Below are 72,089 nucleotides of genomic sequence, written 5' to 3'. Positions count from 1 at the left end.
CGATTTAACGAAATAATCCGCGGTCCCCAGTGACTGAATTAGGTCGGGTTTTAGCTTTACTCAAATTACGGGAAGTCTCCGACAATGAAGTGGAACCACTTTTCGGCTTTTATCGTCCATCGCTATTGCAATATCGCTTTATTCCTTGCTTTCTTCCAGTGCATGTTTCTTAAGACCTGGTTTACACAACAATATGCAGAAAGATAATGATAGACAATGCGATAGACACTTCCTTCTAACCAAGAACCCGCTGCTAGAGTGAATATGATTGAACGTCTCTTTTTGCCTGGGAACCTTGTAGCAAGCAGGTGTGGCCATCCCTTATTGCTGGGACAGCCACCGAAGTGCGGGACCTTTCACGGCTGCACTGACAGCAACCAGACCACCCGCGGTGGCTCAGCGGCAAAGACGTTGTGCTACTATCGGGTTTGGTACCAACAGCGGTAGCCGTTCTTCTGATGGAAGTGAAAAATAAAAATACCCGTGTGTCAGGTAGACTGGAAAATATGCGTCGCCGTGTTCAAGAATAGAAAGAAGTGTTTTCACGACCACCACGCAACTTTTCTCCGAAAGAAGTGCGAACCAGCTGCACACACCACCAAAACAACTGAACCTCAGAATCACTCCCCATATTTATCAACTCATCCCCTGCGTTGCCTCCAAGAGAACGGAAGGAAATTGCTACCAGTCCTAAAAACAAAAGGACCGGTTTTATTTTAAACCGAAATGTGACCGACTATCCCGTCTCTCTTTAGCGCAACGGTTAGGCAGTGACGTATAAATGGTGGATGATACTTCGACAATGCATATTCAGGGATACTAAATATCAATCGCCGGAGCGAGTTCTCGCAGAGGACGCTAAGACTCCGCACCGCCTCAAATTTCACATTGGCCACAGAGAGGTACCCTCAGGAACACATTCCCGGAAGCAAAGGAAGAGGAGGGTGAGGGGTGGAGGAAAATTTTAGGGTGCTGTTTCGTGGGTTGCGAGCACGTTATCAAGGGCATTTTCGCTGATGTTTTGGGGGATTGGCACGAACCCTAAGGGAGGTACCGCGTTCGAACTCTCTTTGTGAATGGGCGGGAAAAGTTAGCACTGAACAGTTAAAACCTTTCTGGTGCAGTTGCATTACTCTATGTTGAATGATGTTTCTTTGCATGTCGGGTTATGTGCACTGTTTGTTAAGGAAAAGGGCATGTTGTGTACAGGTGATACAAGTTCAGCAGCATGACAGTTACAGCATAAGCCAAGTAGACACCTTGTGTTTGGATACTTATGATGCCATAGGCTTTTTAAATAGAGCATCAACCCTCATGTTAAGTTGGTGCATGTTATTGATGTATGTTACCTTGTTGTGGTGCAAGTTCTGCGAGTAGGGGTCAGCGTACGTCCTTCCTGTATCCCGAGCCGCTTTGCAACGCGACGGCAGAGTGCATTGTTCGCCTCTCACCGGTTTCACTCGGACGTGGGCTGCTTGAGAGGAAAATTGCCCAGGAGTTGCGCCCGGCGCCTAAAGGCGGTTGCGGCGGCGGCGATGCTTTGCTGCTTCGCCCACTGTTGTGGTCGGCTGAGGACGGTGCCGGGGCGCGGGGCGGCGAGACACGCCCAGTGCTTCCGTCGTTAGCGGCCCGAGACGTCGCCGTGTTGATCTATGCTCGACGCCGTTTGACAGTGGACGCGGCGCGCGTTTGTGGCGGATAATCTGAGGAGCTGGCCTTGCCTAGTAGTACTTAGCCTCAGTAAGCCAGGCGCCGGCGATGGCGTCGCGGTAACGTTCAGTGGCTGTCAGGGCGTTGACTCTTCCATTCCCGTGAGAACTTCTTTCCTCGACCTAAAGGGGCAGAGGGTGAGGAGGTGACAGGATTCAGGCAGGACCAATGGGGAGGAGGAATAGTCGCGGCGAATGGACAGTACCTGTGTTCTTGGCTGTGATTGGGCAGCATATGAACTTGTGATTTGTGTATGCTGTGTTTGATGTTGATCGGTGGATGTTTGGGGAGACGGCGGTGGAAGGACAAGAAGGACGGTTGTGTTGGTGCACGCCGGAGTGAACGCCGTCGTCTCACGCACTGTTTACATCCCTGACTCTCCGTACATTAAAGTCTACTGCCACTGGAATAGGCTTCGTTGTGATCGACTGCACCACCGGTTCTCGGATCATCGAGGGGGCGCCAATTCAAGAAAAACGGAATTACCAACAATCTGTCTATCTACATTTAACTCCTAATAAGGGAGGTTCTTTGGTTATAGACTTCGCTGACGTCGGTGGGTGAATTCCTGGTCATCGGGGGTTTTCTCTAGGCATGAGGCTCGGGCATCGGACGTAAGACACTGAGTGCCTAATTCCCACTTGCCTTAATCCGGAGACAACCTCCTAATATCGATAGAGTTTCCACCGACCATAGCAATTTAATGCGATCGTCTCTTTTACAAAAGACGGTGCATTGCTGTTGTTCCAAATAGAACACATTGAAATTTGAAGCAGTAGCAGAGAAAGGATGCTTTAAGCCGCTGCAAGAAGGGCGCATTACGTTTTCGCGAGGAATGACAACTGCTAAAATGGTTATTACTACTTTCGCCTACTTCCGCTTTTTTCCAGCAGCCACTATTGTTTTTGAATGTCAACACTCACGCAAAGAGTATTATCTATAAGCAAACCACTCGTAGTTGTCAGGAAGGAAACAGGTTAAAATAAACAGGCCCCTGGACTTCGCGGAAAACAAATACGAAAAGTGTCGTCATTAGCAGCGGGCATTGCCTGACAATTCCGATGATATGTCTAGACCGCGGTGAGTACAAAAAAACTCTTACTTTAAACGAAAGGTCCCTGTGCGAGCTAAGGTTATTAGATCTACAGCAGGGAGTCACTACAGCGTTCGGAAAATAGCTGCCGACAGGTTCCTGCCGACCTTCTGTTTCCTCTTAGGAGTGCTTATAATTTCTCTTCTTTTTACCGTCGGTTTTTCAGTGTTTGAGGGTCATCAACGTTCCTGAAGCTCAAGAAACTGCAATATCCAAACTCAGTCTAAGAAACGTCTATCTAAGCTATAAACGGCAAATTCACTTCACTTTCGGTACGCGTTGATCGACTGGGTTGGGATCTATTGACCCGCAGGAGATGAAGATACGCCTCTTGAGGGAGCGAGACGGGCAAAATATCAAAGCTTTTGAATTCGGCGTACTTAAAACAAATGATTCGACTTCACTCCATCGCCATCGAGGTGTTGAAATCAGCCACGAGAAGTCATCGTTATGTACGCTTATCTTTCTTGTCGCGTTGCTTTTTTTTTTGCACGTACGAAAAAGCTAAACGAAGAAATGTGTAGACGGAGCATTTTGCTTCATACGCTTTAAAAAAGTTACCAAAACAAAACTGCCGCTCAGAGAGAATAAGTATAGAGTTTCAACCTCTCAGCTAGAGGCGGGATGAACAAAAAAAGAAAAATCGTGAAAAGGGTCTTTCTTGAGTTCATCGAATTCAAGCGCTCACACAGAAACAAACGGAGGTACTAAAGGCAAAGGCAATCAGCATAAACAGACAAATTTGACCCATCATTATTGGGCAAACTGGCCCATACTCCCTAGGAATGGAATGGATGACTTTATTATAGGAGGAGGCCAATGGGCCCTGTTGGGGGACAGGGAAAAAAGAATTCCTAACAATAGGACGAAGGAAAGTGGCGGCTATGTTTTGTCTGCGCCTCTCTTTCCCTTGTTGTAGCGCTATTGTTTCTATCTGATGCTGGAAATGTGTTTTCGCAACTTTTGAACGTGCGACAGAAACTGGAAGAAAATTGGCCACCAAGACGGGAAGATAAAGAGCAAATAAAGGACTGAACGAAAAATAACAACAAAAATATAGGGTTGGTAATCATACGTTTCAGTTACAACAAGGGTTAATATTGAGCATAAGAATAATCATCGTGCGGAATGGGTAGTAAAAAATGTGCAAAGCTTGCATATACCAGGCAATCGTGCTCAGTGAGCACGATTGCCTGGTATATGCAAGCGTATATGCAAGCGTATATGCAAGCCTGGTATATGCAAAAGACAGCGCCGGAAGAAAAAGTTACCTCGCCATCGGCAAAGCAGCTTGCTATCATGTGCTGGATCCAACAGCGATCACCTACACAACTGCGTTATCGCTGGGCAGGTAATAAAAATGACTGATACCCTATTAACTAACGCGGGGTCGGTACCCAGTCCTCCATTCTCGGTTGTAGTGGCCCTGTTAGCCCAGCGGCCCCGTAAATAAAACGACTCTGCAAGTAACGATATTTAATATCGCTGCTGAAGTTATTTGGAAAGTGAGATCCCACAGAAATAACTAGGTAGCAGAGTAATTACTGTCATTTCTCTTTGTCCGACCGAGGGTTAATCAAGGGTACTTGATTCCTTACCTTTTTTTCTACTCGGGTACTTACGAGCTGCGTCTAGCCAAACAGAAAAACGGAAATCGAAGAGATTAACTGTGTGCAAAAAAAGGTAACTTCAAGTAATGTTCAGTCCATGACAGCTTAACGTGGTTTTCCTGTTTTAGATTTACGTGCAAGCCATATATATATATATATATATATATATATATATATATATATATATATATATATATATATATATATACGCAATCCAGGGAGCAGTAGAACTTTGAAGATGGTAGAGAACACAAGAGGGAGAGAGAAAAAGTAAAGGAAAGGCAGAAATATTAACCAGGCGACGGCCTTGTATACTATCCTGCACGGGGGAAAGGGGAACAATGAAAAAAAAATTACGCGCCCACCTCCCCTCTCGGGAACCCTGGTGTGATGCGACGCTGAAGGGGGTTCCATTGTGCGTTTCCGTTGGGTCAATTACTCGAATTGCGTGAGCAATCGTCGGGTAACGCAAAAGAGAGAGAGAGAGAGAGAGCAAACGTAGCACGGACGACCGTCGACTGAGCGGCACTCCGCTTATATGCGCAGCGCGCTCGAAGGAGAGGAGACCGCGGAGAGAGAGGGCGCTACACATGCGCACAGCGCGCTTGCGGCGCGCGGAGCGCCGCCCACCGGCGGAGTGAGAGAGCGCGCCGCACTGCGCGCCCCACAGATGTTGGGGAGAGGGCGTGCTATCACGGCGAGAGGAGAGGGGGTGAGCGGAGGAGAGACGCAGCTGTGCTGACGCGGACGACGACGACGACGGACGCAGGACAGGGCCGCCGGCAAGAGATGCTCCTCTCAGCGTCGCATCTAAATGAGGAAAATAGAAAAGGAAGGGAAAGGGACAGACATAGCGCAGTGGGGTGAGCCTAGCGGTAGGACGCTTTAGACAAACAAGTTCACTGAGTTCATAGCGGGTAGTCTTTTGCGCTACAGTCTTTTGTGCAATTCCGTCGTTTTGAGGAAGCACAGGAGCGCTTTAGTCGCCTTTACCGCAGACGACGAAGAAGGCCAGTGGCCCAGGATTGCCTCCTCAGAGAACGGGCGCCGAGAGTCTAACTTTCGTAGAGTAGCAGAGAGCTGGCTTCGTTCCGATGAAAACCGTGGACAATCGCAGAGGACATGTCGTATGGTCTCTGGTGTGTCGCAGACTTCGCATGCCTCACTGGCTGTCATTCCAATCAAGTAGGAGTAAGCATTTGTGAATGCGACTCCAAGCCGGAGACGACAAAGAATGGTTGCATCGTATCGTGGGAGGCCTAAGGGAAGGGGGCGCTGGAGATGGGGGTCCAGGGCATGAATACGAGCGCTTGTAAACTCTTGGGTGGTCCATTTGGATAGCGTCGTCTCCCGAGCAAGTTTGCGGAGAGTTCTAGCGGCATCCGTCCTGGATAACGGAATAGATATGGTCTCCGTTTTTTGGTGTGCCAAGCGTGCGGCAGCGTCCGCACTTTCCTTTCCGACAATGCCGCAATGACTGGGAAGCCACTGAAAGGCAATTTCATGACCCGCTTGGGTGGCACGGTCGTACAGTAGTCTTATCTCGGCCAGCCGCTGTTCATGAGGTCCACGGCACAGGGCTGACTGGAGCGATTGAAGCGCGGGTTTTGAGTCGCAGAAGATCGCCCATCTTCGGCATGAAGTTTGTTCAACGGTGTGAAGAGCACAACGGATGGCGGTAAGTTCTGCCGCCGTGGAAGTGGTAAGATGGGCTATTTTGGATTTTGTGGACATGGATATTCGTGGTATAACAACGGCGCCGGCAGAACTAGATGTTGTTACGGAGCCATCGGTGTAAATATGGGTTTCAGTCACTCTATCTCTCGTGTAAATAAATGAGACTTAGCTGCTGTACTGCCAGCGTTGGAAAATCTTGCTGCTTTGTAAAGCCTGGGACTGTGAGGCATGCTCGAGGCTGCGTCGTACACCAAAGTGGGAGTGGCGGCCTCATCAGAGAAGAAAAACTTCGAACAAGGTAAAAGCCGAAAGCAAGTATATATATATATATATATATATATATATATATATATATATATATATATATATATATATATATATATATATATATATATATATATATATATATATATATATATATATATATATATATATATATATATATATATATATATATATATATATATATATATATATATATATATGCATGCTACAGTCAACAACTATTCCTGATTTGCGCTCTGTCCTAACGTACGGAACAAAGATATTCCTAGCAGCAGCTGTTGTGAGCCCCTCTCCACCCATTTGTGTTAAAGAACTGCGGAAGGCACTTGAAAGGAATTTAATCTTACGCTTTCGGTGCCTGAATACATCAATCGTTTTCTACCGGAGGGAAATAATTCAGATGGTAGCTCACTAAAGCGGAAGAAAATTTCATTATACTAAATATGAAGACCTAGTTTCCTTCAAAAATCTGCGTCATCTTGAATTTAGACCGCAGTCATCTTGAATCCGACGCCGCTCTTCCGATAGTAGCGCTGCGTCGGAACGCCGCTTGCAGCCTCGAAAGCTTCCGATTGCAATACCTCCCCCACGAGCTCTTTAGACATAGTTTTCTAGCTTCAGTTGCAGTTTAAGCGCAAGCAACCATGTAATAAAGTTCGCTAACAACAGAGGCCTGTGGGATGTAGGAAAAAGAAGGCAAGGAAGCTAACTTGACGACAAAAAATAACGCAGTTTGGCTGATATATTCGCCCCCGCTGCCCATATGTTTATTTTCCCCATTTACTTTTCCTCGCTAATAATATATATTGCTTCTTATCTATGTGCGTCGGTAATTGCTTTTCGAGATTGAAACACCGCGAGGAGGGTTGAGGGACGTGGAATTAGGAGGGCAAAATTTTGTTTGTTAATTTGAAATAAACACCCATAATAATTCTTTTTTTGCGCGCAGCGTTCATGAATTCGCAGATGTCCGCAGTAAATAGCTTAAACCTTGATGTAACGAAGTTGACAGAAGTTCGCGTTTTTGCGTTACATCCAGGTTTTTGTTACAAGCAGGTTTCGAGTTAAGGCTCACCGGAGTGAAGCAGAAATGAAGCCAAAATGCTAGAAATCGGTGAAGGTGAACGCACCAGTCATGAATTTGTTTCAGAGCGAAAAACTGCGTGAGTTGCGCCCCCTTGCTTTCGCACGAGCTTAGGCCCTACACGGCGCTGCAAAGAGGCAAGGTACCTTACTTCAGCATTAACAAACGCAACTTGAGTTTCACTTTTGCCTTTTGGCGCTTTTTGGCACCTCTGCGTGTTTCAAGAGTCAAACGTATGCAGAAACGGCGCCTTTTTCCGAACTTGATGCTCTTTACCACACTGAATATTGTTGAGAGGGTGGTAGCTGGGATACGGTAACACGAGGCGACATTGTTCTTTCTTGTCAGCGGAGACGGCATTTAAAATTGTGCGCTTTTCTCGACATCTCTACACCAGCACAGACCATTCTGAAAACCATTGCAAAGGGAACCTGAGATGGAAATCGTCTTGGTTCCTCGGGATGAATCCATCGACTGTAATGAGGCGGCTCATACTGCTGCCCGCGCGTACAAGCACCTGACCATTACCCGAGACGGAATGTTCTCCGCTGACATCAACACGGACCCATTTCTCCGGTATTCAGGCGTCCTGGAACATTATAGGGTCGGCAGAAGAAAAATCCCACCACCTCATCCTCGGTTAACCAGAGAATAAGCCACCCCTCTTCGGTGATTGCAGACAAATTCCTATCACTACAGCACCCTCATCCATTCAATTTACCCAACTCAGTATTCCTACCTTTGCAATTTCTGTCCAACGCCCCGTACCCTGTAACACCAGGTATGGAAGTGGCAACAAACTCCAAACTTACCTCCAATCCCCTTCCCAACTTTTGAGCAGTGGATGGCTCGTCTGGTCGATCCGGACCTCGGACACCAGCAAGAACTGGTAAAGAGGGCCTGGACGGCAAGTTGCAGCCTGGGTATCCCGGAATAAGGATGCCCTCCACAGGGCGAGTGCCCTGCCATCAGCACTTAAGGTGAATAAATGTTTATTCTCCTACTCCTCCTCTTCTTCTTGAAAAGACACAACTTTTCTCTTTCTAGCCGCACCACTCATCACCGACGAACTGGTGCCGCAGATAGAAGTGGAGACGCGCGATTACACGCCGACAGGACGGCCTAGCAACTCAAAACTTAAGTCTGGAACCGAAACCGCACTCACACGTAAAAACGCATGGTAGTTTGCGGTGCGGGCGAAAAAATACGTGAAGGGTAATTACTCTTACTAGCTGGTCTGGTGTCAGTCACTCTACACAAGCAAACCCAGAAGTGACTGCTACGTTAGCCACGGGAGGGTGCTAGCCCTTCCGTTCATCATCATCATCATCATCATCATCATCATCATCATCATGAAATTCATGTTTAGGCGATTCGAGAAGTTTTTATTGCTGCTGTCTCCTTACTGTAGTGGTAGTATTCGCTAAATTAGTGCATTTCCCCGGTCGATTTTTGATCAAAAGTGCGAAAAAAAAGACTGATCAGCTCGCCAACTTATTTACATCAGGTTAACCGCCGTGAAGTTTCGTTACATAGAGGTCGCAAACACATGGGCTTCAATGGAAGTGGCAACAGGGAATTGAAAACCGGTAAATCTAGGAATTCGTTACATACAGGTTCGTTACATCCAGGTTGAACTTAACACATTTCTTCAGACTTGTGTTTCGTGCGGATATATTTTTGGCTGGTGAACATTTAAGCTATGCTTCCAACCGGTTCAGTAACAGCGCGTCGCTAATTTTAGTTCATAACGTGTTTATGAAGGAGCTTCTATGAAAAGAATAATTATAATCGAGCAACATTCAAACTCTACAAAAGCCTCCTACAGGCTGCGCCCTCTGTGATCGGGGAGAGGAGACACTAGAAGAACTGCGCCTCCATTTGCAGAATTGTGGAGGTACACCCTTTTAGTTCACGGTTACCGTAACTTGCAAAAACAATTGGTCAGCAGCAGTGACTATTCCAATTTACCTTCAATACTGCTAGCACTGGTAGCATGATTCATACCGCCAACATTATTCTGTACACAAAGCAACTTTGAGCACAATTGCGGCCAAACACAAGTGTGCAACCGAGTGCAGCACACAGTTTGAAGTAAATGCAGACGTTGAATTGATTGCTGAGAAAACAAATGAAATAGCCACGTCTAGGCAGAATGCTTTGATGAAAAAGGTCACGGTAACTACACACAAAAAATCAGGACACCTTAGCGCTCCAGTGCGATGTAGTGAAGGCGAAAGCATTAATTTTGAGTGCTGGAACGGATATGCCGGTTTGGCCTGCTCCGCCATCTTTCATAGCTGCTATTGACGGAGGCGGTGCAGAGTCCGTCGGGGTAAACGCTGTAGCGATAGTTCTTTTAGAACAAAGTTCGCATGGAAGGCAGCCCGTTCTTTTATGTGCTGTAATGACGTGGGAAGTACGGTGGCTTGTGTCGGATAGTGCGCATGTGTGCACCATCATCATCATCTATTTGTAAAGACCGTGCAGATTCTATCGCCGTATACGGTATACTTCGCACCGGTGATATTCGTAGGTTATGTGTCGAGTTGATAGCAGTGCGTTCATTTTGTGCGCTTAGTGCAGTGGGGACCACAGTGATACATATCTAGGGGTGAACTCGTGCCTTTCAAACAAAATTTACTAAATTTCCTTTCCAACTAAATTAGTTCCTTTATTTATGGGAGCTTCTCTGAGAAATTCGGTGCAAGTTTTAGCATTTATTGACCCGCTTTTCCTCCTTTGAGCAGTCGGTCATTTTTTGTGTGTCGTGCTTCTGCTTTTCTGTGTACCGTCGGTGGAACCTATACGGTATGCCATGGACGCGGGATTTTCATCGAGCATAGGCAACTAATGTTCTCACAGTAAAAAGCAGATGCGTCACGCAGCACTTACAGGAGCGTCGCACACTGATGTGGCCGATGCAGCTCCGCGACAAGAAAAAAAAAAGTTCTTTTTAGTGTCAACACTGTCCCTTCCTTTTTTCCCTCGTATCCTCCTTCCGGCCCCGGGACCTGCTTGTGTAAACAAGACTCACTCACTGTATAGCGCCGACAGCAGAAACCTGGCAGCTGACATCTCGCTGACGTGGCCCATGCACGGCGCTACATACTGCGACAAAACGAAGAACACATGAGTGAATTTGCCAGAATCGATTAAAATTCAATAACTATTTCTGTGCTTGTGGGTTTGTGTCAGCATGATCAAGCTAGGCTAATCTTTCTTCGCAGAAAAGAAATGATATCTACCTTTCCAAGAAAAAACTGCTACTTTACAATTTGTTTGTGAGGGAAATCGGTTGCGGTTGAAATTTTGTTAAAATATTACTGCGCGATCATACCCTGCACGGTTTACCATTCGATTTGCATGCACAAAAATACACGCTGACGGAATGATGGTGCTAACAAAAGAAAAGATCCCAGGTGAATGTTCGAACCAATGATATTATGAGTCAGGCAATCACTCATATTTCCAGTTTTTCTGGATGCAGCTGGATCTAGCATATTTCTAGAGGTTCTGTCGTTATGTATGAGGTTTACGAAAACCTCAATAATTTAGTGCTCAGCAGCTTTTTCGACACCATCAACAAGACGCAGCTCTATGACTAAATATCCAAAATATGCATTCGTGGTGATATCGTTGTGATAGCGAGCCAAGAAAAACAACCTAACAATCTCTCCAGTTTGCGCCAAATCACCTGGACATGTATACAGTGCCACCAGACGAAGTTATGGCTGGCCATACCACTTCAGTGGTGGCTGGATAGGTTCCTGTGCCAGAATCTGGCACAGAATGCGCTTTAGGCACTAATTCTTTCGTAATTACTACATCATAAGGAGTGCGTAGGTGTCCTCGTAATTTTTTTTTTGCCCGAGAGAACAGAACTCCGGCTTGCAAATCGCCTCCACATTTTTTGGTCTTTTCTGATTTCTTTAACGCGCAAAACAAGTTGAAACACCCTTTCGGTACTTTGCACCTTCCTGAAAGAAGCAACAGCACGTAAAAATTTGAAAGATCGAAGTAAAAGGGACAAGCCGCGACAAATACGTAGCGAAAAGAAGATCACGTCAGCTCGGCGGAACGTAATCCAATTCAACAGAAACGCCCCGGCGCAAAAAAGATGCTGATTAGCTGAGGTTAGTTAAGTAGAACACAGCCGCCAGTTTGAGTATGGTGAATTTCGTTTAGAATACTTGCGCGCGGACCTTATGCAAGGCGATTGTCGAAAGCACTGGGAATTCGACGACTTACCTCATTATGGCAGCGGTTAAGCGACATATGTTTAAAGTAAGACAAAATTGTGTTTCCACCTGGGTTTTGTGTTCCAAGTTTAGTAATATTCATTTACTTACTCTCGTTGGTCCATAAAATTTTGAGTACCTCTCCCTTGCCTCTCCTACCACTCCCTGCCCTGCCCTGCTTCATTCTCTGGAGGTCGCTGAAGGGTCACACAATGGAGTATAGTGTGTTTTTGCCTGCCAAAACGCACATAGATTTCTACTGCTTTCCCTTAGGAGCATAGGTTTCAAAGAACTCGAGTGAGATATTTCGGATTTTTTGCTTAATCACTGCACCTTTTTGAATTGGAGAGCAATTAGAACCACACACTCAGACCTTCTTCTTTTACCTAACCAGTATCGTCCGATCGGGAAAATAGATTGTCTTCAGATTTTTATGCAGTTCTGTATCACTCTGCCATTAGTCTCGAGCCATGCAACGGCAGTGGTTGTGCTCCCGCTAACGTCATTTTTGCACGTAGCTGCAAATCCTCTCCATCATTCTTTCATATGATATCAGACTAATAGAGAGATAGAAAAGGAAGCTTGCGGAGGCCACCAGTAAATTTGGTGTATCGAATGTGTCTCAGCTGTGTGGACGTGCTTCCTTTGCCCAGTCTGTGGCCATTAATTTTATATCAGTATCTCCATATGCTTCAAAGTGACAGAATAGTGGGCGTAAATTATTGGGGCAGCAAATTTCGTACTGCATGGCTGTAGAAGTATGTGCAGCGTAGGGTCTTCCCAGCAAACGTTTCCAACTTGGGGAGGCTGTTCAAAACAAGGATATATGGACAAAGTCTTAGTGCTAGGCTTCTCTGTGCCAGGGTGTAGGGGAGCATTCGCTTTTCGTCTCTGCGGCATGGTGTCGAAAACTATACGCGCCTTTTGATGGAGCCTGCCGTATAATTATGACAGGCATACTCGAATCGTGAAAAAATTATATTTTGTCCTACCTAGTATACCAAATGCTTAAAACTACTGGGCCATTTGTTTTGAAGAGTTAGTTTAAACCCCTGCGATTTGGCCCTGACCGATTCCATTTTGGGTTTCTTAGTTTTCCCGAGTTTTTTTCTTTCTGTTTTGAGATTCATCCTTAGCTTCCATCTAACCATCCTATGATCGCTGCTCCTAATCTTCCTTAGCACCTCTACACCTTTCACAATGCTTGGGTTGTCACTTAAAGTTAAGCCAATTACGTTTTTTGTTGTACCATCAGGACCTTTCAATGGCCATTTCCTATTCTTTTGTTTGTAGAAGAATGCGTTCCTCAATCTCAGATTATTTCTCTCTGCAAATCCTACCAATTCATCTCCTCGGCTCTTGCGATTGTCTATTCCGAAGTTTCCCACTGACTTACCTCTCATTTGCTTCCTACCGACCTTTACATAAAGTCTCCCATCACAATTGTGAGCTGCCTTATTGGCTTCTTCATTGCTTATTCGACATCCTCGTAGAAGTTGTCTAGGAATTTGTAATCATAGGTGGTTGTTGGCGCTAGGCTTGTACTATATTTTACTTGTCTGGCTGGTTTAGCTTTATCACACAAGCCGCAACTCTCTCGCTAAGGATGAAAAATGCCTCCACGTTTCCTGATATCCCACCTTGTGTTCTTTCTTCTTTTTGGGTCCGCTGTGGGACAGAATATGTCCGCTAGTGAGCGCCATGAAGCCTTCTCCTACCCTTGTAACTTCGCTTAATTTTAAAATATCCCACCTAATTTTCGAGAGCTCCTCTAGTAGTACAGCTAAGCTTCCCTCACTAGACAACGTGCGTGCATTGAACGTTGCCAGGTTCAAGCTCCAATGACGACCTGTATGGACCTAGAGTTCTTTGCTGTATCGCTTTTCTTATCAGCGCCGTGGACAGGTGCTCTACAGGTGCTGTGGCTGAGGGCTGAGATTTGAGTGGGTTAGTCAGGTTGGCGAGATCCTTCTCGAGGGAGTGTACTGTTTATGTCCCTAAGGAGGCTTTTTTGCATGGTTGAACCTTTCTAGTGTAGCCCCTTAGGTATCCGGGCTGATGGTTACTTCCGCAGCGACAGCACTCCATACCTGCATGGGGTGCTCAAAGAGAGCCAGACGAAAAATAGAACGCGATAGAAGCTTCCCGCGTACGACGTTGGCACACACTCCTGCAGGTCTATTCAGGGAGAGTTGGTCAGTTTTGCTTTTTACACGCGCGGTTCCTAAGGGATAGGCTGAGAGGATCGCTTACTGGGGAAATCCACTGACGTCTGGTAGGTGGAAAGTTAACTGCCATGCTGAATTGTATAGTTACAAAAGCAAATTGGTAGTTTGAAGCTAAGCTGGCCAAAATGGCCCCTGAAGTTGTATTAGAGACTTTCTCACCGTTTTAATACTATTCTTATCCGAAACACTGCTTATCGTGCGCTGTGCCAGTTGTTAGCGCAGTGGGTCCAACACTACTTAGAGAAAAAAACTGTACAGCCTATAACTACGCTAAACGGCACCATTGTGATAATTCATCCCTTCCTAACGATCCTCCATATGTTTTCAGGAAATGTCCCACCTCGTCTTTGGCTAAACAAAAGAAATAAACTTAGCGGAATAATACAATTTTCATAGCCCACTTAAATCTTCCGCGATTCACAAATCTCCAACAAGTGCTGCCTGATTAGGATCAAAACTGTCTGGGTGCCCTGGTTGCAGACACGTCGTTCATCAACGTGCTAGACCAGCGCCTAATTGCCTCTCCGCATAACAATAGCCAGTTTCCAGTTCTCCTTCCGCGTGCCATTCATACACAGCAGGAATAATGACAGGGAGCGTTAGGTAATTAGCTCGCCTAATTATGGGCGCACAATGTAGAGCGAACTGTCACCGTTCCTAAAGGGAGCGCACGGGCTATGCTGTCCTGAACATCATTTCATTACTTCTATTGTATATTTTTTTTAAATCGTTAGTTGCATTATGTCTGCGAAAATTTCCAGACACTCTGCGGATGCTCGAAAAACAATTTATTGTGTGATTAAATCTTAGATCCTGTCATTGTGGAGCTTCTTTTAACAGAAGGCCAATCTTTTGCTCCAGTGGCGACGAGCACACACATACGTACTCGCGCTCATGCCAGAAAGCTAGTTAGCAAGCTTTCGTGCATAGATGCTTGTGTTTAGGCATGCGTCCGTGTGACAGACAGACAGACAGACAGACAGAAAGACAGACAGACAGACAGACAGACAGACAGACAGACAGACAGACAGACAGACAGACAGATGGACCGATGGACCGATGGACGGGCGGACGGATGGGGGAATGAAGCTTCCGCTGTTTTGCTTTCCTTGCGTAGTAATTAAGGCAAGTTGCATTGGCTTTGCACGTTTTGGACCCCCACGTAACGATTGCCACACTAGCGGTGTCGCGCGGGAGGTTATGGATGGCCGTACGCTTTTTTAGAAGTGGCGAGTCCTTGCGTACTTTGTGCGCGTGTGTACTAAAGAGTACGATGTAGCTGAGTTTTAAAGTATGAAAAATGATTCCGCTATTTAAAGTGAATATTACTTTCATTAGATATTTAATGAGACACGCGTATATTTCAATGGGCTAAATAATGGCAGAAGCACGTGATGGACTCCTGACGAAGTAATTGTTGGGTCTTTCCATCCAATCGAAGCTTGTCCACCACAACACAAAAAGCGACGACCAATAAGCCATTCGCAAAAAGTAAAACTCCATGCACCTGATCAGTCACAATCAGGAACTGGCCTGATACGAGGCACCCTTGCCTGAAGGCATGCCCTTCCCGCGTCAACATAAGTAGAGCCGGGGCTAAAAGTTACCTTGTAGCCAAACTGCAGGCTACATTTTGAGCGACTGATGGTTCAATCCGTAATAAAAATCGTACAGCCGCGCTCACTATGACCTACACCGCTCATTAGTATACAGACGATTATATCGTCAAAACAATGACTATGGACATACACGTTAGGATAAGGCTTGATTCATTAGGACGTTGTTCTCCTAATGCACACTTGGTCTTTAACCCCGGGTGCCAGACAAAGGTCATATAAAGCTGTGAATACTAATGAGTGGTGTAGGTCGCGCGATTGTACGTGCCATCTGGGCTTGTGATGAAGCGATCACAAACGTACTCAAAAGCATAAGAGTTTGGGGAAAGCTGCTAACAGCAGGAAATAATGCTGTACAGTAATTGCTTTTGTTCGGGGCGACACACTCACTACTAAGTAGTGCGATCTCGGCCATGGTTTTCCGCTCCCAAATAAAGGTGCCTGATGCCCCAGCATGCCTTCACCAATGTGGTAATCGAAGGGTATATGGGAAGGATGAAGTCGGAAATACGTGGAGGAGTGTAGGTGATATCGGTGTTTATTACAGCGGATGGAGAAGCTAGAACCCACCGGCCTTTGTCTTCATTTTCGTTCTCCCCGTTCCTAGCCACGCACCTTGTAAGTGCCCGTTGGCATGACTTGAAATTATTTTGTTATTTATAGATATAATTATCTCACAGAGGAACTCGATTTACAGGAGTCGCGAAAATCCCCGTAGGTCCCATGTATGAAAAGCCGGTCCGCGGTTGGCTGCCCGGCGCGGCGGCAAACAGGGGAAAGTAGTACAAGGAAAGTTGACCTAAAAGCTCATCTAGATATCTAAACACATTACGCACTTTGCTTCCATAAATAAACTAGTTGGTGGTGAGCGCTTGTGCAGTCTACTGTGTTTCGCTGACCTCGTCCATTGCACTCTTTTAAAGACGATAGTCTTTCTTGGGATACTTCCACACAGAACATTTGGTCTGTCTGTCTGTCTGTCTGTCTGTCTGTCTGTCTGTCTGTCTGTCTGTCTGTGACTCGATTGAACCACCCGGCCAAAGTAAAACAATGCCTGTGTAATAGTCTTATATAGTCACAGCTAAATCTACTCGTCTAAGTTCGGGGTAATGTTCATACTTGTCAACATTGGTGAAGAACAAGTCATCACGCAAATATAAGACAACAAATTAATACAGAAGTCATATTTGCGGTGTTCCTTAGTAAAAATCATATATGCTTGATTTTTGCGAAATTAAACACTTCATCAACTGCAGAAAAAAAATCACTCCGCCGTCGCCTGCTGTCGCCCGCGCCACTATAGCTTCTGGCGCCATTTTAAAGGGGCCCTGAAAGGCGTTTTGAGCACATAAATGAACTAGTGCAATCGTTAGATTGGGTCGTCGACGTCATCTGTGAGGAGTATTACTCTTATACGCGCAGCGGAAAGCTCACACGTTTGTTGCAAAGTATGTCGCCATTTTTTTCACCCTTCCCTGTGTGTTCTTGGACGCCGCGATCTTCACATGTCGACTTCATCGATTCCCAGGTGTGCGTCATGAGGTAGACATCCTGCTATTGGGCGTATTTTTACGCACTTCCGGCAAAGAGATGGGTCGTCTGGTCAGCGTCGGCTCGCCGGCTGATCTGCCAGTGGAGTGCCGGAGTGCTTGGACATTTTACGACTATCCAAACAAGTGTAAATAAACACTTAACAGTTTGTATTGAATGCAACACGGCCATAACACGACGTGGGTGTTCTCTTACCTGAGTACGTTTTATAAAGAAAGCGTTGAAGCCCCGTGGCACTTCTTTCGTGCAATCGCAGAGAACGCCCTGAGCCGAATGCCCGTGTAGGACGCATACATTTTATTCAACTTGAAAACAATCCAGAGATGCGTTTCGAACGAACACAACGTCACAACCTGCGTTTCAAGTCTGAACCGTGATTGACAGACGATCGGTTGCCTCCTCCTGCCCGTCGTAAATTCGGCACTTACCTCGCGCGCGGTTTGCGGGGACGAACAGCAAGTCACACTGGCGCGCAAGCCGAGAAGGCTTTTAGCCACGCAGAGCTGCACATACTCCATGCGAGGTTGAGTCGTACGTCGCCCGAGAAAGATAATCCAGACCATGGGAACCACTATCCACCCGCCGACGTCGCATTTCATCGCGAAACAAACGCGTCCACAGCGCACACACACCATCACGTCCTGTATTTTTACAATGCCAAACGCATCGCGCACTTGCCTATGGGAGTGAGCGGTACGCCTGCAGTGCCCACATGTCGCGAGGTGAAGCCCCGAGCTGAACCGGGATCACGCAACCGTAACTGACTTCGAGGGCGGTTGTGCCTGTTGCCAAGGCAACCGATGTTTGAGATTGTCAAAGAAATGGCGCTCGCGCCAGCGCTAGAAAGCTCAAAGCCGCGGCGGAGCATGTTTTGCCAACGTTGCGGCTCTCCACCACGCGTCGCATCAAGCTGAACTGGTCACATGATTGAAGCGCTGGGAAGGCTACCGATTGGGGGAGAGTGGCCAGAGTAGAAGAAGAGGGCTTGGTTGGCCGGTCCGGGCTGGTGCGTTTGGCATTGACACACACACTCACACACACAGCTTCGGCCACTGGCTTGGCTTAGCTGAAAGCTTCGTTCACACAGTCAGCGATGTTACGACGATACAGATCTTCGTGAGGGCGACGTGCTAACCACTCGAAGTATTTAAAAACACAGGGGCAAAGAACTTGGTTCATCGGAAGCAAATTACTGTCCAGAGAAGAGCACAATAGTGGGTGGTTGTCGCGCTACTTTCTGCCATGTTGTAAACGCAAGCGGCCTCACGTACGCACGCTATTTTGATGAAATAGCCTCCGCTATTCTTCCGTCTGCTAAACGCAGAGGCGTCTGAAAGTACAGGCGCATGCGCAGTGCGAACAACTAGCGCTCGCTAACTGTTTGCGTACGGCCGCGTACGTTATTCTACAACTCTTTATTACTACCGTTCACAAGATATGTGGATGCAGCTTTTTCAGAACACGGTTGCACGCTGCTCGAGTGCGGCGCTAGTTTGCTCTGCGTCTTCCCGTTGATCGCCACTGATAAAGCGATCCAAACCGGCACGTTTTGTGCACGGGTTCTGTATCAGTTTAAATGTCTTTTAAATGCAGAGCATTTCTTTAACTCACGATGTCACGCGGCGTTGGCATGCCTTGGCGTCCGCAACAGCCGTTCCAGGTGCGCCCTCTCCCCCACTCCTCCTATCCCGCATCACGCTACCCTCCTCGCTCTCAACAACAGGTCCGCACCCCTCCCCCTACACTATATAAAAAAATAATACTTACCGGCACCTGGTTTCGATCCCACGACCCTGCTGGCGGAACGCAAGGTACATGCTGCTCTACCCACTGCGCCACAAAGCCGACAGAGAATGGAAAGCTACGAACGCGCCTTATATCCTTGACTCATTCAAACTACGTCACGAAGCTGCTGATACAACGCATTCACTACCTGTGGCTGGAACGCGAGGTACATGGTGCTCTTCCCACTGCGTCACAAAACCGACATAGAATGAAAGGCTACGAACGCGCCTTATATCCTTGACTCATTCAAACTACGTCAAGAAGCTGCTGATACAACGCATTCACTACCACAAACTCCCCAAACACTAAACGTTAACGCAATACACCCACCCCCTATGCGACGCATTTACTCGAGTCCCCCTCGCGGGGAGGTGGGTCCTTTTTTTTCACATGCCGCCGGTAGGAATTACCACCGCCGCAAAATAAGACCCGGCACCAGCTGGGCCACATCTCAAGGGCTTTTTGGATAAACAGTGCGCGCTGCATCAAAGGGAACGAGCGCACTATTCTCCCCGTGCTGCTGCGAGTTCACCGCCGATAAATAGTCACGTGCCGCCGATAGCAACTGCAGCAACGTAAACCGCGAAAGGGCAAGTCCAGGCCGCACACATGTGGCCAGGTCTTTCGTTCGCTTTTGCAGCCTTGAGCGGAGTGCGAGATCCATGTTCATGGTGTCAACAAAGATGAAAAGGCCGAAAAAGCTTGCCCGTAGCAGACGGCAGTCTGAGGAGCGCAATAGCGGAAGTACGTCACCGCTGAGGAGCGCAGCATCATGGGAGGGAAGGCTCGTGCGCCGACAACAGCGAAGAAAAAGTTGAAACGAGGAGGCAATGCGGGGCGACGATAATGCGGGGTTTTTGATTTACGATTTCTCAGCTAATACTCACTGCTTTAACAAAATTCTTGCGGGAGGAGATTGCTAATACATTGCTTTATTTAGTTACATGTACATCCATGCATCGGCAGAAGGTATTTCAGGGCCCTTTAAATAATTAACCGGCAACAGTTACGAAAAGTTCCACTATATAGGTTCCATGTTCTGGTTGCAACGCACGTGGAGTAGGGAAACGCGGTTCTATAAACGTTGAAGTAGGGCGCCTCGATTCACGCGCCTCTTCGCCGTACGGCAGCGTTGGCATCGAGACACCCTGCCTGAAGCAGTGGAACGCGTAAATTTAAAATGATTTAAGCAACCCTTCGGCGTTTTTACCTTGGGAGGAGCGCGACGCAAGAGGAACAACATGAGAGGTGAGCGGGAAAGCGAAGGGAGGCATTTACTTGGCAAAAATCGATAAAGACTATCGATAAAGACTATCGTCGTAGCAGATATGCGGGCAGTATTTTTGAATTTTTCGAAGCCAGGAAACAACTCGCCCAACAAAACATTATCTAAAGTACTAGCCACCCACTGATTTCTGCTCTTGTGATCACTTTCTCCCATCCACCACAGCGCTGGTCGAACCACATGAAGGAAAGCTCTGTTCGTAGCGGTGACTCCTATCAGGGGGCCGTCGACGCGCAGATCCGCCCTTCACTTCGAGGAAGACGAGAGTGTGTAAGGCGCCGGATCGTACAGGCGTCAGAGGCGTCATTCAGGCGTCGGAATTCCCGGGCCTCGTATGTTTAGGGAGCCCAAACTATAAATCAGGTCACATCATAATGAAATGTTCTATGTGTACGAGTTTGGAGATAGTATTATGGACCTGCATGGGGATGATGTAGGGAGGTATTCAGCCTAGGAGGGAGGGTGGTGGATACAGAGATACGAGTGATACAGAGATACTGCTGCCATGATCAATTTTCCGCGGCCACTTCAACAAAACGATTTGCGAAGCTTTCTTGGTCTCGCATCGTACTTACCGCGTTTCATCCGCAACTTGGCGACACTCTCTCCTTTTCTGCACCAGCTTTTACGCGCCAACGTGCCCTTCGTCTGGACGGACGAGCGCTAAAGAGGTTTTCAAGCGCTCAACCACGCCCTTACGCCCGACCCCGTCCTGCGTCATTTTGACAAGATAGCACCGACAATTCTGCACACTGACGCTAGCGGCTGCGGCATTAGTACTGTTCTTCGGCAAGATGCTCAACATCGCGAATGAGTGGTCGCGTACGCTAGTCGCGCCCCGACTCCAGGTGAGCAGAACTGCAGTGTCACCGAGCAAAAATGCCTCGCTCTTGTTTGGTCAATTCAGAAGACTCGCCCCCATCTGAACAGTCGTCAGTTTACCATTGTCACTGTCCACCATGCCGTCTGTAGGCTATGCCCTCTGTAGGCTACCCAGACTTTGTCTGGGCGCCTGGGCCGGTGGGTGTTGCGTCTGCAACACTACGATTTTGCAATCACGTACCGGTTAAGCAAAAAGCATCTGGACGCCGACGATCTCTCGCAGTGCCCGTATCATCCTCGCTGCCGCAAGGATCCTGCGAGTTCAGAAAGCCAAGTTTACCCATGGCGCCCCTCAACAACGCTTATGTACCCGACTCTATTGAACTGAAAACGAAACAGAGCACCGATTCTTATTGCCGTGTTTTAATCGATCCCCTCAATGGATCCGTCCAGCCACCCTACAGCCGCTGGTGACGCCATCTTCATATGTTTCGGCTGATGAATGGAGTGCTGTACCGCGCAAATCACCACCCTACAGCCTACAAATGGTTTCGTATACTTCCCCGTCAACGTCGCCATCGCGCACTTAAGGCGCTTCACGATGATGCCACTTCTGGACATCTCGGGTTTCGGAAGACCGCGTTCGCAGTAGGTTTTTCTGGTTCGGCCTCTGTTCCAGCGATCGACGTCACCTCCTGCATGTTTGCTTCAACCAGTTCTTTGCCCCTACTCTCCGTTTGAAGCCGTAGGCATAAACTGGCATGGGCTCTTACCTCCAACAACCGGTAGTTTCTGCTGGATTGTGACGGCTGTGGATCATTTGACACGATACGCTGAAACCACTCCCCTACACTGTTTCAGTGCTCAAAATGTCGCTGACTTTGTATTAAGAAATATAATCTTGCGACATGGAGCACCTTGGGTTCTGTTGAGCGACCGTGACAAAGCTTTCCTTTCTCACATCCTTGCGGAAGGACTTCAGCCTGCCGACACCATCCATAACCTCTTCTAGTTACTATTCCCACACAAATGCGATTATCGGACGTTTGCATCGCACTCCGTCCGATATGATCTTGACGTACATCAGCCAGGACCACAGCAACCGGGACATGATCGTAGCCTTCATGACATTCGCATATAATTCGGATGTACACTGCACCACCGGTAACTCACCCTTCTTTCTTGTTTACGGCTGTCCACCCTCTCTTGCTCTAGACACCGCCTTTTTCTCTGTAATAGTCTGGAAAGGACACCAGTCCAAACACGTTACTTTGCCCAACTTCAAAATTGGGATCCGCACAACGAAGGCAACGCATAAAATAATTGGGTTTAATTATTTGTTTTAATTTACTGCTAACCTTTGAGTCATCATTGAACCTCAACGTGACTTTCTTAAAATACTCACCAGAAAATTCTTTCGACCCGGAGTTTCATCCCAAATAAACGTATATTTGAAGTGAAGTATGCAATTCGTGGTTAACAGACATATTATAGACTTATCCGCTAATATAATTTCGATGGCTACAGCACATGTTTCAAAAATTTTGAGGATGTTTAAGCTTCGTCTTGGGTGTGGAACGCGGTAACGCTGTCGGGTACCATTCGCACGATATGAAAACGTTCTGAGCGGTGAACTTTTCGCTACTGCACGCATTCCTGCTTTTGGGCCAGCGCCTTACAATCTCGGGAGTCTGAATTCATGACCACGGCAGAAGGAACTGTGTTCCAATAGAAATCAAAACGCTTAGGGTTCGATACTCACCCCGTACGCTGTGTTTGCTACCGAAGTCGGACGCCATAAGAACCATGCATGTATGCCTATTTAATAAAAAGGAGATGAACTACCACTGCATGTGCCAGGACAAACGGCGCTTAACGCGTTGTCATTTTTTAAACCATGACATATTTTTTACGCACACTATGTTCTCGCACGAGGCTATCTGCGGCGCAAGTGTGTGCGTAGATACTCTTCTCGCATCAGATTGGTTGCGAAGCGTGTGTGGTGCCACTTGCTGTGCCGTTTACTGATTTATATTAATATCTACACAGCTAAAGAGGTTTATGCAGATTAATAGGGCGTTCTGCGTACCGGTCGGGGCTGATGGGTACGGGGAGCGACGTCCTTAGAAGGCTATTTATCGGACGCGGCCTCTCGCAGGCCACCTATACGCGCTTTTGTCGGTATCTACAGTGTAAAGCCGGTCGTACGAAGCACAGAGGCGCAACTAATAAGCTTCCGCAAGACACCAGAGCTTCTTTTTTACACCTTTAGGCTGCAGGGGAAACCACATAGTATAGACAGATGCACGTTTCCACCTAACCGCCAGGATGGGACTCGGCCGTGCTCCTGCAAGTAATACCCTGCCCCGAAGCTGGTATCTCCGCGTAAAAGATCGCGTGCGTCGTTCGGAGCGATCGCCAACTGCGGAAAACCAATGCGTTCAAGTATGCCGTGGCGGCGAGTACAGAGGAGTGCCGGTTTGTGTCATTTGCACCGTACACGTGTTTGAACGCTTCGTTTGCCAGCTATTTGTCATAACAGCAAACAACCAGAGACGTTGACAAAAGTTCCATCGTTTGCAGTAGTTCTCGGGAGACTAAAAGCGCTTCATTGGTAGCCAAAACATACCCTTTGATTTCTGTGGTCCTGTCTTGACCATCAGTTACGATACAGTTATGGTAAGCTATGTTGCATCTATTCTTTATTTATAATTAATTAGTGAATAAACTTAGTGCTAGTGGCTCAGTAGTATTCCCTGCAGAACTATATTCCCTGTAGGCACAGTAGAGAACACAGAATCGGATGTCATAGGCCCACATTATACGCTATTACAGCAGGTTTGAACTTAAGTCCTTAATTCCGAATGCCATCGCAAACGTTGCCCCAATATGTCATAAAATTGTTACTGTTCATTTCAGCGCGAGATGTAAATTCACAAACGAGACCAATAAATAGCCCTAAAATAAATAAGGCTAAAGGAGCGTAACCCATTTTAAACCTGTTTAAGGCTCGAGAATCAAGGGCTTCACTAAAATTCGTGGGTTAATGTATCTTTTTCTAAACGTGACTCTGCATAGCTACGATGGATGTGAATAACGTGTAGCGTGCAAGCATCCTCACTTAGGCCACGTCCATTGAACGGAGGAAGCTGTTTCGAAGTCTACTGGCGTGCTTCCAAGCAAACAAGCCTGCTGTCTGTCCCAGGAACAAAAACTTTGTTATTGCCCCGAAAAAGGGGGAGAAAAGTGGACCACGCATTCAGCAACCCAACACGCACCCACACGCTAACACACACGAAACTGGAAATCCTCCCGTGCGACGCACACTCTCAGACGCAACGAGGCACATACACAGACACAGACAATGTCCCACGTACAATACAGCGACCAATCGCAACGGCCGCAACCTCAGCAAGCACAAGAATGTGGGCGTTAGGGGCAAGGAATGTAAGGACATATCTATACGGGACAGAGGAAGGTAGGGCAACAACAGAAAGGAGCACGCCACACGTCCGTTCACGTTTAGGTACAAATAGCACGTACACGAACATGTGTAGGCAGTCGAACCACTAGCCTCCCGTAAAGAGGCGACCAATTCTGGGGCTATCGATCGATTCGACCGCAGCTCGTCAGAGTGGAAATGTATTGGAGCCTTTCTTCAGCTTTCTCTCCTTCTTATTCTCCCACTGTCTGTGCCTCCCAATTCTTCCCTCTTTCTCCCCGTCTATCCTCACCTGCTTGTCCCAGATGCTGCATTGATTTTCCTTGCTCCTCAGTTTTCACGGGTTGTTTTCTTCGACAGTGCGTAGAACGCGTTCTGCGATGACACGTGGAAATTGTGACGGAAATGGTTCAACTGCCTTGATTATCGCTCTAGTAAGTTTAGCCTTTGGTTTTCTGCCAGATGGCGGTTATGCGTTACTCGCCCACCTCACCGCCCATCTTGTTTTTTAACATCGGAGCTGTTGTATATGCCACAACAGGGAAAAAATACTACTGTGAAAATTCCGACCGCCCGTGAGCGCGTGTTTCGTGGTGACCGCTGACTCCGCTGCTCGCACAGTGGCTTCAACAAAAAAAAAAGAAGAAAGACATGCCAGCGCTGTCGTCAAGCGCTACCCCGCAGTTAATGCTTGGCATGAGGAACACGACGATATCGATCCATATGACGACAGCTTCTGCTAGTAAAGTGCAACCCAACGAAGGAGCATGTAAATAAACAATTTTGAACTTTAACCATTGTTCACAAGAACCTCCCACCCTTTGCCTCCACCCCAGCAACTCTCCTCTTCACCCCCTTGTACTAAATCACCTCCGTATCTGACGCCGGCCCGGCGTCCCACGATAGCGTGGGTTTGTGTCCTTCAGCGCTCACGTATAAACTAAGCCTGCAGCTTCGCTATGTTTCAATCCTTGCGCGTCTTTGCACAAGCTTTGCCAGTAGAGCTGGTGGAAGCCTACAATGCAGAGGATGACTTTGCATTCACCACTCAACGGGAAGAAGACGGTGACGACGACGATGCATATGACTACGATTACTAGCACTGCAACTATGTAAATAAACAATTATACTGAAACGTAACTACGTGTGCGGCAGTTCTCACCTACAACAGCTTTGCCATTCCAGTCTGACACATGAGTGCAAGCTTCCTTGTATATTTTTCACTGCCTCAAGCACGGGACACCCCTGCCAATATTTGCTTGTGTTTTGCTAACTGGCCTTGCCACGAAGTGATATACCAGCTAGTCGTATTTGGGCTTCACCTGTGAGAAGGATTAGTGGAACTGTATTTTGCTCACTGGCCTTTCCACGAAGTGATAGTGGAACTTTGGAACTGAGAAGGATTAGTGGAACTTTCAGTTTACCGTAAAATTACAGTGAAATGACAACTACAGCATCGAGCAACAATATTTCTTACGTTTCCACACTCATTCCTTTGTACTTTTCAGGCGCAGTATGCCTACTAAGGGTGTGACTATGAGATTAAATACGTCGACGCTGCACAGACTATCAGGCGCGCTGTAGTTTAGAATCCCGGATTAATTTTAGCCAACTGAGGATATTTAACGTACGCCGAAAACTCATAGACAAAGCGAAACACCCATGCGCCGAGGCCAAGGCAGGACCGCTGGTGCTCAGTTTTTCTTATATTTCCGGAGCTGCTTGATATTTCGTTAGGCTTAACGTTGCGTCAACGTGACGTTAATGCGAGATATTAGCCGAAAAAACGCGGCCGGCCAAGGCTTTTACTTATACTCACAAAAAAGGGCGCGAAGGGAAACGGGTGATGACGCTTTATATCATAACGAAAGATGTTTGTCTATTGGGCACTACTGCTTTCGGATACACTACATCCGTATGAGCCCTTACATGTCCGCGTTATTTTATTACAGAGTTTAGCTAATACGAGTCTGGTTTATCGGGTAAGAAATATCGAGTCTTGTTTACACTCATGCAGCAATCATTTTCCTCTACCCTAGCACCTCTCAGAACTTACATTCACTACTAGTGTTAGTAGCAGTAGTAAAGAAATTTGTGTAGCAAAGAATTGTAGACGGGTCCTTCTGGCCAAAGAGCCCAAGTATAAACTTGTCCGTGTCCGCCCTGGAGACCGGTGCTGCGGGCGTCCAAGTTAGCTGGTCATAAGGTTCATCCACAACTCGGTAAGCGGAGGGGGGTGCAGTCCAACACTGCTAATTGTCTTTAAATGCGGAGCATTCTTTGGTTTCAAAGAATTGCAAGCTATTGTCTAACAGTGTGCGCGTGCGCGTGCTTGTGCGTGTTTGTGTGTATCTGTGTGTGTGCGTGCATGTCTACGTGTTCATCGGTGCGTGACTAACTCCACGTGTGCAGGCACGTGGGTATGTTCGTGCGTGTGTTCATGGGTGTGGCCATGCGCACCCACTTGTACCTGCCGCTGTGGCTCCGGGGCTGTGTTGTGCAAATGATGCGAGTTGAACTCCGGATGCGGCGGCCATTTTTCTGATGTTGGCGAGGAATAAAAACGCTTGTGGGTCCATATTTCTGCGCACGATGAAAAACAAAAGGTAACATATTATAACACGGCCCTTCACTGGAAAGCGCTTCACAGACCCGGTGAAACTAGAGCCAGGGGAACGCGCTAAATTGGAATCTGACGTGCTTGCCTGTGGTGCTACTTCCGGGGACGGCACCTGCTACAGATGACTCAGCTAATGAGAAGCTAAATTTTCTCATAACAAGCATAGAATACATACGCGAACCGGCTGATGAAATATGTTTCGCACCAAAAGTTCCTTCGCGATTTATTATGTATCACACCATGCATAAAACCGGCCAGACAGCTTGAGCGTGGTTTTTCGGTTGTCAGAGACATGACACCGCGTTATATACTGTTCTGTAAATCTGTCATTGATATCGCGGGAGTAATAGGACAAGCGTGTTTATCGGGAAGGTGTCATGTAGGCCCGTATTATACTATGAACCAGTGATACATTGGAAAGGCAGTCTGGGCTCACAAGGTGATTAATGAAGGGGAGAATGTCAGCCAATTTGTGTTCCTCTCGCTAACTGAGGTGAGAGGAAACCAGACCCTCGTATATCCCCAGAACCTCAATTGAATTGGGACTCTGTTTCGCAACATCCGGGCTGCTATAGGCCGTCATAAATCGGTTTGATCTTCGATTGTAACCCGATTTCTTCGCCCAAGCGGGGTGGTGGCCGTCTATACAGGCTTATCTTCGGTGTCCATTCTTTTTTATAAATTGCTCTCATTCTAGCATCCCACTTATCTTCATTTTTTTGTACGTTCCAACGAGCTTTGAAACCCTTTTCCTGGTTGCTCCCACTCCAACTCAACCTGAAAGTCATGTATTGGCCTGTTGCCGTGCGTCCGTAACTTTTCCTTTGCATCCTAATTGGTATACAATCGTCAGCATCTTCTCGTTCGGTTCTCTCTTTTTTAACGCCGTATTTGCTATCGCAAAGTATTTTCCTGATATTTTCTCGGTTCTCTTTTTTTCCTTCTCTTGATATGTCCACATAGGGTTGCTTGGCGCTTTCTGTTATCAGTTTTCTCACGCTTGGACAGATAATTTTGGGCCCCCTGCCAGCGACAGACAAGCCATTTTTCCCTGTTTGTAATACAGAATCTTTGCACTGACATGCAGCCTTTCAGCGCCAGCGGATAGCTCCTCCCGCGGGGGCTTCGTATCAAAGAAACACACCAAGTGCGTAAGGGGGGAGGGAGCAGCACGATTGAAACCGCCGCTTCCATGCACTCCGCCAGATTCCCTTTCGGGGCGAGCGCGGGAGCGTATTTCTCAAAAAACCACACGTGCAGGGCCCTCGCACCCTGTAACGCTGCTATATCGGGGCGAGCATTAGTGTGGTTCAACTTCCACCGACATAAAGTACCGCCATTGATTGCCTTTATTGGAGATTTCATCGCAGGCTTATGTATGCTACCCCAGAAATCTCCGTGGGTTTGGTAGGGAGAGGAGGAGCAGTGCTAGGCCCCAGGCTTTCGAATTGTGGCAGCTCAAAACCGTGTATCGGCAGCTCGTAGGCACGACTAAGTGTGTCCGACACGCCTTCTAGAATTACGTACGCTAGACGGGTCACAGCGTAGAACGGAAGCGCGTGAAGCGCCACACGAGAATTACAGTGATGAAATTTAACGCGTTCTCAAATATGATGGTGCACAGAACGCCTTACCCCCATGGAGTTCAATGTTACCATTTTTCGGCGGGAGCAGAAAGGGTGAAATATTTTAAGCCTTTTTTTTCCCCTTGCTATGATTATGCATTGCCGACGGAGAAAAATGTATTGCTTTCTTCTGACAGTTTTCTGGCGCCATCCGTCTGCGGAGAGGACATGTATATATAATGCGTGTCTCGGAATGCTGAGAGCTCCGCGACGTGCGTAAACATTCAACATCACCACTTCAGCCATTTGCACGGCAGTGCTGGGGAACTTGTGCTTGCAAAGGTGACGTTTAGAGTTACGTGGGGCAAATTGAAATTGTGGTCTCCGTGAAAGTTACATACATGCTGCAAAAAAAGTAGGTGCATGTATAGAGACCCTTGTCGTTCGGGAGGGAAACCCGCCAAATTTTTTCGGTAACACGTATTATCCTAGCTTACCTTGGCTTGTTTATCATCGAACTTGTTGCCGCTGTATGATTGTTCTAGATGTCGCCCCGTGTCGCACGCTCCATGACCTATTTTCATGTTACTTCGATACTTGTCGCCAAATTTTCCAAACTGTACAGAGGTAAGCTTTCCAATGTTGTTGTTTAGGCGGCAGCCCTCAATTCTAAAAAAAGGTGCTACGCAATGAGAAGAGTCTAACAAGCCACCGATTGTACGCAGTAAACATGGGCCTCCTAACTGAACTCTTTTACCCTTTGTCTTTACAGCGTCTCCCATCTTCTCTGTACCTTCAGTCATCCTATGCCCGTTTAACAAGGTTCAGGTAAAGGTTGACTTACAAAGACATCTCCATTACCTGCACAAAATCACGGGATGCCCCTATGAAGAGTATTTCCAGTACGGCTTTTTTGGCAATCTACCAATACTTTCAAGGTGCATGTGTTAAACGCCCTAATAACAGTGATTTCTCAACTCCCCGCAGTATGATACAAAAAAGCCCAAAATTGAAAGTGGGAAATAGGAGGAGACCTCGACCAAAGTAAACATTTTTCTTCCTTCTCTCCTACTGCAAGCTTCCTTGCCCCGACCTCACCTAAAAACTGAATTCATAGCTTTGTGGGGACTATCTCTCCAGTGAGCAAAAATGCAGTTTCACATAGATTTATTGCATCGATTGTCTGATTTTCTCTTCCCCCAACTCAAAACAATTTTTTGCTCGGCCTTTCTTTTATTACGCTCATCTGCGTGCTTGTTGATTCTATAGCTGCTGCCTCTACTGCAAAATATATCGGGGTTCAACCGTTTCCATCTGGGCTGTCCAGAACGTGCCTGGAATCGCGGTACTTCCCCTTCCGCATAAGATAGAATAAACGTGCCAGTTCATTCGTGGAAGTTATATCGCCTCGCTCATTCTAGGCTGTTGCGGCTCCCGGAAACGACATATCAATGTCATGCTTCTTGTGTGGTGCTGTTTTTGTTGGCGTGTCTCCTGGAAAATTGTTTCTTCCTGTTCTTTCGTGATCTCGATATGGACCGCCAAACTTCGCTGAGGAGAAAACATTGAAAGGTGTCGCTCTGTAAGCGGCCTGCGGCCTTTCGTATGGTTTGAAGCGGTATTTTAAAGGCTTGAGCATTTTAAGTGTCACAAATTCACCGATACTACGAATGCAACTTCAACTGTTGCTTGAAGCGAAAGAACGCTTCGAAAGTTCCTTCGGCGACAAAATAGTGAAGCAATTTTAGTAACCTAATATTAAGGCTATAACCAGAGTCCTTCAATGCTTTTCTGGTCATGAAACGTCTCCGTCACACAATGGGAGAGCTTCATAAGGGGACCAAAGCTCCCACGCGGTGGCGCTACGAGTCTTGTGAAGGCGGCTTGGACGGCGGCCGCCGCATTTGCAGTGCATTGGAGCGCGAGCTTGCTATTGCGTTTGTTGCGTGATATAGCTTTCTACACTCATCACGAAGGGCAAACTATGTGAACTACCGTGCCTCTGGCGTGCTGCGGACCTGGTTACTGCTCTGGCTATCGGAGTACAACGGAAAAAAGCTTCGCTGTTCTGCCTCCCAAGCGACCGCGAACAACGCGACAGGTGGAAGCGAGCCATTCCACGACAGGAGATGGACGCTTTCAGCTTCGAGTCGAAGGCCGTTCGTGTGTGCGAGAAACATTTCGACCCCACGGACATTATTCGAGCCGATGAGTTCAAAATAAGTGGACAATCTGTGTTTCTGCAGCGCGAGAAGCCCAAGCTCCGCTTCGGTGCCATACCCCATATATCTGAAAACCTGCCGGCGTATCTTACGAACCCCAAGCCGCGGTCGCGCTCACAACGAGAGAATCCGCCTGCAAAACGTCGTCGCGTTTCGTCGCCGAACAACGATGGGACTGCAGCTACTGTGAGCTCCAACACAGAGACCTGCGATCCTGACGCAGCCGGAAATGATGGTAAGCCTCCATTAGCGTTGCCTTATTTTCTAGTTTCACTATGTTGAAAGCCTGTATTGCCTGTGTGCTGTGTGATGTCACATTATCAATATTGATGCATATTTCTTCGTTTGACAGGTGGGGCGATAAGCACTGGAGGCTGCACAGAGGCTGCATGCCAGACAGAGGGAAATGTCTACTCCATCTCGGAGCTCCAAGCTGTAAAAGACCAGCTTCGAAACACTAAACAGCAACTGCGTTCGTGCCAAGTGAAGATTGAGAAATTGACAGTACAAGCGAATAGGAGCAGAAGATCGCATCAAGACGTCCAGAAGCTTTCGGCTCGCGAGAAGCTCATTTTTGACCACTGGCTTATGAAAGCCAACGCGAAGTCTGCAACAGCTGCACGGTAAGTTCTAAATACTCCATCACACACGATACATCGCTATTGGAATACCACTTTTGCGTTTTAAAATGTTATCTCAAGGTGTAGCCCTTCATTTTATCATCACGTATTTGTGTCTAATGTACCGAAAAACAATATGCTTTTGAGGCAGACATCGGTTTGACCATTTTGTTTTGTGTAGTGTTCTTTGTAATTTCGGGGAAAATGGCAGGTTTGTTTGGGCAAATATAGTGTCTGCAGTTTTTATAACACCATTCTCTACTTATATTTTGCTTTGCATGGATAGTTTCTAACAAGCTCATAGTGGAAAACAAATTTGCAATCCTTTCTCTCCAGGTACAAAAAGGAGTGGATTTACGACTGCCTGCTGCTAAAGATAAAGTCCACTGCAGTGTACACTTTTCTTCATGAAAATGAATTTCTGCCTCTTCCGAATCCTCGCACCCTCTATGGCTACCTCAGAAACCTGAAAGCTGATTTTGGTTTCGACAGCACTTTGTTCATGGTTCTGGTTGAAAAGCTAGATGTAGTTCCAGAAAGAGAGCGTCGAGGTAAGAAGCAGTACTCATTTCTTTAATTTCATCATATTTAGCAACGTTATTGAGACAAGATGTTAACTTACCCAAAACTTTGCAGGGTTGCTCATGTTCGATGAAATGAGCGTCAGAAAAAGCGTTCACATTCGTGAGTCGGACATGGCACTACTGGGCAAGGTGGATTTCGCCGAAAACACACGACCAGGGGACCATGGCAAAGACGGCGCCCACGTGCTGGTCTTTCTGTTTCGACCTTTCCTGGGAGGGTGGTCGCAAACTGTGGGCACATTTTGTGCTTCCGGTGCTTCCTCAGGGTCAATCGTTGCTAAGCTTCTTTTGCAGTGCATTGTTCACCTCATAAACGCTGGTGTTGTTGTTGACGCAGTGATGTGCGACAACTCAACGTCAAACCAATCAGCCTTGAGATCTCTGGGTACGTCTTTCCGAATTTTATTTAGCTGTGGTTAGTGATTTAGTAGAAAAACTGTACTAGTAGACTGTTTTTCTCTCAAGGTGTCAACGGTGACATTCACAAGCTTCAAACTTGTTTTGAACACCCGTGTGAGCCCTCAAAGCAAGCCCATGTAGTGATAGATCCCCCGCACATATTTAAGTGCATCAGGAACAACTTGCTGAAAGTTGGGAAGTTTTTGGTAAGTAAAAAAAAGTTGAATATGAATGCCTTGACCTGCAACTAAATTATTCAGTTATAAACAAATTTGTCACTTGTCCTTTCGTTGCAGCTGCCTCAAGGACAGGAGGTGTTTCACTGTCATTACAAGGACTTCATGAACTACGAGGAGGAACAGGCTGGGCTCCGGGCTGTACCGAAGTTGACGAAAGCCCACATTTTCCCCAATGCGTTCCAAAAGATGAGTGTGAAGTTGGCTGTCCAGGCAAGTCATGCACGCAACTATGTTCAGTGCAAAGTGTATTTCAAAAACATTTGCTCACACGTGTTTTGGAAAGTTAACGTGAAACCTTGTTGCCACACATTTTGCAGCTGTTCAGTGAGAGTACAGCTTCGGCCATGGAGTTTTATAGTGAGCAGGAAGACTGCAAGAAGCTCCATGGGTCGGCTGCAACATCCGAATTCACAAGAACACTGAACAAGCTGTTCGACTGCCTGAACTCCCGGAGGCCAGACCCTGTTCGATTCAACGAAGCACAACACATTGCTGTGAGAATCCTACGTGTGTTATGAAATACCCTTTGTGTACTATAGATGAAGCATAATTTTATTCCAGGTGTTGAAGGACAGCATTGCATGGCTGGACAACTGGGAGAAATACATCCAGACATTACCGACTAAGAGGCAAGTCTGCTTTCTGAGTAAGCAGACATGTGAAGCTCTCAGAATAACACTGCATAGCTCAGTTGCACTCATCGAGAGCTTGCTGTCATCTGGGTTCCATTGCGTGCTCGTTGGTAACTTTGGACAAGATCCTCTGGAGGTAAACATTACTTTTATGTGTATAAATGTGCTATGAATTTCTCATTTTTGCGATAAATTGATCATTTCTTTCTAGAGATTTTTCGGCATCGTCAGGCATGTTGCTGGTGACGGAGGGCAGCCAACTGTGCAACATTTCTTGTTCATCTATCGGATGCTCTCCGTAAAGAACCTGGTTCGGCCACCAAAACGGGCATCGGTCGAGGGAGATGGACCCCAGCTGTTGCTGAAGCTCCAGGGCCTCTTTGACAAGAAAAAACCTGCCTCCAGTCAGGTAAAGTGCCCCTTGATTGTTTTTTACTCACAGATATCGCAATTATGTTAGTCTTAGCTCTAGTTTCTTTTTTCCAAGAGCAGTTCCACTACACAAACGACCAAATAACCAACTGAAACATAATGTGTTATTTTCATTTATGAATTTCAGCCTATACATTGAATTATTTGAAACTTGGAATGTATTTTTCAGGTTGACATGTTGGCAGTCCTCTTTGATGACGTTCTTGAGGAGCCCGGAGACGCAGCGAACACTTCATCCGTGCCCTACGATACGCTCTCAACCAAATAGTGCATCCTTGATTATCTTGCCGGTTACGTGGTGAAGACGTTTTCAGCAATGAGCTGCACCGACTGCGTGGGAACACTGAAGAGCCAGACACGAGAGCCAACTGACCTAATCCTGAAGACGTCAAGAGGATTCCTGCAAGTGTCCACATCCCAGCTCTTCAGGCTGTTGCGCATTGTGGAAGGACATGTTGAAGAACTGACTGTGGACACAGTTGCATGTGCCGATGTGTATGCGAACATTGTCGACCAAGTTTTGCTTGACAGCCGCACTGCCTCTGCTGGTGTGGGCTGTAGGTTGCACTATGTGGGTATCACAGCAGAGGTTGTTCATTTTTTTTGAGGTGCCGCCTGCACTTCTACACCAGGGAAAAAAACAAGCTGACGCGATCAACGCGGCGAGCTAACTGCCCAGCAAGCGGTGGCTAGTGGATAGCAGTTGTTCTATTTGTCATGCAATATGTAAAGGCCAACTGTTGTGTTTTGCGTTAGCAAGTAACACATATTTGTATGATGTTTATTTTCCTGCATCCGCCATGCTATTGCCATAAACGTGTGGGAATAAACACTTGTACCACACAGCCGCGGCACGTTTTCTAGTCCTTTGCATGCGCTTGGCAGCTGCCTGCGACAATCAGCCAGCGGTCAGACAGCTTCCTGTCATCTGTGTGGCGGAACCAAAATCCACGGCGGCCACATTTTGTATCCAATCAGATATTTTGAATTTGGAAAGCAGGGCATGGCTATCTTTGCCTGCATGTTTTTTTTTTTGTTTTTTTTTTAACTTGCCCGCCGCGTTTGCCCAGGGCTAAGGCGTTGAGCTGATAAGCCCAAGGACGCGGGTTCCCGGCCGCTTTTCTGATGTAGGCGAAAAGAGAAAACGCCTGTGTGTTCGAGATTTCGGTGCGAGTTAGATACCTGAGTGGTTAAAATTAATGCGAAGCGATACACTACGGCGCGCGTCCCATTGTCTGTGTAGCGTCGGCATGTTAAATTTCATAATCAATGTTTTTTAACTTGCCGTTTGGGTGGGAGGGGTATGACAGGCACTGAGCGGGCGAATTTTTATGTGTTGACACCCTATACCTATGAGGACAGCCGAGAAAGTCGCTCAAGGTTGTAGCATTTGCTCCTACCAAGGCCCCTCCGCTCGCCCATTATGCTGTTTCCATTTCGTGAGCGTTTTTTTTCCTGCTGTCAACGGTCACTTTCCGAATCTAGATTAGTTTTTTTACATTATTAGCGCGCTATCAAATAGCGCAAACACAGCGCTAACCCAACGTGCTGTACGTTTGCACACCTATTTGCTCAGCGCAGCATATCGCCCAGGGTGAATACAGATTTAATTCTGGCGCTAGTTAACTCAAATCATGCAGGCGGCTGCAAAGGCTAATCAAGAATTGAGAACGCCAGATGTCCGCCTTCTCAAAGCGAGAGCGCAGCGGTGCCTGCCGCAACGAACGAACACTGCAACATATACGCCTCAGTAACACCCGTGGTCTTGTCTGAATTTCACAGCTAAGCTACACGACAACATCTGACTCAAAAAGATGCACACATCGCTCGCGTTTTTACAGGTGGAAAGGAAGAGCAGATGAAAGCAAGCGCGTTGCCGACGGAGAAACAGCCGGCCAGCAAGCGTCGCGACCGCTGGCGAAGCCTCCACGTTAACAGGGGCGATCCTAGCGGCAGCTTTTGTCCCTGAATGAAACTTCGGCCGGAGTTTCGTGACCAGAAAAGCATTGAAGGACTCTGCTATAACCAAGCATGCGCTGTAATTTTTGCTGTAAGGTTTCTTGTTTTCAGAAGATTTTTATCATACGCCAACTTTTCACTCTTTGCTTATAATATAAGCAAGCATGCTTTCCTTCAACTTCATTTCAAGACCGAAATAGGTGTGAAAACGTTGTGCGGATTTTCAGCGAAAACTCACGGAATAGGCGGTGGACACAATAAGAATTCGGGTTATGCGCGTTCATTGCGATAGCGGTACGCCGCGAGTAAATGTAAATCGGTTTCACACCTCCTCCACAATAAACAACAGCGTAATCACACATTATGTTTGCTCTCCCAAAATGGTCGGCCTAATTCCCGATTTTATCCCCTGTCGTCAACTGCACAACGCAAAAAAAAGGAGATGAACAGAGTGTTCGTCTTCGTAGTTCACAGTACGGTACTTTCTTTCATTTTTTGTTTGGAACATTGACCACGCAGGATGTTCGAAATTGACATTCTCAGATAATGAATGGCAACCTTCCTTTGTCCCTAAAGAAGAAAGTGTATGACAGCTGCATTTTACCGGTACTCACCTACGGGGCAGAAACTTGGAGGCTCACTAGGATGGTTCAACTTAAATTGAGGAGGACTCAGCCAGCAATGGAACGGAAGATGATAGGTGTAACATTAAGGGACAAGAAGAGAGCGGAATGGGTCAGGGAACAAACGCGTGGTAAGGACATATTAGTAGAAATTAAGAAGAAGAAATGGACGTGGGCAGGGCATATATTGCGAAGGAAAGATAACTGTTGGTCATTGAGGGTAACAGAGTGAATCCCTAAATAAGGCAAGCGTTGCAGCTGGCGGAGAAAGTTAGATGGGCAGATGAGATCACGAAGTTCGCGGGGATAAATTGCACGCAGTTAGCACAGGACCGGGATAAATGGAGATCCATGGGAGAGGCCTTTTCCCTGAAGTGGGCGTAACTATGATGATGATGATGATGATGATGGTGTCCTAAATAACCCGGGGGGGGGCGAAGTAGGCTTACACATCGAGAATAAACACGAATAATTTACCGTATAGAGTCCGACTACGACCCAACGTAGCGTGTCACTGTCCAACAACACTGTGTTGTGGGATCGGGCGTCGTATACCTGCGACGTCAAAGAGATCTCAGCGCCACCAGACTCTCCAGAAAACCTTCACCGGTTGTGGTACACAATTCAGCGGTTTTAGTTGCCTGCTCCGCTGGGGTTATCCCGGTCAACTGCTCTTTAATTACCACTCCTTTATCATTCACCTGGTCAAAGGAGGAGTTCGTGTAATGCGGGGATCGTAGAAATACACTTCTAGTTTGTCAGGCAAGACTGATGGTCATCATTCAAGGCGGCTGTGGTTACGCAACTGAGTACGATTACGCTTTTCTATGCCAGCGTTACGCTTGAATGCATCGATGGTATTCAAATGTCGTATTGACGATTGTTCTTACCTTACGACCTGATAAATATGACAGCAGACGCTTGCGTCTGAAGCTCTCATTTTTAGTAAGAAGTAGGATGACTTACGAATGCATTCACTGGAAAATGTGAGTTTTTACAGCGAAGCTATTTTACACTAATTTCCGGGATAACAATGCCTGCGTATAACCAGCGCGTAGACAAGAAAATTTCACAAGATAGCTACGATTTATCATCGCCAGTCACCACCTGCCTCTCTTCGGGGGACACTTCACTGCTGGGGTCACTCTTTTTGTTTACCATCGTTGTGTCGTCCCTACATTGCGCTATAGCCAAGTATAAGTACCAACGATGTACCGTAAAAACCCGCGTATAATACGAGGTTTTTTTCCAAATTTTACTATGTAAAATTTGTGCCTCGTATTATATGTGGATCCCAAAATTTTCGAGCCCAAAATTTGCACTTTCGGTTTCAGCGGAGGGTGCGCCATCTTGCGGTGGCGTTAGCTGGCTGCTGCTTCTCTCAGCCGGCGCCATTTTGATTGTTTTGACCACGCGAAGGATCTCGGCACGTTCACCGCAAGTCTATCACGATGTCGGGTGCACAAAAACAGTATTCGGCTGCAATTAAAAGAAAAGTTATTTTATATGCCGAGACCATCAGGAATTGCGCCGCAGGACGGCAGTTCGGCGTCACCGAAGGCAGCTATCGTGGGTGGAGAAAGCAACTGGTGCTTGACTGGATAAAGTCTGTGTGGTGTCGGCGGCCTGGAGCACTGTTGGGGATTCCCGTCAGTGCTTGTGTTGGACGCCTTTCGCTTCCACCTGGCCGATTCCGTGAAGAAGTTGTTGCGCGAACCCCGCACCGAACTCATTGTCATGCCAGAAAGAATGACATCCCAGCTGCAACCGCTAGACGTTTGCATCAACAAGCCTTTCAAAGACTGCATCAGGTCGTGCTACCAAGAGTGGATGAAGTCAAGAGACCCGTAAGTGACAGCTACCAAATGGCTGACGCGGGTTTCTCCAGCGGTGCTTTGTGGCTGGATCGCGGATGCGTGGGCCAGCATCCCAGAGGAGCTCGTCAGACGCTCTTTTAAGAAATGCGGCATCTCGAACGCCCTTGATGGCACTGAGGACCACTTTCTGTCGGAAGACATTTCCGACAAGGCGACTTCAGGAGACAGCGGCAGCGAACCTGACGATGACTGAACGGACGTCGGGAGACAGTGCCAGCGAAAACTGAAAATGACTGAATGGTAACTGCAGTGCGAATAAATGTTTTCTGTACTCTTTACCTAGCATTATATGCATATGAAAACTTTTTTTCTTATTTTGCTGTCCCCGAATTACACCTCGTATTATACGCGGGTCCGTATTATACGCGGGTTTTTACGGTAATAAACTACACATAAAGCTAAAACAGCCAATGTGAGTCTTTCTTCGGCTGGTGACGTCACTCGCAGCGTAGCTTTGCTGGTGATCTACCTTCACAGAACAGAATAATACTGTTTTATTTAGACGTTTAATGTAACAAAAGACCACTTTGTTTATCTTGTTCCGGGTTACCAGATTTCTAATAATAGTTACCGTATATTCTCGCGTAATGATCGCACTTTTTTTTCCTAAAATATGATGCCAAGTTAGGAGTGTGATCATTACACGAGGTAATTTTTTCGGGAAAACGTTTCAGCGCAGAAAACGCAAGTTGCAGCTCAGAATGTTTACGATACGTCTCATGAACATTATAAACATAACAAATAAAAACGTAATAAAAACTCCACTAACCACCGAATGACCACCGAGCGATGAAAATGCAGTGTTTTCATTGCGGAACACGCCGGAATTACGGAACGCACCGGAACGAGTTTGCAGTGAGGTGAGAACAGGTCGACAAATAAGTGGCTGCTGTCACAGTGTGGGACATCAAGACACGGCTGCCGACTCAGCAAGCCGAGCGCGTTTTTTTATATGTTTTGTGAGTACATTATGCGCATTTAGTGAGGGTTTCTTCCGCACCAATAATGAACTCACGCTTGCCGATATCGTTAATATCATCAAGTCCGTGGCAGTAACGTAGCCATGTCCACTTTTAAAGAGGCGGAAACTAACGAAGCATGACCATCGTCGTCTAGACTTCGCACACATACGACATATGGCTGGGGCAAGTTCAGGGTGCGATCATTGCGCGGGAAATAAAAAAAGTCACATTTTGCCGACGAACTTCAGGGGTGCGATCATTACGCGAGTGCGATGATTATGCGAGTAAATACGGTACTTGTGTCGAATAGGAAACGGTTGTCGCCATAAATTAAAATGTAATCGCGAATAAGGCAACTATGCAAGTTTGGAACAAACGTAAGCGGTTTGATATAGTCTTATGGCTAAACCGCAAATAGACAGATTGTTAACACACACCCATTGCTAAAACACAAGTATATTGAGGGTTGAATAACAAAAGCTTCCCACTAAACTAGCAGAATGTTAGAAAGCTAGCGTTACATGGCTGACTATCCCGGCGGTATACGAAGCGAGTGGGACGTTTTTTCACCACCAAGAAAGATCTAATTATGCCAGCTGGTTTAGACTTGCAGGAAATGTAGGCCATGTGACGGGTGATATGTAAACAGGGTAAGAGGGTACAAAGTTTGGGGGGTAATTACAGGTTATATATAAGGAACGAGAATGCAAAACTTTGTCAGCACCTCACCAGCAAACAGTAAATATGATTCTTGAAAACCTGACCTGTCCTACCACTCACCTTTGGCTCCTAACTTTTCTCTTATGAGATTGAAACCCTGGCCCAAGCATAATTTATTCACATCTAATCCTGCCGTTCTGCTTCTCTAAGCTCCAGGATCGGATTTTGGATGAAGCGGAAAATTGAGGTAAGGTGCTGGTTCGTCTTGCCCTTCAAATGGCCGGCCCGGCGGCACTTAATGACCGTGATCGGGCCGGCCCGTAAGCTTCTTGTGCAGAAAAGCACAAGCAGCGCAGCATTGGCAGTGGACGATAAAAACAGAAAGAGATGGGGTCAAGTGACAAATAGTAGGGTGGTATGGGAGTGAGAAGGGTCAAGCAGGATGTACGAAGTGCAGAGAGTTACACGCCGTGTTGCGTTCGGCCGTGTTTTATCATAAGTATCCCCTCGGACACCGGAAATCGGGCCATTAGTTCAGGCCTCCTTCAGAAGTGCAGCTACCCGCGGCTGTCGGCTGCGGAAGCCGGGCACGTCATCTTCGTCTACATCTTCCAACTCGCGCTTTCTGAAGACGTCACAAGACGATTTCTTCCTCACGCTCTAACCTGGAGCTTTCACTGCAGTCCATCGGATGTCAGATGAAAGCACAGTGGGGTGGTGTGTAGCTCAAAAAATTAATCAAAGCTTACAACAAAGGACTTAAACATGACAATTTCCCGTGCAAGCTTTAGTCGACCTCGTGCATGAATGCAGTTTAGATCAATGATTGCTGGGCATGTCCAGAAAACAGCACAAGTCATTGATGTTTGGTCGGTTTGTCGGGCTCCTACCCCGGCTTCCGTTTTTGAAACTTGAGATCTGATGCAGAGAAAGCTTGAAAACAGTATTTAAATGTGCTTAAGCTTACGTCAACGAGTACGCATCATATTCATCGCAGTTTTTTAAGGGACCTGGAGATGTCCACGGCAGAACGTACTTGTTGACGCCGGCAGAGCCGAGTATCACAAAGTTCCTTTTTTGTGTGTTTGTTTTCATGGCGCCGCTCAGAGCAGGATAAAAAAAAATGTTTTTTTCCGTGCCTCTGCTTTGGTTCTGATTTCTACTCAGATTTTTTCACGCCGCTTTTCACACCAGACAGCGTGCTTTCTTATTTGTTTCATTTTTTTTGTTTCGAACCAATCACAACACTGCGAGTGTGAGTACTTTTTTTCGTTTCCGTCCTGCTTTTATCAAGCCTCTGTACGTGGCTTTTATTAACTCCGATTTTAAATATTTGTAAAAACAGAACAGATGTAAATTTTAAATCTTAACATCCGTGCCCTTTCACTTTGTGGCGAAGGATGACCAACTAAGCTGGGTGCAGTACAGGGAGTGCAAGAAAAAAACGACATTTGTTTGTAATTTGCGATTGCGCCTACTTCCTAGTTAATTTTTGGACTGAAACTTAGAAGGACTACAGTTTTACGCAACAGGAGAAAGATGGGGCTTTCTGTTTCCCTCCTCGCATCTTACTGTCTCTGTACCACACCAAGCCAAACCGCTCGGCCACGGAGGATAGCAGGCAGATTGCATCGGGCTATGCAACGGCGAGCGCGTGAAGGCAGCCTGCAGTTGCACATTCTCAATCTCTCCCCTCATATGCGCGCCTGAAAATGGCAGTGGGGCGATAGACAGCGCCCGTAGCGAGCAGGATACACGACTCGGGGAAGAGACGATGGCGGTGGAAGGCACTATAAAGTAGGGCTTGTAAAGGAGTATAAAGAGGATTGTAAAGTGGTCATACCTCCACAGTGGAAGTCATGCTTCACCGCGCAATCCACCATGTGGGAAAGCCAACTTGCAAAGACTGAGCTTACACCCATCTTTTAAAAGCCTGTTTCACGTCTAAACAGAAATGCATTGCTAGAACGACATCTCTTAAGGGCAAGGTAAGGCACCTCATATCCAAAAATGAATACACGAAGGCCTTTTCTTTAGTTTTCATTCAGTTCGCTTATTTATCGCTGTATCAAAGAAACATTACAAGCACACGTAATTCGGCACCATTAATATATATATATATATATATATATATATATATATATATATATATATATATATATATTTATATATATATATAGAAAATAAGGGTTGGCAGTCGAGAAAACCTCGGAAAGCAAAAGGGAGGATGTGGTAGATCATTGAAACAGATTAAGAATTTGGAAAGAAAGAAAGAAAGTGAAGAAAAAATGCCCGCCAGGTGGGATCCGAACCCACGACCTCCAGAATACCGGTCTGGTGCGGTTCGGATCCCACCTGAAAAAAAGAAAAAATGCCCGCCAGGTGGGATCCGAACCCACAACCTCCAGAAGACCGGTATTGTGGAGGTCGTGGGTTCGGATCCCACCTGGCGGGCATTTTTTCTTCACTTTCTTTCTTTCTTTCCAAATTCTTAATCTGTTTCAATGATCTACCACATCCTCCCCTTTGCTTTCCGAGGTTTTCTCGACTGCCAACCCTTATTTTCTGTGTTATTTTCAACGAGCCCCTCATTTCCTATTCTGATTCGCTATATATATATATATATATATATATATATATATATATATATATATATATATATATATATATATATATATATATTGAGAAAGTGAGAGGGAGGACTTATTTTTGGCCGCCGAGATGGGCCGGGAAAGATAGACGTCTTGTACGCTCTCCCTCACTCAGCGGTCAGCCAGGATTCCTAGGATACTAGCGGGAGCTTCGTAACTCGAGAATTCTGTAAGGGACGCCTCTGAAGTGGAGTTGAGCCGAATACTGCCCGAATCTTTTATGCCTTGATATTGTACTGTCTGGGTCTATTTATTTTCTTACGTAGTGCCATCAGAGATGATACGAACGATGGTTCAGTGTGATGAGCGATCTTTTTAACTCATGTAGAGGGCGGGTATGAGAGCCTCTGCGGAAAGTACACGCCAGCCACTTCTCCGTCGTCACTTGTCGTTGGTCCTAGCGCTGTGCGGGTTTGTCGAACTATAAGAACCGTGACATTTTTTTCGGAATACTGCCAAAGCAAGCACAAAATGTTTAAAAATAACAAAATTAGCGCATCTGCAAGAAGACCACAAGGTGTTGGCATTCAAAGTCTCTTTCGCGGTTGCACCTTTCTTGCACCTCATTGCAAGACCAGACCATGTGAAGCGGCGTTGCTTTGCTGTTGTACAAAGTGCAATGGTCTGATGACAGATCTGGCGATTTTTTATTTGCAATGAGTAATGCTGTGGGGAGTGAGTGGCTTCTCCCTCATTACAGCTTTTATAAATCAATGCCCACAGCGCTATTGATATTTCATTTATAAGTTAGATAATAACATTGGAAAGACCTTTTCCTCCATCTGTAGTATTTTTTCAAAAATTAAGCCATCTTGTGCACGCCAGAAGTTTTGTGTGCCAAAAGTTTCTGGTCTTTCTCCAGGTGCATTCATTCTGTAATTGTGTAGAGATCTATGTTTGCTTTGACAGCATTGCGAAACCTATTTTTGAAGTGCCTATTAATGGCACAGATAAGAAATGTCACATCTTTTGAACCGATTCGACTGACGCGACGCTGCATTTACTGTTGAAAAAAAGAAAGCAGCGGCAAGCACACGCAGGACAAGAGAAGGAGGGACACAAACACAACGCTGGACTACCAACTGATTTAATCGGGAAATTACGATACACTTACATGCAAAACCACGCGCACGCGCACAACTTGACAGCATGAAGAGACAATTTTATCCATCTAGGAAGTGAAATTCTTTATCTGTTAGAACGACCGACGGAACGCTGACACATGTCTTGTTGTTTTTTCTTATAAAAAACGCCTCAAGTAACTCACGCTCACGTCTTGATTTGCCCCTCCCCACAGTTACGGCATGGTGAAATTTTGGAACACAATCCTGGCAGCTTTTTGTATGTAAAGCTAGATTGCTACCCGTGCCCGAACTCAAAGTTGCTCGGTGCTGCCTCAAACGTTCATTAATGCACCCGCCCGTTTGTCCAATATAAATTTACTGATTTGTGCATTTACTGATTGTGCACATTCACAAGCGGAGTTGGAGTCTTCAGTTCGGGGAGGGTGTTTCTATGTTCTCACGCATAATAACGATACCTCAGAAATAACGTTTGATTGATTATGGGGTTTTACGCACCGACGCAATGCAGACGATGAAGCGCGCCGTAGTGGAGGGCTCCGGATTAGTTTTACCACCTGGTGCTGCAATAACCTTGTGGAAAAAAATTAATTGGTTCTCTTTCCACGCAAGGGTTTGTTAACTTCAGACATTCTCTTCTGGAAACGCCGCCATAAATACTGAACCACTTTTCTGCTGCCGTGCTCAAAATTGTCAAAGGACACCGGAAATTCTGCCTTTTTCTATTCGGTTTTTAATCCTCACTCATGACATAAACGCTAAAATATCAGCGAAAATGCAAGATTTCCTGCGAAACGCAAATAGCAAGGAGGCGAGATCTCACTCATTGATGCAAGTAGTAGAAATTTCACCTCGATCCTTGTACTTGGGGCTTGTATAGATCTGGTTCGTTTTTCTCAAAGGAAGCGTAAGTACCTGGGGTTCACTAATTAGTCACGACGCTGAAGGGCATTTTTTTAGAATCGGAGAACTCAGCTTTCAACGAGAATCCTGCGGCTACAAAATGGCATGGTATGTGCATATTAATTTGGTAATGGAGGGCTCTCTTTGTTTTAGGAAGGAGCCGTTTCCTAATGTGAGGACGTTGAGGTGGGGCTTTAATAGCATTGGCAATGGCATACTTAATTGTTCGTCCCTGCACTTGACATCAGGACATCAGGTATCTTTCTTCCGTTAGGGCATTCGGTTATGCCGCAGCAGGCTGAAGCTTTCATCCCCACTTATTTTTCTTCTGTCTATGCTCGCTTACTTTTAATTTAAATTCCTTTGCGTTATTCCCATGCGTGGCCTTTTTATTCCGCCTGCCCCTCTTGCGCTCTCTGCGCCATTTCGACAAGTGGCACGATATTGAAGTTGTGCAAAGCGCGACACGTTTTCTTTGAATATCTGAAATAATTAGGAGTAATGTACAGTCTTTGTCAAAATTTTGTGGGCCACGGCGACCGTGGCCGGAGCAGGCGCGTGGCCGAGCAGGGGCGCTGCGCTTGCCACTGTCGGCTGGTTGCGCGGCTAAAGAGAGCGAGGGGAACTTTCGCTCTTCCTTTCGGAGTATGTCTGGCGCGATAAGTGCAGCGGGGCCGGTTTCTCAGAGTAGGCGCATTTCGCTTCAGCGCAGGAACTTTGCGCAGCCTTTGTCTCGCCGGACTCACAAAAAAAGCAAAAGCAAAAGTTCCCCTTGCTTTCTTTAGCCGCGCAACCAGTCGACACCGGCAACCGCAGCGCCCCTGATCGACCGTGCGCCTGCTCCGGCCACGGTCGCCGTGGCCCACAAAATTTTGACAAAGACTGTACATGCTCGATAAGTCTCTTATTGCTAAACCCACGCAGTTTTTTTCTGCGGTTTCTATTGCTCTTGTTTAATGTTTTTATTTTCTCGCTGGAGCCACATCGGCACGAAAGTACAACTCCATGTTCAGGGGTAAACCGGCTCAAGACGTTCGCGTATCATAGACTCTAGAAACACTGGGGACCGATATGTAAACGAGGCCACTGGATCTTCTTCAACAATGGTAGCAGACAAAGAGAAACGCAATGAGTTTCTCAGAAGCGTCGAATTTGCTATCGGCGTTTACATCGCCGGAACTGGCGAAGGTGTTGTTTGCAAGTAAGTGCTAAAGGACGTTACAGCAGACTGCTGGCCAACTCTACCATTGCCTATTATTTTTACGGAATGTTTTTCCGAACATACACCGTCGTAGTTTCAGCCGCGACACTTGTGGCTATAGTAACATAATAACGGTGAGCCTGTCCGGCTCTTAATTTCTCGTTTATTCCCCCAAGGGACATAGTGCACGTGACCAATACCAGGTAAGATTGTTGTAGTGCGCAGCTTTTAAGCGACCGCTCCTGTGGTTTCGCTTCGTCTTCCGGAGTCGGCCCCTTTGTAGCCGCGAGAAGGAAGAGGCCACCGAAGATAGAGCAAGTGGGAATGCGGGGAATGAAAGTATGGCAAACGTATCAGGGGCAGGGCGGTATGCCGAGGCATCGTGAGACATGCTCCTTGGCCGCGACGTGCTACGACATAAGGCGAGTATAGCGCTCGCCGTCATGCGTTCGCTGATGACTCGATGAGTTCGTGACCCGGCCGCGGCGGCCGCTTTTCTGATGGAGGCGAAAACCAAAAACGCCCGTGTGTACGAGATTTCGGCGCACGTTAAAGATCCCCAGGTGGTCAAAATTAATCCGGAGCCCTCCACTACGGCGTGCCTCATCGCCTGCGTTGCGTCGGCGTGTTAAACCCTACAATCAATCAATCAATCATTCAATCAATCAATCAATCAATCAATCAATCAATCAATCAATCAATCAATCAATCAATCAATCAATCAATCAATCAATCAATGAGTTCCTGAGACGCAGCAGCTGTGCACCATCGTCGAGCTGTTTGCAGTTCACCCTGCGCTCAAATTTCGCATTAGAGATTATCATAATCATAAGCCAAAGTTTGTACTGTTTTTGTGCTTGTTATGCATCCGTTTAATTGAATATAGAGAATTTTTCTTGTCCCGAAATTCAGGAACAATGGAGTTGTTATTTCATCTAATTTTTTGTTGATTTTTGCACCTTGAAATCTACTGACAAGTAACTTTTGAAGTCCTTTTCGTTTCTCATTAGTAATGTTGCAATGTGTTCAGTTCTCGGCTTTCCGAGATGACAAGGCAATCAATTAACTTTGCAATCAATTAATTGGGGCCAATTCAAAGTCATACGTTTGGTCACAGCGTGAATTTTTGCTTTGCAGTTTCTTAGCTGCAGAATTCATGCGCCATCATATTGGTTAAAAAAAAACTTATAGTAGCGTAAGTGCAGATTACAAAGGGGCGACCAACGCGGTAGGATTTGAAGCGCCTTCTCTGACAACCGCAGCCGGTGCACGAACGAAGAAGCGAGCGGCGGCGAAAGATGCGGCGAACCGGAAACTAAAGCGTGGCAAACTGCTCGCATGGCGACGCAGTGAAACATCCCCCTCGCGAGGGGCACGATCAAATGCAGAGCATTTCCGGGGGCGCACGACGTTAAGTAGTTTGCGTTACGTTAATGTTGTCGCACTTGTGGCAACTGCTGACGAGAGAGCGCTCGTCAGCAGTAAATTTGGCAGCCTCGGCGCACGTTGAGTCCGAGAGAGGGGAGAGAGTGTCCTTGAAACGTGCCTGGGCGCGCTATCGAATGTTGATCGCGCCGATAGCGAAACGTCTGAGCCGGGAATGTCGAGGCGAGCGATGCGGACTACTACGGACGCCTAGAACGGGTGACATCGTGAGTTAAAGAAATGCTCTGCATTTAAAAACTTTCTTCCATGCATTCTTGCTGCAAATACATAAAAAAAGCGTAAACCAGACGGTGTTTACGTAACGGAACTTGAAAGGGCCAGATTTGTGTGCAAAACACAAAAATAACCTGGTTAGATTTCTAGTTCTCAGTTATACGTTGAGGAAAACAAGAAAATTTACACCATCTTCCCGCGAGGGGAACCATGGGTAGATGCGACGCATCGTGGGGTTTCCGTTGCGTTTCCGTTATGTTGTTTCCATTTAGCGTGTCAATTTGTTGTTGTTTCCATTATATTACGTACGGTTGCGCCGACCATCGCGATAGCAGGCCTGTTAGCCTCCATTCAAATCATCGGTGGTCCTCGGATGTCATCGGAGCGGCGGAACGACTGAGCGGAGCGGCGCAGTTACCGCGTTTATATGTACCGCGCGTTAACGGTGAGGGGAATGAGAGAAAGCAGCGCATGCGCATGTGTTAGATGCTTAACCGAGCGCTAACGCGAGCTGACGCACAGCTGGGACGTCGACGGGAGCGAGCGCTAACACGCAGATGGCGCTGCGGTGAGAGCGGCGTTAGCGCGCTGCTGGCGCGGCAAGTAGGATGGGGGAGGGATGCGGACTACGGACGCCGGAAGACGCCGGAGGGACAAGGCGAGTTAAAGAGATGCGTTGCATCTAAAAGCTAGCGACTCAGCTGCTTTTTCGTAAATTGCGTGACTGGATAATGCCGTCCAAATAAAACTGTTTAAAAAAAAAAGTTCTTTTAAATCGCAACCGCAGCACACTTGCGTCAATAAAAACCCTTGTTATGGTGATCAGGCGATTAACAATAATGCTATACTTAAATAACGAACCAGAAATAGCATCAATCGAAGATGGATGCTACAAGCGGCTATCTGAGATGCGGCAGATCTGTGCTATTTCTTGAGTGCCCCTCGAAATGAAGTCATAACTCTTGAAGTTGAAGGAGTTTGAACTAAGCACGTCAGTATTATCTTAACTATGCAGACTGTTTAAATGGGCTGAAGCCACCAGTGCACTCCACATTTATCATCCCAAGCAGGAAAAAGTGTCTGGCTACGCTGTGGCGTTATTTAACGTTATTGCATGCTGCAACTTCTTGCTGTGCTTTGAAGGCTTTACCCAAAGATTTCTAACTTTTTGTTTTTTCCCGACGGCAGTGTGTGAATGGGCTGGTCGCTACCGCAGCTTTGGTCGCTACCGCAGCGTCACATCATGCCACAGCAATCCGGTAATTTGAACTCTACCTCTTCAAAAAAACAATTCTTGAGTGACTACAACAACTGTTTGTCATTGAGCAATGTTTAAGTTGCTCAATGTGTTGAATGAAGCGAAGTTGTATGTTTTCTTCGTAGTCTGTTTCATAGTTTTGTTGCTCTTTCCTCCGCGTTTTTTTTAATTTTGTTTTCCCATCAAGTATGTCCGCTTCCATTCACCAACATTGCTACTACTTCTTTTGCCTGTCTTACCCAACTTGCCATCATCGGCTCTTCGTTTTCCGAACCTGAGAAATTGTTATATTTTCTTTATTATAGTAGCCGTGGAAGGAATTGTCTCACTACTTGACCGCGCACATTCGTGAGCTGCTGGTAAGGGACAATTTGCCAGATATCAGCCCTGCGTGGCGTGACAATAAACCGGCGTGCAGAGCTGCTGTCTGCTCTGCGGGCGCCGACCCCTGCGGCAGAGCGACGAGACGGAGGGGAAATAAACTGAACGTAGAGTAGGAAGGATACAAAGTGGTAAGGAGGGACAGGGAAACAAATGTGGCACAAAGGTTCGCAAAGAAGTAAGAGAACACGGAGACAGTGCACGAATATAGGGCGTTGGTTTGGTCGTAATGCCAACATTGCAAGGCTAGCATGCCACTTTCGGATAATAAAATGTTATGAAGGAAAAAGGAGAGTTTGTGGTCCATAAACCCGCTAGTTAGACGATGTTCTTTTTGTTCATATAGGCTGTTCATAACTAAAAAAATCGCGAACCATCTCTAGTAACGCCAAACCTGGGGAGGGGCGAAGCATGCAGTGTATAGGTGTTTTCGTGGCGTGTTGGCGTTTTGGCGTTTTTACCAAAGTAGATGAAACCGTTGGGGGGTAGAGCTACACAGCTTTGCTGCTAAAGTGTGTTGCCTTTGAAGCACGGATCTCTGTAACACGAAGCGTAAACGAGTGTCCCGGTGTTTTTTTTAGTGCGCGTTGCGAAGCACTCCAGCGCGAGGCGTAAACAAGGGCCCTAGTGTTTTTGTTAGCACGCGTTACGTTCCAGAGCTAGGCGTAAACGAGGTTCCCGTTGTTCTAGCCCCGTGACTACATGAGACGAACGAAAATTACGACGGCGACGACGGCAGGATAGGCTAACAGTCCAAGCCCCTAAGAGGCTTGGCCCATAAAAAGAAAACATGCTTGTTGCTCAATGTGTACAAGAGGAATGTAATTCAAAAATATCTTCGATCCCGGCGTTTCTTGATGTGCCCATTTGCTTATTCAGCCGGGTTGAGAGCCCTTGTTGTTTTCAGCCATTCCACAACACATCGTAGTGGGTTAAATCCAACGTACAAGGACCCGACCTATAACAAGGCACGCCGAGTAGCAAGGGCACGAGCAGTCCATGCCCATTATGATCACCTCCTCTTCATTCCTATGCAGACGCATCTCCATACCCCAACCCCCCCCCCCCCCCCCCCCCCCCACCCAATTATGCCCACGCTGCGTGTGTGACCAACGCCAACAGAAAAGAATTATCAGCAGTGACGAACCTCACATAGTCGATAGTAACAGCCGATGAAGTTGCTATCGCCATAGCCGCCATCACTGGCGAAGTCGATTCAGGATATATCGAACTCTAAGGGGATCGCAAAATAGTTTGATATATCGATAATTGACTATACAAAATGTTAGCTTTTGCATAGGATTTCCAAGGGGATGTTTGGACTGTTCGATAAATGCAATAATTCGATATATCTGGGTTCCATATATGCGGGATGGACTGTGGTTATACTGAACTACTCCCAAGATGCATGTCGCAATTTTTTGATCAGAGGAATATCCCTACCAGCACGGGGTATTCTAAAACAAGTTAAAAAACATCCAGGGCTACAGATTGTATGGTCACCTCTGCACGAATCCTTCAAAGGGAATGAGTCGTCACACGCCGCTGCCCGCGCCCACATGCCGAGCCGTTTCCCAAGAAAGAGACAACCTACAAGCTCAAGACATCCTCAAGGCCACGCCCCGGCGAAAATACGCTGACATACTCTGCAAAACTTAGTCACTGACCAGTGGCCGCTGAGCCCGGGATAGGCCTGTAGATGGGGCTAGGAAGAGTGCCATTTCAAATTACCTATCTTTCCCTAAAGAGAAGCCCTTCAGCACCCGAACCCAGCAACGGCGGTGTCGGCATAACCACGAGAGAACGACGGGCACTGCGGAGTCGAAAGTGCAGCTGTTGCGATGAGAGTGGGATGGGGAGAGCGAAGAAAGATGGCGCTGTGGTAGCGTGAACAGCAAAGCAGAGGACGAGAAAATGGCAAAACAGTAAAAGGGAGGAGCGTATGGTTGTTGGTACAATCATTCTTGACTTGCTATCGCAAAGCCGATTGCTTTACCAGCGCCGTCGCTATGGTTACGGAGAGATCACAAGCTGATTGAGTGAATCCCACGAAGGAGACGTTGGTGGTGTGTTAACGCGTGGGCGCCACAGAACCAATAACCCGATGTCCCAGGAAGAGCATAATAACATTTCAGAAGTGGTTATTCTACGAATCATTTCCGTTATCTTTGTTACTACTTGTGGGTGCTGGTCATATAAAGCCACATATTATCGAAATAAATAGTAATTCCTTGGAATATAAAACACATCGACAGCTGCGCCTAAATTTTTATTTACAGGAAACTGTAACAGCCTGCCAAAAGAAACACATTTGTTGTAATAAAGGGCCCCATGGATATGCTACCAACACTTCCAGGTATTTATATATTGCTGGCCTTACTGCATTTCTCGGAGCATTTGTTGACAGTATAGTTAGAGCTTAGAGTGAAGGGGACGCATATGCTCTAACGACTGCGTGGGAACAGCAAGAAAATAGTTGGGGGTATGCTTTGCACTAACAGAATGAGATCTATTCAGGAGAGGTGCCGCCACGTTTCCACACTACCACCACTGAAAACAGTTTATATCAGAAAAAATAACCTCCCCAGTTCAAAACCATATCCACACGCGGTCATGACCTAGGCAGACCAACTTTTCCAGCGTGTCATCTACTTTCCACCACCGCCGCACGAGAAGCTTAGCTTTCCTTCTTTCTTCGCTTTTTTAGCTTTCCTATCCATACATCCATGTTTGTTTTCTCTACTTAAGATTCCCTTTCCATTTCCATACCCGAGATCAGACATGAGTTCGATGCGAGGTGCATTCATTGCACAGAGGCGATGCGTCAAGATACTTTGTCGATCAAAGGTTTTGGTAGTGTCCGCGTATATAGTTCAAAGACCGGCTTTCCGTTCGTCTCAGTGATCGATATATTAAAAAAAATACAGCTGTTGCTAACAAACATTAATATGCAGGTTGGGGACGTTGAGTAACGAACCCACGTGCAGGATTTTTATTATTATTAAAGGAGTCCACAGAACAAACGGCTCTCGCCAGCGATGTCGCGGGAACTATGGAATGTAATGGTGGTCGGTCATCAACTTCATACATCGTCCTACGTGTGTCCCATATGACAAACGACCCTGGCAGTCAATCTTGCCCGTGCCTGTTTCCGACCTCCTTCTCTATTACTACAAAGGACCTCCCAACGTCTCACTGAAGGACACGCCGTGACAGTGACCCGAGAACGGGCTCTGGCCACCACCGATGTGGTCGGTAACTGAGAGGCTCTGCGTGCATCCGTAAGGGTGCGTTGTAGCCATGTTTCTCCCAGACGGGCATCCGAAGTACATTTTTAAGCAGCAGCTGCCTGCTATCGATTCGGAATTTACAATGCTTGAGACCCAAAGGCGTCCTGCCACAGCGTGTGAGGAAACAATCCGAAGTAATATCTCGTATGTGCTAGGAATTATACCTCCTGGTGAAGTGCTTATACTGCATAGCCATTTATCTTTTAAAGCCGGTTGTTTTCCTGCTGTTGCTTATGCTGTGAAATCAGCGATGAATGACTACAATTTTACTAAAAGCTCATAAGGGACGACAAACTGCTCATTTACTGCAAATATACAACATCTCAAGCATATCGAACAATGGTGGCTCGTATGAGCCAACACGTTTGCCAGAATTGATTAACCCATTGGCTTATGTAACGCCCAATTTTTGAAGAAACTTAAAAATCTTATTATCAAGGTGCTTCGCCGAGTCCCATTCCGTTCTATTGGCAGAAGATAATAAATACCTTGAAATTAACAGAAATATATTAGGCGTAACTGCAGTTTTGTGACGCTGCGAAGTTGTTCTGACACTGTGAAGTTGTTCTGAAGTTGTTCGGGGGCTGTCGGCTGTGGCAGAAGGCATTACAATTCCCGGTAACCGCATCTAAGGAGACGGTAAAACAGTTTTTGCAACTTAGCCGAACGCAGATAGTATTCTATCGGATCACTTTACGTTGTCATGTTATGAAATTATGACGACATCACTATGAGCCGCAAAAAAAATGTATGTGTACTTCCAAACAAGCTACTGTGTGCATAGGCGCGTGCCAGGTTTATACCAAGTTTCTAAACAGTATGGAGGCTTATTGAGGAAACGTTAGCAATTGAGTACAATACCAATAACGTGGTCGGTTCAAGCTCGGAGACTGTGCTCTACACAGAGCACGGAACCATAACCGCTTAATCCATAAAGCAATTGTGATATCCACGTCATCTCATATTTGTAGGTGTAAACCAAAACACAGAGACTTATGAATGGCACACAATTTTTATTACTCTTTCTCTGCCCTTATCAAAAGTCAGTAAGGAGTGTAAAAAGTCCGTACGAAGACGAGCTAGTTTTAGTCAGTTTCCATCATTTCTGCAGGTGCACCGCCATACCATGTTTCCTCCATATCCCACACGCACGCATACACACACATGCACACACGCACACACCCTCACTCACGCACGCATGTACACATGCTAGTCACGTGTACGGTAAAATACAGTAACACTATGCTTCTTCAGACCTGGAGGAATATTTACGATAGAGATACCACAGCCATATATCTTCCCCATATTCAGACATGCGTTACAGCAAAACTGCACTCAGGAGTAGGGGGAGGAGAAGAATAACAGGAAAATCGAGCTGGTTAGTGGGCCGGGTCCTTTGTCCAGGACAAGATAACAAAGGTAATTTTTATTCAATTCAGGGAACGCCATCTCGAGTAGGCCAGCATTTGTTCTTTACACTTGGAGGGGTTGGAAAAGAATAAAGCGCTGCTTGGACATATTCACCGGTTTCAATTCTTGTTATACTGTAAACTAGCAGGTGTACTATTTCTTTCGTTCGTTAGCGAGTATATCAAGCCTTCAACACCATAGTCATGTCACAACCCTTCGCGTTGAAAGTCAGTTCGTCATGATAACGATGATTACAATAGAAATTAAGTGCGCAAAACCACCTTCTCAGTACTCCGGACAAGACGGTCTGCACGGTTTCACGCAGGTGTAGCAAAAACATTATCATTGTGTTTGTATGTGAATAATGAATGCACGCTGTGGATGTGCACCTTATTAAACACAGCCATAACGAAAGCAAATTTGTGAAGAAGGGAATGTATGCCATACAGCCTGAAGAAAATATCCACACGAACTTTGTGAGCCTAACAAACGTTCCCAAACCTACTAATAAGACGTCTGTGACGGTGTAGAAAAATTAATGCGTTGGGCCCAGAAAAAAAAGAACATTCATCTGATACAAGTCAACAACAATAAAAGAAATAGAAGACAGCCATTTTATATCGTGCTGTGCGATGCACGTGTAGGGGCCCGCTGCTTAGTGCGTAGCATTAGACTTTTTAGTCTTCATAAAAACATCTCAAAATTATGTTAGGGAAGCGTACGCCGTTTGAATATTCATCTAGGCGCTCTGAGCACTGAATCTCGCAAATCTAGAACAGACGAGTTACACACAATCTTCTCACCGATGCTCTGCAGAAAGTTGTTCTCTCTTTCTCCTCTTGTGTTGCAAACTTTTGTAGGATGCAGCTTGAAATTATTCAGAGCGTCAGAAGCTAGAAAAATGACTGAATTACTGGAAATACGCTTTTTAGTGAACTAAAGCATCAATGCGGGTGGTTTCTAGCACAGGCACTGCAGCCCCACAAAAGCGGAGTGTAGCAGACGACAGTGGAGCGAGTCCCTGAACTGACGTCAGGAGCCAAGGGGGTGCCACTTAAACATCTCACCGCCACTAAACGCTGTGGAAAAGGAAACACAGAGGCCATCTGCGCTTTTGTCACATAGATGTCGGCGAAATAGTTACGGATGCGCTGTATTTGTGAGTTAGAAATACCTATGTGTCTTGCTGTTCAATCGACCAGTGGTCGTCAGATTTTGGACGCAGAACAAAGAGGGCACATTAGAGGCTATAGGTAATTGAAACCAGTTGTCCAGAATAGGACACGATTGCGTTACCACAGCGCTACATCACAAGCCTTTTTATTTAGTACATGGAGAACTGCCCCTCAAAGGACTTGCCTGCTGCGGAGCAGAAGTTCACATGCTCCTGGTGCATGCTCCACGCCGCTGGTTACCTACCAAACAAGACATGGGAGGACTAAGTCAATTAAGCGATGTCAAAATAAATTACCAGGAATCAAGGTGGAATGAAGAAAATTCATGAAAATAAATGTGACCTAAATGAGAATAAAGGGCATGAATAATAGAATTACGGTAAATAAAAGCAAGTGAAATTGTATTAATGTATGTCACAGGGAATTAAGGTGTATGAATAAACGATTACCAGTAGACGACTCATCTAATTCAGGTGTATAACTCGGTGATTTAAGGTGATAACTAGGCGAATTGTTGGTGCGACTTCCCCAATTAATTTAACTAATTTAGGTGATTCCTGGAAGTGTAATTAATGGTGAACTAAGAAAATTCGGCACCAAGGATGGACAAGGCAAGCTAATGAACCCACTGGGCAAAATAAGTGAATCGCGATGATGATAACGATGGGGATGATGAATGAACGTGTTTATCAGACTCGCAATTCAAAATGAGTTATGTAGATTAGAAAACAGATTTGTACGGACGTCAATATAGCGATGTCAAAATTGTCGTAACTATACGCGATTTAGTGTGTTTATTTCTTGTTAGAGTACATTTGGTTCGTTTCTGCTCATAATTTAGGACTTCCTGAGTTATTAGGAGCCTGGCGTTAACCTTTTGGCCTTTGTTCTTAGTTAGGTGACAAAAATGTTGGCGCCGTCACTAGTTCCGGCGCGTGAGGAGATTGGTGAGATGGCGTCATTTATAGGCACGGCTGGCGGCCATGTTTGCCGAGCACCGTGCGACCTCCAACGAAGTGTAAACCAACTTCAATGCGCAGGCATCGCGCCTGCTGAAACCACGTATCCATTCTTTCCTCTTCACCGTAGTATCATAGGCCTGCTATCCTCACTATGGTTGCCCCTGCGTCGGATACCAGATTCAGGCGAGCCGCTGTTCCTGGCTGCAGCAGTCGTATTGTCCGGTTGGCGGCGATGACGTACTTCCTCTGACTCTTGAAGGACACGGCTGATAGCGGGCGGAGGACACCTACGGAAAGATAACGGGACGAGTTTAGCAACCCCGTCGTGTTAAAAACCTATCGCGATAAAATACATGCGGGTGGTCACGCCAAGAGCGAATGAAAGACGCCGAGAACCGCGTCAGCTTGCCAAGAAACATTCTGCAAATATTGCACGAATATATAATACAAGTATAGTCAACCCATGTATGCGTTTTTTGCAGCACCATATCATCGTATTTCAGTCTGTTTTATAGTAAATCTATCGTTTTGCTAATATCTTAGGGGGTCCAAGCTTTAAAGTCTCATTTGAGTACACTAATGGCTGTGCTTTCCACAACGAAATTAGCGGTATCTGAGAACAAGATTACTATTCAGAAACAACCAAATTGTGCCCGGAGCTTCATGATGTATTTTGGTAGAGTTATTTTGGTAGGGTTACGTGGAACCAAAATCCGACTAACTCCGGTGGCGCGAGCTCGACATGTTGGAACAAAGGACAGTAATGTAGTATGAGCAAAAACATGCGACAGCTTAAGCAAGGTAAGGTCCTATGCGGTGACTACAAATTTATATTCCGAACAAATGCGCGTCGTGCGCAGTTTACTTATCAATAACGGGCACGTGCACACTTGCAATTTCTTTTTTTTTTTGCTTTACAAACGCGCAGCTGTGCATCGATGTCGGCTAAGTAAAATCTCTACTGATTGAGGCGCTCATGATGAACAATAGCGATCTAATTATTGAAGCAACCATTGCATTGAAGGACCTTTCAACGATGCCGCATTGTTCGCCGCCGAGTGACCTACGTTCTTCAAAGAGGGAAACTCAACGTCTACACAGAGGCCAGGCGCACGCACTGGAATATTTTACAGCTAATAGCATCATCATCATCATCATCATCATCACGATAGTCATCATCACCATCATCGTGGGTGTGTCGCCGCACGCGGCAGAAGAGGCGGTCATTGCCATGGCGATGGTCTCCACGAAAACTAAATTTGTTATCAGAGATTCTAAAACTGCAATTCGGAATTTTGCAAAGGGTCGGATCTCGACACAGGCCCTGAGAATTCTGGTCCGCTTGAAAGACCGCTGAAATGCCCAATCCTATGGACGCCGGTAGACTCATCTCTTCCCATTAACGAGAACACTCACGATGCGGCTCGAGGTTTGCCTAACCGTGCCGATTACTTCGAGGAAATATCTGAGCACTTCTGGTGTGCTTACTTCGCAAGGGACCGCATGGTCTCGTACAGGGACATCATTAATCATTACAGATTGGAACGCGTTAAGTATCCCCCCGCTAACTGTACTCTCAACAAATGGCAGTCTGTCGCAGGGCGCCTCTTACAGACAAAAACATTCCCCAATACGGTCATCCACAGTCGTTGCTACCCCGGGCTCTACACGAACGAATGTAAGCTATGTACGGGCAGAACAGACCTACTCCATATTATTTGGCAATGTCCCGGGAAGAAGAATCCGTTAAGTGCTGCGTTATTAAGGAAGACCGAGGAGCAGTGGGAGACCGTTCTTCGCAGCTACGGCTCGGAACCAGACGTACGAATTCAGGTTGTCCAAATGGCCGAATACGCCGCAGAAGCCCAAGGACTTCTCGCCGCTGTCTGAGGCGGGTGAAGAGGGTCCGCCTCGTTTTCTTCAAATGTCGGACAAATAAATGTTGTTTCTCTCTCTCTCTCTCTCCCAAAGATCTCAGTCCACATCAATCGAGTGCTAGCTGAGCGCACCTTTATCCCCAGATTTTCGTAGCTCATTCCTCCGTCGAGCCCTTGGCCGATTTCTATTGTCCCTAATGGTCCTAATGCTCCACCCGTTGCACCTCTGGCGGATGACGTGACGCACCCATTCCCATTTTCTGCGTTTACTTTCACCTAGAATGTCATCCGCACGAGTCTTTTTCCTAACCTACGCGTCTGTTAGTTTTTTCCTTCAACGTGACCCCTAGCATTATTCTTCTTTCTATAGCCCCGCCTGCCCGCTTGCCCGCCTGACCGTCAGCCTGCCTGGTGCTTGCCTGCTTGCCTGCCGGCCTGCCTGCCTGCCTGATTTCCTGTCTGTCACACTTGATCAGATCAGCCAGAATTGCTACTGGGAAGAGTATGTTATTTATTTATTTATTTATTTATTTATTTATTTATTTATTTATTTATTTATTTATTTATTTATTTATTTATTTATTTATTTATTTATTTATTTATTTATTTATTTATTTATTTATTTATTTATTTACTTTTGTATTAATTTGATGGAAAAGAAAGTCGGCGCTAAGGATTGAGCGTCCTCAGTGTGTAACACTCTCGAAGTTGTTGCCCGGTTCCGGGGTACGCTGAATATGAGCCGCAAGAGTTGCCATGCCGAGTTGGATGCATAACTTTGGTATAGGGAAGAAGGAGGTATAAAGAAATGCGGTGTCACAGCTGGACATTCCAAAAAATGGCTTGAAAGAGCACAAACGTTTGCTCGTGACTTGAAGCGAACAAAACGGCATTGATAAATAATTGACATGAAGATGCGAGATCTATCGCCTTTAGTCTGTGGGTTTTTCAGAGCCACTTATCTTATATTTTGAGTTTCCGTGCATGATTTCAAAAAAGTACTGGTGGGGAGAATATAGGAAGGGAAGTAGAATGGTACCATGGCCAACTTGAAACATGTTGAAGCTATAGTGGAGAGTTACTTCAAACAGTTTCTGGCCACCTAGAATAATCCTGCGTGTCATTTTTTCTGCCGTACACTGTAGCCTGTCCTATTCGAGTGCCGCCGTTGATGCTAACGCAGGAGGCACTGACGTATTAGACCAGAACTTGGCATATCCAGATTTTCACTTCAAGCGTTTCCGGCATCATGAATGCCTGTGTTTTCCGCCATCCCACGAATACCCCAAAATCAATCAGCAAACCTCTTTTGTCTGCTTGGTAAGGACGGCAGCACTTTCGCCCTTTTTGCAATGGCAAGCAGAAAAACAAGCCGCTATTCTTACCAGATTGTAAAGCACGTATCAATTTTGGGAAGTTGCCCAATTCGGTGTGCGCTATGAGAGAATGTGGAGGTCGGAGACTGGGTGACGTAGTCTTCTTAACCCCAGAATACTCTCCAAGTAATGTGAGGGAATAGTTGTTTACTTTAACCGGGTCTTTTCGCAGCCCGAGCTGCACCTCATGCCGCGCGCGTTACGAGGTATCGTCAAAAACCCCAAGCGTGCTTCACCCTTCACTTTGTTGTCACGCGGAGAAGCAAACCTATGACGTCCAGGTTATGAACTGTGTGTTATTGATCTACACGAAATAATACAAATAAACATTGGCCTCCAGTCAGCGATCTTCGCCACTAAATGCCAACTTACAGCGGTAACCGTTAAATAGTCAGTTAATATTTTGTCTGACCCGACCATTACGTTTCTGCTCAGGTTGTGAATCGCTCCTCCTTAACGTTGCGCGCGGGTCATCCAACGGGGATGAGGTGCTGGCTCGGAACAAGTTCATTGCTGCGTACGTGCAGGTCCCTGTGATGATGCTGAATGCAACCTGTCATAAGGTAAAGCTTGTATTAACGCATATATTGCCTTTGAGTGAGACATACATGTTATATTATGATAAAAAGACTGCCGCAGCTCGCACTAGCGGTGCAGGGATGGAGAAACAGCAGATCTGGCGGCCCATCTCCCATCATCGGAGACCCGGATGTTCCGCCTCACACGAATTTGCGAACTTGCCGCTGAATGTTTTCCATGGCTTGCAGGTATGGGTCGTTTTGTCAGTGGCCTTTCACCTCTCTTCCAAAGTGAACAGCGTTATCAAGCGCTAGAACCAGCGGGAACCGGCTTCGCGAACTCGTAGTCTTTGGCGCGAACTCGGTGTCTGTGCTCCCCCTTTTGGCGGGAACGCACGAGATCTGGCGAGTAGAAGAGCACGTGACAGATGACGCCGCGAATGCTGCGCAGTGTATTCTCGACGGGTGAGCTGATCGAGGCGGGCGTTGCTCATGAGGCGCTCGCTCACGTGCGCTCGGTATTTATCCTTGGTATTTTTTACAGCTTTTCACGAGTCGTAAGTCTACGACCAAGCCTGGACAAACACGGACGCTCCTCACGAGGCGCACTCTCACGTGCACTCGGTATTTTATCTCGGTATTTTAATTCGTAGTACTCTTTGCCGGGTACCACCTCAGGCAGGGCTGTTTAACGCCCTGCCTTTCCCCCAAAATGCAGATTTTGCGAAAGTAACTGCTGTAATCGTAATAATAGAGAGTAAAAGCCCATCGGAGAACCGGTACACCGGTACGGTACACGGTAGGCGACCGCCGTTACTGCGCATGCGCAGAGGCGGAAAGACTGGTTGTTCGCATGTGGAGGTATACCGGCTAGCGTACCGGGACCGGTTCTCAGATCTGCTATAACTCTCTGATAACGTACAGTGAGGCAATAGGTCGAACCGAATTTTGAAAAACCAAATAATTACAAAAATAAAAAACAAAAATTTTCGCAAGAAGGATCTGACAAAATAAAAATATGCAGCTTATACATCTCCCCCAAAACCGAAGAATAAAATAAGAAAGTCCGCAAAACAAACGTTCAAAGTACGAATAAAAATATCAAAAATGGTGAACGTTCTGACGCCCTGCATTTTCACAGAAATGCTGAGTTCGCGAAAGTAACATACCTAATATTTATAATAGCGTACATAGAGATAATTGATAGAACAGAATATCGGAAGATGAAAACATAAGAAAGAAAAAAAAAACGTTTTACAAGAGCGATGTGACAAAATCAAACGTATGCATCTGATACATCTCCCCGAAAACTGCAGAATCAAAAAAAGTCTGTGAAGGAACCTAGGACATTGTATAAAAATGGCGTGACACGACAAACTCAGTCGTAGGCTTTGCATCTTCGCAAAAAAAAAAACACGTCATATTTAGCGAAGTAAATGCACTCCATCGCTTCAGTAGTATAGATTTATATTATTGGCGAACATAAAAAAAAACTTAAAAGGAATAAAAGAATGGTACGTCTTTTGCTACACATAGCCATACTCGGCTGTGCTTTGACCTTTGAGGGCACAACTTACAGTACTCTTCTTACAGTACTCTGCATAGTGTTTGCTACGAGAATTCGCCTCGGCTTTTTTTTTTCACGTGTAAATGCTTAACACTTCATTAATGCATGGCACTGATACATGGTTCACAAAAACTTAAAAAAAGTCGGCCGATATTGGGAGAGTTGTTTACTAATGCGTAGCATTCTTACGCTGCTTGTCTTGAGTCTGAGTTCTTTGCAGACGCATTTTTTTTTTATTTTTTCGAAATCCTGTCTGACCGATTATTTGCATTTACGTTATTATAACAATTTGAGGTGGAACTTTCGCGAACTCTTAATTATGGTGGAAATGCAGGGCTGTTACGGTTTCCTGTTTTCCGCAGTTTTTATTATTTTCTTATTTTTAGATTTTCAATATTTCCTTCGACCAATTATCTGCATTTACGCTATTATGACGATTAAATCGGAACTTTTGCTAAATCTGTGTTGTTGTAGAAAATCAGGGCATTACACGGTTCGCCTTTTGCTGTTGCTTTTTATATTTTTGTTATTTCTTGGTTTTTCAAAATGTCGTTCAACCCATTATGTACCTTCATCTACGCTATTATAACGAATAAATTTGGAGTTTCCGCGAAAGCTGCATCCCTTAAGAAATTCAGGGCGTTTGACTGGTCACCATTTTCCGTATTTTTTTTTTAATATTTTTTCCTGATTTCTAGTTTTTAAAATTTCTTTCGACCAATCACCTCCATTTACGCTAACACACCGATTACAGGTGCAACTTCCGCAAACTCTGCCTTATTGCGGAAAGAACCGCGCTATACGCTTTGCCATTTTTCGTGTCTTTTATTTTTGTTATTGTTTTTTAACAAAGTTCCGTTCGAACAATTATTTATATTTACACTATTACAACCATCCGAGATGGAACTTTCACTTAATCTGCATTGTTGTGGAAATGAAGGGTTCCCCATTTCCCGCATTTATTAATATGTTTCTTATTTTTTGTTTTTGAAAATTTTGTTCGACCAATTATCTACATTTACGCTGCTATAACGATTACATCTGCAACTTTTGCGAAATCCGCATTATTGATGAAATACAGGGCGTTGCACGGTTCGCACTTTTCCGTACTTTTTTGATATTTGTATTATTAAGAGTTTCTAAAACTTTTGTGGGACCAGTTATCTCCATTTACGCTATAGAACGATTACAGGTGAAACTTCCGTGATATCTGCTGTTTTGCGGAAATTCATGGCGTTACATGGTCCTGGCTGTGGGGGTGCTCGCTGAGGAATGCTAAGCATTAAAATGTCCATCGACAGTGGCGCATGTTTTATCTAAAAGTGGTACGTTGGAACATTTTGATGAAAGCGAATATAATAATTACGCGTTTCGGCGAGAGTGCTTTAAGACACAACGACCTTCTTGCGTGCATTAATAATAACGCTCCACGCGTACCACTACTTTGTGCTGCGGCTGTAATGAAGAGTTCTTCATAAGAATAGTCCTGTAGGACTGTCTTCACGGCACTGAGATTTGCCAATCTTCTCGCACGTGATGTTTTGTGAAAGCGGCCCGTGATTAGCCAGGGCTTTGGCTATCTTTCCGCTTTACGCGCACGAGCGCTGGTCAGTCATTAACTGCTCTTATGCAGGGTGATCAAAGTTAAGTCGACAGGTGTTTTAAAAAGTAGGCGCTTAGATGTACGAGAAGACCACCTCTACAGTGCGGTTACGCGCCCGGGGGGACACAGAATGTGGTGGTAATTATTGATGTCGGTGGCCTATGTAACTAATATTGAATAATTAATTTCCTAGTGGCTGCAGTAAGCAGGCATGTTTGTACTGAAAAGATAAACGCGAACATGTTTCTATGTAGTTTCATTCGGCAGAATTCTTCTAGCGCATTTCTACTCCGAGATATTGAACGGTGAAGTTTAATTGCCGTTCGCATGATTAAGCATGCAAGGCAGTGAGGACCGGCGCGAAAATCCTCCCTTTTGTGACGTCCCTGCTGTGTACGGTGTTTAGTTTGACAACGGGGTGGAGGCATAGGCAAAAGTGATAACTGGTACTCTTTGAACATCGGCTGGCGTTATCGCAATCTGCAGTACTCAGAACCGCTATCAAAACACAGAACAAAGGAAAGGAGCTTCACAAGGAAGGATGTATTCATTGTCTAGCACGCGTAATCATGCGAACGGCAATTAAACTTTACAGTTCAATATCTCGGAGTACGAATGCGCTAGAAGAATTCTGCCAAATGAAACTGCGTAGAAACATGATTGCGTTTAACTTTTCAGTACAAACATGCCTGCTTATTGCAGCCACAAGGAAGTTAATTATTCAATTTTAGTTACATAGGCCACCGGCATCAATATTTACCACCACATTCTGTGGCCCCCCGGGCGCATAACCTCACTGAAGAGGGGGTCTTCACGTACGTCTAAGCGCCTAATTTTTAAAACACCTGTCGACTTAACTTTGATCACCCTGTATATTTACGCCGTCAGCAAATGCACATTCAGGGGTGACCTTCAGCTTTACTTACGCTTCACTAATAACAGGAGTGGAGGTAGAGAACTCTCTTGACCGGGAAGCACTTGAGCTGAGGGAGTAAACCATTCGCACAAGAGTTTGCGATGATGATGATGCGTTCCGCGTTGCGGTAGTTTGCCGGCGTCGTCTTGGTTGTGGTGTATCCCATAAAAAGTCAATTTATAGACATTCTGTCTTCGACCATTCGCTTTAAAAATGGCGCGTCACTTTACCTAAACTGCCCTTAAGGAACAAATACATGAAATTAAGGTAATATGAAAAAAAGAAGTAAACACAAAGGAGAGCAGAGAGAGAGAGAGAGAGAGAGAGAGAGAGAGAGAGAGAGAGAGAGAGAGAGAGAGAGAGAGAGAGAACGATCTTTAATGAAGTCTGGTGATGTTAGCCGGAATAATATGGCTAAGTTGCTACACCAGTTTATGAAGTGATGAAGATGATGGCGATGATGTTCAAGAACTTGATGCGCACTTTATGAGGCAGTCCCAAAGACAGTGCGAGGGAAATTCTTTGAGCACTGAATCGAGCACATTCACAGAGCAGGCGCTGGAGGGTTTCTCGCACATCACAGTGTGGGCAAAGTGGCGACGTAGCTTGTTTCATCTTAAAGAGCAAGTTGCGCGTGTATGCGACAGCACACATGTGCTGGTTCTGCTTGTGTGTTGGGTTGTCTTTCCTTCATGTTTGCGTTTGATTTTTGCGCAGATGTTTTTCCCGAAACGCTTTAGCACATGTGGGCATTTATCTCGGTACTGTTTTTACTGTTTTTTTAAACGAAGTCGTTTATTCTTGCCGAACTTCCCACGACCAGCAAGCGAGAAATTCTTGCAGTTTTTTTGCCTTGATTCTTCGTATCTTGAATTTATGGGAAATTTGCAAAAAAGGAAACGAGTTTAAAGACGAGAATTTTGGAAATAGCCAAAAGCGGCGGCCAACTTCAAACATGTACTTCTGATCTGACTAAGCTTAACGATGATTGTTAAGCTTAGCCTCTAGCGTATCCATTACGTCCAAGAGTACAATTACTACTATGCCTATTACGATGTCTAGCCCCACTAGTACTACGTCACAATTACGTCCATGCGGGAGAAAGTCCAATGCACTTGATTCCCCGTTCACCCCTACTTCACAAACTTACTTTATCGCATTAGTACTCTGCACCATTCCTTTAGCCTGGCGAATATCAACGGCCTTCAAGTGCTGAAAATCAATAAAAGGCAACAAAACAGAGAAACTTATTGCATGAATGGAGGCGTTATTGGAACAGTTACATTCGAGGCGGGCGTGAAGAGTGCCTTATAACAGCCAGCCGAGTTTCCGAGGTCCTTTTTTCTTTCTCCTCTTGCTCTGTGACTTTTGTGCAATGACGCATAGTTTTCTGATACATCATAGCCTCGCGAGTGTAGCGGTACCAAGTCAGTGCGCAGTAATGGGTCTTTCAAACGTTCCTCGAGAATCGCGTTGGAACTGGCAACATTTCCGGTGTTTCTTTATAAAGCACAAAAGACGCATTTTGAGACTCTCTTCCGGCGGGCCGGCCATTATTCATAGGATTGCCTGACAGACTGCCGGTGAATGTTCTTCCTTCTCCATAAGACGTGCGATAAAGGGCACGCAATAAATCTAGCAAAGAAGATTCTGGCATGTGCAAGCGCTGTGACGCTCGTGCTTACAGCACGAATCGTTGCGTCCAGCTGGTTACTGTTAAACTTGCTCAGTTCACTTTTCCGAACAGTAATCCTTGTCCTTCATGATCATGACACTTCTTTCTTGATCGCTCACCCGAAAACGTCACTTCTTTAAAATAGCAAGCCTTGGCGAACCTAACTCAGCCATTGAATGCTACAGCAAAAGATAAAATTGGTATCAAGAAAGAAAATGCATTTTTATCGTCCTTTCCTGGTATGGCGAAAACGAAAACTTAGGGGCTCTACGCTCCGGAGGTGAATCTTGGGTATCAAGCACGCCGTAGTTGAAGACTTCAGGTTAATCTGTATCAATGAGGATATTTAACGTGCGCGTAAACCTTGACACACGAGAGTTTGCATAAACAATTACACTCATCTCCCCGAAGGGAACCATGAGTAGGATGCGGAGCGTCATGGGGGTTCCGTTTGCGTTTCCGTTATGTTTGTTAGCCAAATTTGGTGGAAATGTAGTGAACCCCGTAATGCGCATATATCCTACTCATGGTTCCCTTCGGGGAGATAGGTGTAATTTTTCTTATTGCATGCGTATATACGCGAGTGAGGCGAGATTGAAGTGGTATCTAAAGGTCTTTATTTAGGTTTGCACGTCTTCTTACTTTGAGTATGACGGCCTTATGGTCGCTGAAGTGCACAGTCAGTGGATCTCGCAGCAGCGGTTGCATGCAGTCGTCGCCGTTGCAGTTGGTAAAGACGACATCGATACACGTTCCGTGTATTGTAGTTGGGTGTAATTGCTGTTAGTGTTTGTGCTGATGCTCTCACTTAATTGCGTCAGCACACTCCCTGACGGGGCTGTTGATTTCATTCTACTTCATCTGAAGAATCACGGAGTCAAGCGCAAGCACAACCGGAGTTGTTGTTCTTGTTGTTGTTTCTCTTCTGTGGCACGTACCCACATGGGGGATTGGCCAAGAAACGGTGGTGTGCGGACGCCGGACCACTGCCGACGCCGCGGGACATACCCCCGAGCATAAGACGTGGTGGATTGGCCAAGAAACGGTGGTGTGCGGACGCCGGACCACCACCGACGCCGCGGGACATACCCCCGAGCATAAGACGTACGCTCCGCATCTAAAAATGCTACGTTCGCAGATCATCTACTTATACTGACACTCATTTCTGAATGGCTATATTGTATGGAGCAATACTCCTTGTTCAGAATACAGTTTGAGGGCAAATAGATCCCGCTAAAAAATAGTCTGTTCCTTGCGACATTTCTTTCTGGTCAAGTAGGAACACCCGCGCAATCAACTATCTGGAAAAAGTGCTTCTTGTGGAACATGCTAGGTGTCTTATTTAAGAAAATCTCAGAGAGCGCGCAGGGTAGGGGTGGTGAAGGGAAAGGAAACCCTGCAAAGCTAAACTGCTTAACCGTAGAAAACCGGGCTAGTTGGTACAGATTCATCTTAACAGCGCACAAATCACGGGACAAACGGGAGGAAAACACTTGAAAAGCGCTGAAGTCCAGTGTTTTCCTTCCCTAACTGCTTATCGATCCCAAGGACGCAGTTCGGTTTCCGGCCGCGTCGGCCGCTTTTCTGATGGATGCGAAAAGTGAAAATGCCGTGTACGCGAGATTTAGGGGCATGTTAAAGATCCCCAGGTGGTCAAATTAATCCGAAGCCCTCCACTATGGCGCTCCTCGTCGCCTGTGTAGCGTCGGCGCGTTAAAGGTCATAATTCATTACTCAAGTTACACTGCTTACTGAGAATTATACATAGCGGAAAATATGAACCCAACACGTGAAGGTAAAGACAAGAAATAAAGAAGAAATAACGTCGGATGCAACGAAGGAAAGAGTTGCCCGTACATCACTTTTTAATTATCCTTCAGGGAACGAGCCCGCAACAAAACTTTCCTTCTGGCGAGCACAGGAATGGAAATCAGTTTTAAAGTCTAGCCTTCAGAATAACGAAATACTTCGAAGCAGGGCCGAAAGTTCGCTTCGCGGTGTTCTCTTCAGCACTGTGGTGCAAAGCGGCATTAAATTTTTAGTAACATTTGTGGGGATCTTGGCGTCCGAGCCATTGCGCGTTCGGTTTGGTGGTGGTGATGGTGGTGGTAAAACATTTATTCAAGAGGTTCGCGCTTGAAAGTGAGAGAAGCCCTCAGTCCAGAGCCCCTGCGGCGTCAGCGGTCCTGCGTGCGCAGCGCTTTCGCCCCTCTCTCCCAGATATGCCGGCTTGTCTCAGCGCCACTGTGTAGAGCTGAGCAGACATTTCGAACTCGTACCTGAGGTGAAGGCTGTAGCGACCGGTGCGGCTATGAAACAATGTCACGCCGCAGGCGCTCCGCTCTGGTGGTGCTACTAACCTCACCTAACTGGCCCATTTTAACGGACCCGGAATCTCTCTCGCGGGGCGCCCAGAGCGCGCGCCCTGCGCGAGGGACTATTCGGTGAGTCGCTCAACAGGACACCGAAGGTTTGTGACGCTTTTTCTGACATGCGGCTGCAACTCTGTTGAGCCGGCGAAAGCCCACCCAACAAAGCCGGCCCGTGCCTTAGGGTGCTCCTGTTGTCCTTACGCTAACATATAGTACGACCGTACCTGACACTTGACGATCACGCCATGCGGTACGCACCTGCGAGTGATCGGACCGCGTCTCTATTACTACTGCGAGCCAATCTGGCCAGCGCGGCGATGCGCGCGCACGACGGCGCGCCGCGCCCGGGATGCTGCCCTCACTGCTGAGCACACAGGTTCAGCGCGGCGACGACCAGCGCAGTTTCGCGGTGTGCCTTACCGCCCCTTCCACCGAAAGGGAGCAACGTGCCTGTAACCAATGTAATTAGGTGGTTGGCGTAGAAAAAACGTCTTTTCTTCGATCTTACCCTGGGCATATTTTTTTTGTTTCCCCCTACTCCACCTGCCCAATAGAGGTGGTGTTGAGTTGGCGCGACAGCCTTTTAGTCTCGTGAGTTTGATCAACTAGCTCGAACCCACGGTGATTCTTCGCAGTGTGTATGAGTGCATGCTAGGTGTAATCCATTGGTTACGCATATTGTGATATAGAGACCAAAAAAACTGGCGCCCAACGTGGAGCTATTTGCTTATATACCTTTGGCCGCTAATTCGCTCAGCTGAGTACGCTTTCGGAATCAGTTTTGATGCTTAGACACCGCTTGGACGCGTGACTACTGTCCGCTAGCGGCAGTTGCTACGGGCACGGAGACACTGCCCCTCCGTAAGCCAGTGTATGTGCACCCCTCGTTAACGCAGCCCCACTGCGGAGTATGACGATCCGACCATGCTCTAAGTGGAGGGGTGGTATAGGCATTCCGGGAGAAAGGACACAGACGCCACCCGGAGTAGTGCAAGCGAGATTTATGCTTGTTACCGGCTCCTGTTGGCAGAGCACGAACGTGGTAGATGACATGCCATCTCGTGCCCCGTTGTTCACCGAGATTCATTGTCCGAGTGTGACATTAGACGGCGACGCCAAAGCGAGCGCCCGCGAAGGACGCGAAATTAACTCAGCCGTTGCGTGGAGGAAGGGAGTACAGAATTGAGAAAAGCGTGCAGACTCTGGCACCCGGCGAAGCAGGCGGGCACAGCCGCTTCTCGCTGACTCCAGAACGCCGGAAAGCGACGCCGCGCTTCATGGCAGTCGTATTCAGCCGGAAAGAGCTATTAGCCGACCAGCTGAATGACCCGTTTTGTCGCCGGATTTGCGACGGTCTCTGGGAGACAATTTTTATTTTATTTATTAGGCGCCGAGACGTAGCTTGTACTGCTGCGGGCGTGCGCCGAGGTGCTACTTTTGCTGCAGCAGGCACGAGGAGCTGAAGGCAGGGTGCGTTGCCGACACCCCGGGGGATTCATTCCTGACCGGACGGTGAAGGACTCGTTCTGAAGTACGTAGCCACCGAAGATGATGAAACTGGCCTATTGAATGTGGTAACCCCCAAAGTCTGAGGGGCGCGCTGCTCGCTATGATGATGATGAACCATTGGCCGGTTATTCAGGCGGCTCCTACGTTTTTCGCTGTTAAAGATGCTTCGCGTGGCTGGAATCGAACATGGGACCCTCACTTAATGAAGCAGGCGTCTATCCGATTGCTGCATCTTGACATGGTCGAAGAGAACGCCAAGCAGCAGGTACCGATTCCCGCCGGACACCACACACCCAAACGTTAGGCCAACGGAACGCACACCCTACAGTTGCTGCGCGCATTTAGAAAAGTGTGCGCACCTCCAGAGTAGCACATAGTCCCAGTGTGGGGTTGGCTAGAGTCACTAAATAAAGGCTTTTAGAGTATCGGCACTCTTTTCTCTCATTGTTATGTGCCACCAGGATTTTCATTGGTCGCTCGGCATCACGTGATATTTGTTTACATACTGGCGCAGCCATTTTGTTTCTTGGTGCCTCTCCTCTCTCTCTCCCTCTGCTGCGCGGGTGCTAGAGCGGCCTGTCACACTCTGCCCGTCACAACCGGCGGCGGTTTCGTTGGGAGAGATGGCAACACTACAAGCCAGAAACAAAATGGCCCCCAGACGCTTCCGGGCGCACGAAGTGGCGGTACTCTTAAGCGTAGCTTATTTAGTGACGCTAGGGTTGGCCATCCAAGAAATCCATAATGAGAAAGCTTCGCCTCCAACGATCGTTTTCATTATACGGAAGGGTGCATGGTTTTTTTCCGTCCCAATACATCAACATTGAAATCACCGACTAAGACCACAGGGGTAGTGTCGTCGCCACGCATAAGTCTTGCGGGGACTACCTGTTCCTTTACGTAATTAAAACTTTGTAAGAGATCTGGAATTGGAGTGTGTGGGGGGAAGGTAGGAGGGGTGGTTGCTGTAGACTTATCCGTACGGGGTGGAGAATAGCGGCACGGCACCTTTCAGCAGATAGCCTGACCTCCCGAACACTTGGAAAGTTTTGACGTCCCCACGTCCGAGAATACGAACTATACGCGCCGTAATTTTAGGGTGAGAGAAATGTGAAATTATTCCCTTCATCCCTGGACTGATTATTTCCAGTGAAAAACTTTTTTCTGCATCCTATCCATAACTTTTGGAAGCTATGATCCCACAAATGCAAAATTGATCTTGTGGTGCTACTATTTAGCGGTATACATTTATTTCGACATGGTCGAAGCGAACGCATTCAAGCAAAAAAAAAATCAAGGAACATTACACTAATGCGCAAGAATTGAAGGTAGCGAAGCTGTACGCAACCTTCAGGACCCTCCCAGTGGTTTAAAAGTCAAGGATTGCAGCCAAATTCCACTTCTTCGCTGCACCAACGACCTTTACTTTATCAGCAAGCAAGCAAGCCAGCAAGCAAACGGACACACACGAACGCCTCGTTCTATGGAATGCCTCGAGCTTCAACGACACGAGGGTGAAGTCGGGTTTTCCGGGAGGCGTTGTAATGCGAAGGCATCGAGAAATGTATGAAAACGAAGCCTAATACAGCGCCGCCGTAAAAATAAAAATACGCACTCTTGCACGAAGTACCGTTGCCATTTTTTAACTCAAGGAACGAGCTAGTAATCTGTTTCTTGCAAAGGGCATTAACCGCAAGCATGTAGTATCACTACGGGAGCCTGCGCTTTTTTTTTGTCCACACAACCCCGCGTAGCAACCGGAGTTGTCATGACAGCGCTGGTAGTGCCTCTTCTAACGCTGATGAACAGGGATTAGCAGTGCGCCTCGCTCATTAGCAACTACGACCATTGAAATAATGTTTTAGAGGATTATCATTCGGCATCTACAAAGTTTTAACATACCATTTGCGGGCCAAATAGGTCTGACGTAAATGACTGGTGCACGCGCTTTCGGGAATTCAGATACCATTAGGCTGACGGGAGGTTCTGCTGCCACAGCATTATAAAACAAATAGTAAAAATCTGTTTTCAAACTTTCGTGTTGACTATTCCTATTAACGTTGAGTTACGTATATGAATGAGCTCGGGGCCTATTAGTGAGTACCTAAGTAGCTGCTTTGGCTTAATTGACCCATATGCACGTATTAAATAACAGTACATAAACACCGTTTCGGATGTTGCAATGTCGGGTTCCCGCAGTTTCAGCAGGCATCCTCGAAGATATGTACGAGCTTTCCGAAATGCCTGTAAGTTCATGAGATGATAGCTGTGTTGCAAAATGGGCCATACAGGCTCCTTCGCGCCGCTTCCGCTTATCACCGGCACAACTAAACGACTCTGGCTTCCACCTTGACGTACTCGTGCGTGAATAAGAGCCTAGGATATTTAGGAAATGAGTGTGGACATGGTGCCAGTAAAAGAAAGCGATAAATGTCCTGAACCTGGCAGTGTGTAGTGTTGTTTTGTGCACATTCTATTTCCAGCATAGTCCGTATTGTATGTCACTAGCTGAGCTCTGCTTTCGGCTATACGTAAAGATTGCTGCATTTAGAATTGACTACTGAAAGCCGCTAAGGATACGTTCAGTGTGCGGGCACGCGTAACTTTGAAAGTTTTTCTATATCCACCACGACAGCTATCGAAGCTCGCGGAGAGTTAGGATTTCCCTTTGGCTAGTAATCGATAGCGTTAATTTTGCGGTGACCATGTGTGAGAATTACGGGAACTTTCTGCAGTTCTCTCAAGTGCGGTTACAACGCCACGCTGGAGTGGGAAGCCGCTTCGCGAAAAAGGATCGCGCGGAGCAGTATACGAACCCACGTAGCGAATATGACGTACAAAGCGTATCGGAGTTTTATTCCTCGCTTTAGAAAAGAAATTC

The sequence above is a fragment of the Haemaphysalis longicornis genome, unplaced genomic scaffold (assembly GCF_048455015.1).
Source record: "Haemaphysalis longicornis isolate Haplotype H1 unplaced genomic scaffold, Haemaphysalis longicornis Haplotype H1 scaffold_2, whole genome shotgun sequence".
In the NCBI taxonomy this organism is placed as follows: domain Eukaryota; kingdom Metazoa; phylum Arthropoda; class Arachnida; order Ixodida; family Ixodidae; genus Haemaphysalis; species Haemaphysalis longicornis.
This window is presented reverse-complemented; position numbering follows the sequence as displayed.